The following is a 69,648-nucleotide window of genomic DNA, read 5'->3' on the forward strand; positions in this document are numbered from 1 at the left end:
CATTTGAGTAATTGAGTGTCCACAGAGGGGAGATGCTGCTATTAATTCTAATTCATGTGCAAATGAAATACACCCATATCAGCCTCTCTTAGTGCTTTAATCTTGGGGCATTGTAATTAAAGTGAAGGAATAGCCCACCAAATCTGCAGATTGAATTAAGATAAATTGGTCCAATTAAGTATAAACACAGACTCCCAAATGTTAGTGTATACCAAAACCTGAAATGTTGATTCATTTTCAGCAAATTCATAGTGCAACTTGGTGTTTCAATCAATCGACACCGTAAACTTGTACTATTTTTTTGGTCCTAAACATGGACATTAGGGCCTGGTTGCAAAGTCCTCGGACTTCCACTCCAAAACAGTAGATAGCGCTGTGCATGCAAATAGCTTTGGCTGAAATCCAATGATGGAATCTTGTCGATGTTGCAGCAGCTAACGTTAATAACATAAGATCTGCGCAAATACAGCCAGTTAAAAGGTGAGTTTACCGAAAATGTAGCTAACAAGACAGATTGTTACAGAGATTTAATGGAAATATGAATTCATATCTTTGTCGTTATGAAATTAAAAACAATGTTGCCATTTCCTAAAATAAACAATGAGTTGCAATCAGTAGCTACGTTAGTATGGGAATTTGAAGTTAAACGTTAGCTACCGCCGCTAGTTAGCTGGCACCAACTTACTGGCTAGCAAACTGTGGGCTAATTAAATGTACCGCAACTGGCTAAAATGGGCTAATTAAATGTACCGCAGCTATTTGTTAGCCAAGTTATACATGTTAACATCTCATGAGTTTCAAATGCATGAAAACTAATTTCGCCATGTTGTAGTTCGCCAACAAGGTACTTTATTTTTAACTGTTGACGTATCGACAAATATGGCTAGCACAATTAGCTAACTTGCTATTCAAGTTTGTGTTAGTCATCCGTAACGTTAGCTAGCTAGCCATCTATCCAAAGCTTTGGTTTGGCGTTCAAGTATTGTTAGCTAGCTATGAGCCTAACGTCAGGTCGTTCGTTAGATGGCCATGTACCTACCGTTGGCTACATTTCCTGAATACGTTCCCTTCTCAGCTATACTGTCTGTATTGTGTTAAAATCACCATCTTCAACTTGCAAATTTCAAACAGGCAGAATGGCATGTGCATTAGCCAACATGAAATGACAACTGTAGGAAAAGTTTATGGCAGATGTTCGTCCACAACACAAGTCGGGGGCTGTCTGGCTAATCAATCAACCCAAAGTACGGTTAGCACTTAGCTAGCTACCTATTAGGTAGTACGAGCCTGCATCCATTGTGCAGTTAGGTACTGCATTGCACCTCACAAGAACAATAGTAGCGGCTTAGTGCAGTAGATTGACATGAAACATTCCATCTTGATAATGACATTTAGAAATTAACAGATCTTTTGGACCCATATTCCCCAATGACACATTTTCTTCTCTAACTTCCTAGACCAGACAGTTTATACAGCTCAATATAACATAAATTGCCCACAGTCCCCAAATGAAGGGACAAATTAAGCCGGTAGCTCCAAATGCCAAAACATTTAGATAGAGAGATAATGATGGTGGCCACACTGAGTATACAAAACATTTGGGACACCTGCTCTTTCCAAGACAGATTGACCAGGTGAGAGCTGAAAGCAATTGGTGTAGATGAAGGGGAGGAGATGGGTTAAAGAAGGATTTTCAAGCCTTGATTGTGTATGTGTGCCATTCAGAGGGTGAATGGGCAAGACAAAAGGTGTACATGCCTTTGAACGGGGTATGGTAGTAGATGCCAGGTGCACTGGAACATGCAACACTGCTGTGTTTTTCATGCTAAACAGTTTCTTGTGTTTATCAAGAATGGCCCACCACCCAAAGAACATCCAGCCAACTTGAAACAACTGTGCGAAACATTTGGAGTCAGCATGGGCCATCATCCCTGTGGAACACTTGACACCTTGTAGAGTCCATGCCCCATTGAATTGAGGCGGTTCTCTGGGCAAAAGGGGGTGCAACGCAATATTAGGAAGCTGTTCCTAATGTTTTGTACACTCAGTGTATTGTGCAAACCCCACTATACCATGAGACATCCATGTCTTGAATGATTGTGATCGGTAATATTTTAAAACATACATTACCTTAAACATAAACTATATTACACACAAACTATTTTTTCTTCATATTTGCATATGTTGCAGCTTGGACCCTATTTTACAACGTCTGAGAGTTTTGGGTTGTGCCTGCCATCGGTTGATATACATGCTCTTCAATACAGGGTGGGTGTCATGTTTTGGCTGATATATTTACTAAAATGGGAATACAATTTAAACAACTTTCAAATGGTACCACAAAGATGGTTGGAGGTCCACACGTCAGATGATGTTGGCCTGATTGGGAAAATCTGTATTAAATCATACTGTCTTCCATAGGAAAACTATTGCAAACATTGAAAAATATAGATGTCCATTTACGTTGACATTCAACGGTGTATGGTCCAGCGGCCATATTTGTGGTAGTAATTAGAAGCACAATTCCATCAATTTAAATTTCAATGGTGTTCCAGCTAAATTGGCGTTTACACGTTTTTAGATACTTTTTTTATAAGCTTTAATGTAAATTGTAATTTTTTTCTAAGAAACCTATATCTCCTGAATGTTTTGGTATTTGGGTCCAAAACATTACTTTCTGACTACTTCCTCCATTGGAAAACATGTATGGAAAGTTTTTGTTTAAATCCAAAGGGATGCTGTCAAAAAGTGATTGAATTCAAATGGATTTACCTGTGTAACCTCTTGGTGCAGCTGCACTGTTAGTAATAGCATCTAATAGAAGGTGACTGGAGACAATAGATACAGTGGATTCGGAAAGTATTCAGACCCCTTGACTTTCTACATTTTGTTACGTTACAGCCTTACTCTAAAATTGATTGAATATTTTTTTCTCATCAATCTATAAACAATACCCCATAATGACAGTGAAAACAGATTTTTAGAAATTTTTGCAAATGTATATACTTTTTTTTAAAACCTTATTTACATAAGTATTCAGACTCTTTGCTATGGGACTCAAAATTGAGCTCAGGTGCATCTTGTTTCCATTGATCATCCTTGAGCTTTCTACAACTTGATTGGAGTCCACCTGTAGTTAATTCAATTGATTGGACATGATTTGGAAAGGCACACACCTATCTATATAAGATCCCACAGTTGGCCGTGCATGTCAGAGCAAAAACCAAGCCATTAGCTCGAAGGAATTGTCTGTAGAGCTCCGAGACAGGATATCGAGGCACAGATCCGGGGAAGGGTACCAAAACATTTCTGTAGCATTGAAGGTCCCTAAGAACACAGTGGCCTCCATCATTCTTCAATGGAAGAAGTTTGTAACCACCAAGACTCTTCTTAGAGCTGGCCACTCGGCCAAACTGCGCAATAGGGGGAGAAGTGCCTTGGTCAGGGAGTTGTTCAAGAACCCAATCTGACAGAGTGACCACCTCTGTGGAGATGGTGAGAACCACCATCTCAGCAGCACTCCACCAATCCAGCCTTTATGGTGGTGGCCAGACGGAAGCCACTCCTCAGTGAAAGGCACATGACAGCCCGCTTGGAATTTGACAAAGGGCACCTAAAGGACTCTCAGACTAGAGGTCGACCGATTAGGGCCGATTTCAAGTTTTTATAACAATCGGAAATCGGTATTTTTGGGCGCCGATTTGCCGTTTAAAAATATATATATATATATTTTAATACCTTTTATTTAACTAGGCAAGTCAGTTAAGAACATATTCTTATTTTCAATGACGGCCTAGGAACTGTGGGTTAACTGCCTTGTCCAGGGGTAGAATGACAGATTTTCACCTTGTCAGCTCGGGGGATCCAATCTTGCAACAGTTAACTAGTTCGGCGCAATAACGACCTGCCTCTCTCGTTGCACTCCACAATGAGACTGCCTGTTACGCGAATGCAGTAAGCCAGGGTAAGTTGCTAGCTAGCATTTAAACTTATCTTATAAAAAACAATCAATCATAATCACTAGTTAACTACACATGGTTAATGATATTACTAGATATTATCTAGCGTGTCCTGCTTTGCATATAATCTGACTGAGCATACAAGTATCTAAGTATCTGACTGAGCGGTGGTAGACAGAAGCAGGCGTGTAATTCAAACAGCACTTTCGTGCGTTTTGCCAGCAGCTCTTTGTTGTGTCAAGCATTGGGCTGTTTATGACTTCAAGCCTATCTACTCCCGAGATGAGGCTGGTGTAACCGAAGTGAAATGGCTAGCTAGTTAGTGCGCGCTAATAGCGTTTCAAACGTCACTCGCTCTGAGCCTTCTAGTAGTTGTTCCCCTTGCTCAGCATGGGTAACGCTGCTTCGATGGTGGCTGTTGTCGTTGTGTTTCTGGTTCGAGCCCAGGGAGGAGCGAGGAAAGGGACGGAAGCGATACTGTTACACTGGCAATACTGTTACACTGGCAATACTAAAGTGCCTATAAGAACATCCAATAGTCAAAGGTTAATGAAATACAAATGGTAGAGAGGGAAATAGTCCTATAATAACTACAACCTAAAACTTCTTACCTGGGAATATTGAAGACTCATGTTAAAAGGAACCACCAGCTTTCATATGTTCTCATGTTCTGAGCAAGGAACTGAAACATTAGCTTTCTTACATAGCACATATTGCACTTTTACTTTCTTCTCCAACACTTTGTTTTTGCATTATTTAAACCATATTGAACATGTTTCATTATTTATTTGAGGCTAAATTAATTTTATTGATGAATTCTATTAAGTTAAAATAAGTGTTTATTAGTATTGTTTTAATTGTCATTATTACAAATAAATAAAAATTGGCAGATTAATCGGTATCAGCCTTTTTGGTCCTCCAATAATCGGTATCGGTATCAGCGTTAAAATCATAATCGTTGACCTCTATCTCAGACCATGATAAAAAAAATCTCTGGTCTGATGAAACCAAGAGTGAACTCTTTGGCTTGAATGCCAAGCGTCACGTCTGGAGGAAACCTGGCACCATCCCTACGGTGAAACGTAGTGGCAGCAGCGTCATGCTGTGGGATGTTTTTCAGGGACTGGGAGACACAGCAGTCTGAATGTCCTTGAGTGGACCAGCCAGAGCCCAGACTTGAACCCGACCAAACATCTCTGGAGAGACCTGAAAATAGCTGTGCAGCGACGCTCCTCATCCAACCTTGCAGAGTTTGAGAGGATCTGCAGAGAAGAATGGGAGAAACTCCCCAAATACAGATGTGGCAAGATTTTATCGTCATACCCAAGAAGTCACAAGGCTTTAATCGCTGCCAAAGGCGCTTCAACAAAGTACTGCGTATTGGGTCTGAATACTTATGTAAATGTATATTTACAGGTTTTCCAATTTTGCAAAAATGTCTAAATCTGTTTTTGCCTTGTCATTATGAGGTATTGTGTGTAGATTGAAGAGGGGTGGGGGGGGTATAATACATTTTAGAATAAGGCCGTAACGTAACAAAATGTGGGGAAAGTCAAGGGGTCTGAATACCTTCCGAATGCACTGTATGAATTAATCTCCCTTCCACCTCCCCATAACCTCCTTTGCTTGGTAATGGTGATGGGATTTGTGTGAGGAAGTACAATTGCGCAAAGTCAGGGATGAAAGAGAGTCCAGATGGTCGCATTTTAAAAAAAATGAACAGTTCAAATGTTTTCTGAGATTTAATTTTTAGGAAAGGATGAGTCCTAGGATAAAGGACCATAGAGGTCCAATGTGGACTATGCTATAGATTTCTGGTCCCTGTACCAATTGGGCAATTCCACACGTGGAAAGTGACCATTTTATGCCCCTATTAAACCTGCCTCTTGTAACACCCTATGATCTGATAACAGCACATGATACAAACTACATTTTGGTGTCATTATAATCCTTATAGTGTGCTCTAAAATAGGGAGTCTTGATACTGGGAAAAAAATGTTCACATTCATTTATTCAACATAATGAATATCTCAAAAGTATACTTTTTGATTTAGGTTATTTTTAGAGATATTGTTTGGAGTAATGTACTCTTCAAACTAGAGGCATGGCCGATTTAATTAGGGACAATTTTCAAGTTTTCATAACACTCAGTAATCGGCCTTTGTACGCCGATTATGGCCGATAACATTGCAATCCACGAGGAGACTGCGTGGCAGGCTGATCACCTGTTACGCGTGTGCAGCATCAAAAGGACCTTGTGGCTGCAATGAGCCAAGATAAGTTGCTAGCTAGCATTAAACTTATCTTATAAAAACAATCTATCTTCACAATCACTAGTGAACTACACATGGTTAACTAGCTTGTTCTGTGTTGCATATAATCAATGCGGTGCCTGTTAATTTATCATCGAATCACAGCCTACTTCGCCAAACCGGTAATGATTTAACAAAAGCCCATTCGCAAACAAAGCAGAATCGTTGCAGTAATGTACCTAATCATAAACACCAATGCCTTTTTAATCATTACAAAAAATGTTTTATTATATATTTAGTTAAAAGAAATTCATGTTAGCAGGCAATATTAACTAGGGAAATTGTGTCACTTTTTTGCCTTCAGTGCAAGCATTCAGTGTATATGCAGCAGTTAGGGCCGCCTGGCTCGTTGCAAACTGTGAAGACCATTTCTTCCTAACAAAGACCGTAATTAATTTGCCAGAATTTTACATAATTATGACATAACATTGAACGTTGTGCAAAGTAACAGTAATATTTAGACTTAGGGTTGCCACCCTTACGATAAAATAAAGAATAAACATTTTGTTTTCGAAATTATCATTTCCGGATTTGACCGTATTAATGACCTAAGTCTCGTATTTCTGCGTTTATTTGGTTATAATTAAGTATATGATTTGTTACAGCTGTCTGACTGAGCGGTGGAAGGCAGCAGCAGGCTCGTAAGCATTCATTCAAACAGTAGCTCTTAGCAACGCTTGAGGCACAGCACTGTTTATGACTTCAAGCCTATCAACTCCCGAGATTAGGCTGGCAATACTATAGTGCCTATAAGAACATCCAATAGTCAAAGGTATATGAAATGCAAATGGTATAGAGAGATATGGTCCTATAATAACTACAACCTAAAACTTCTTAACTGGGAATATTGAAGACTCAGGAACCACCAGCTTTCTCATGTTCTGAGCAAGGAACTTAAACGTTAACTTTTTTACATGGCACATATTGCACTTTTACTTCTCCAACACTGTTTTCTCATTATTTCAGCCAAATTGAACAGGTTTCATTATTTATTTGAGACTAAATTGATTTTATATATGTATTAAGTTAAAATAAGCTTTCTTTTTTTCAGTATTGTTGTAATTGTCATATTTGGTCCTCCAATAATTGGTATCAGCATTGAAAAATCACAATCGGTCGACCTCTACTTCAAACACGTCAAATTTCCAGAGTGGGTGCTCTGCTACTTTTGAAGATTTGACCCATTATAGAAATGGACATTATAGGTCATTAATCAATCACGTTCAGCAAATCACCAGCAGAGGACGTTTCAATATATTTAAACAAATTTAACTCAAAAGGTTCTTTTGAGATTCATATTAATATTTTGACTACGAAATACATTTTACTTTAATGTATTCAATAATCTAAACATATTTTAGAGCACACTATTAGAAGTATAATGACATCAAGATGTCTGTATCATGTACGTTTAATGTAGGAGGCATTTATAGGTTTAAAAAGGGTCTAACAAAAAATGGTTTGTGTTAAATATTAAAAAAAACATATCAAACATCCTACCTCCCTATTAAAGTTTATATGTGGAAAATATCCAGAACAATCTGAGATACCAAAACTATTTCCCAATTATTGTTTTAAGGTTTTGTCTGTGACTTAGTGCAGTCTTCAATGACTGATGCATTGGCGATAGACCAGTGTTTCCTCTAAGACGCTCAGGATTGAGAAGCTTGGTTCTGGGGACAATGCCACAGATGTCTCCAGTGTTGAGGGAGTGTGCAATTGACATGGTGCCTGCAGGAATGTCCACCAGAGCTGTTTCTAGATCATTTTAATGTTAATTTCTCTACCATAGGTCACTTCAAATGTTGTTTTATAGAATTTGGCCGTATGCCCAACTGGCCTCACACCCGCAGACCACGTGTAACCACGCCAGCCTAAGACCACTATATCTGGCTTTTTCACCTGTGGTGTCGTGGGAGACCAGACAGCCAATGAAACTGCGGGTTTGCACAACCAAAGAATTTCTGCACAAACTGTCAGATACCCTTTCAGGGAAGCTCATCTGCGTGCTCTTCGTCCTCACCGGGGTCTTGACCTGACTGCAGTTCTGTGTCGTAACCGACTTCAGTAGGCAAATGCTCACCTTCGATGACCACTGGCACGCTGGAGAAAAGTATGCTCTACACGGACAAATCCTGGTTTCAACTGTACCGGGCAGATGCGAGACATTGTGTGGGGGTGAGTGGTTTGCATGATGTCAATGTTGTGAACATAGTGCCCCATGGTGGTTATGGTATGGGCAGGCATAAGCTATGGACAACGAACACAATTGAATTTTAGCAACGGCAATTTGAATTTAGAGATACCTTGATGAGATCCTGAGGCCCATTGTCGTGCAATTGATCTGCAGTCATCATCTCATGTTTCAGCATAATAATGCACGGCCCCATGTCGCAAGGATCTGTACACACCCCTTGGAAGCTGAAAATGTCCCACTTCTTCCATGGTCTGTCACCCAGTGAGCATGTTTGGGATACTCTGGATTGATGTGTACGGCAGTGTTCCAGTTCCTGCAAATATCTAGCAACTTCGCACAGCCATTGAAGAGGAGTGGCAAACCATTCCGTAGGCCACAATCACCTGATCAACTCTATGCGAAGGAGATGTGTCACGCTGCATGAGGCAAATGGTGGTCACACCAGATACTGATAAAAAAAAAATTATCCACGTCCAGCCCGACCTTTTTAAAAATATATTTTTTTTTTAACGTGTCTGTTACCAACCGATGCATACCTGTATTACCAGTCATGTCAAATTCATAGATTAGGGCCATGAAGTTATTTCAATTGACTGATTTCCTTATGAACTGTAACTCATTAAAATCTTCATAATTGTTGCATGTTGTGTTCAGTGCAGTAGTAGTAGAAGTTAAGGATAACACAAAGAAAACTGGTGAACATTAATGTTATAAACGTATCGTTGTCACATCAATTCAGGCAATTTATCTCGACTTGGATTTTTGTCCATGTGGCCCAGTTTTACTATGCATGGTCCATATTATCAGCTATGTTATTAGCATTACACTTTATCACCTGTAACCCAACTGATAGCACCATAGTGGCTATAAATGGGCATCCCCATGCTTAAGCATATCTGCATTTAGCCTGTTGAGCTAATCATTAGCTAGATCCCACATGTGGTCTTTTCACTAAGTAGCATTATATTGATACATTTTATGTTCCCAAAAACTTGCATAAACACAGTGAATATAATGTAGGCCTGACTGTTGAGGTATAGTGGCTTCTTCCTTGCTGAGCGGCCTTTCAGATTATGTCGATATAGGACTTGTTTTACTGTGGATATATTTACTTTTGTACCTGTTTCCTCCAGCATCTTGACAAGGTCCTTTGCTGTTCTTCTGAAATTGATTTGCTCTTTTCGCACCATAGTACGTTCATCCCTAGGGGACAGAACGCGTCTCCTTCCTGAGCGGTATGACGGCTGCGTGGTACCATGGTGTTTATACTTGCGTACTATTGTTTGTACAGATGAACGTGGAGTGAATCCTTAGCTACACCTGGCTATCAGCAGAGCCTTGTCTGCCAGAGAAACAGTTCATTCAGCATCATTTACTTACTTTAAAAACCATAGCTAATATGGCTGATTTGCTTCAACAAATGTGGATTCTACTGACAATTGAGATGTACAAACTATGTCATAAGACTACGACGAGCGGATAAGAGGCAATCTATAATTTCAATAAGACAATGGGGAGCAGCGACACAATTCAGGACATAGGCCATTCTTATAGTATTCTCCCTGTACACTAAGTCTCAGAATTAAGGATGCACCCATATGACATTTTGGGCGATTCTGATATTTTCCTTGACAAAATAAACAATACCGATATTTCTTTAAAATTTTAGCGGCCTTTTAAGTATTCTAGTACAGTTAAATAGTTAACCAACATACACTGACCAAAATGTTATTTTGTTCGCATTTACATGTCCCCATTACCAGTAAAACATCATCATAACCTATTTTTTTCACTTACTTGCTCTGCTGTTTCGTTCATTTGTTCAGTCTCAGTTTCAGCTCTGTCTGTCCGTGGCCTCTTCTGTCGTGAGTCCTCTTCCTCGGTGTGCACTGTTACTGTGTCCGTTTCCATCTTGTCCAGCTGTGTCTAACATTTCACGTAAAGTCTGTTTCTTGTCTGCTTCGAAGTAGCGGTCCTTGTACCTAGCATCGAGCATGGTGGCGACACAGTAAAGAGGCTGAGAGAATGCCACCCAATCGCTTGTTCACAGCCTCTATCTAGTAGAGTACTTTTGCAAGTTTTAACCCCACGGTATGTCGGCAGTTTTGTTGAGCAGTGCCATGATTGAGGGTATCGCATCTGCTGCTGACGCAGTTGAGCTTATTTCTCGAATCAGTTGTTCGAATTGAGCTAGGTGTGTGTTCATGTTTCAATCATGTTCTCAAATGCCATTGAAATGGCAGCAGCGGTATGAGAACCAGCCAATTCTAGAGCATACAATACGGCTTTCCTCAGTACCAAATCCTTGTCGACCCACTGTACTGTCAAACTCCGCATGCTCATGGGGCTGACATCGCTGGTCCAAATGTCAGTCGTGAAGCCCATAGCGAGTAGCTTATTGATGTGCTTTTCAACAATACTGTGTAACTCCAGTAGGGCAACATCTGAAAAATAGCACCTACTTGGTAGTGTGTATGTAAATAAAGGGGTTATATAAGCAGACAATGAAAGCCCTTACAATATTTGATGATTACATTTCTCGAACACAGGCTATAGGCTACACGTGCACCATCAAGTCAGAACAGTAGGCTAAGTTTTGAGGGACCAAATTATTAGGGTGAGGCACATGGGCTACTAACAGCTTACTACACAACATACACTTAGTATTACTTTCTTAGCTACAGTAACAGTGCATTCGGAAAGTATTCAGACCCCTTCACTTTTCCACATTTTGTTACGTTGCAGTCTTATTCTAAAATTGATTAAATCGTTTTTTCCCTAATCAATCTACACGTTTACATAAGTATTCAGAACTTTTACTCAGTACTTTGTTGAAGCACCTTTAGCAGCGATTACAGCCTTGAGTGTTCTTGGGTATGACACTACAAGCTTTCCACACCTGTATTTGGGGAGTTTCTCCCATTCTTCTCTGCAGATCCTCTCAAGCTCTGTCAGGTTGGATGGGGAGCGTCGCTGCACAGCTATTTTCAGGTCTCTCCAGAGATGTTTGGTCGGGTTCAAGTCTGGGCTCTGGCTTGGCCACTCAAAGACGTGTTCGCTTAAGGTCGTTGTCCTGTTGGAAGGTGAACCTTCACCCCAGTCTGAGGTCCTGAGCGCTCTGGAGCAGGTTTTCATCAAGGATCTACTTTGCTCCGTTCAGCTTTCCCTTGATCCTGACTAGTCTCTCAGTCCCTACCACTGAAAAACATCCCCACAGCATGATGCTGCCATCACCATCCTCCAGTCTTGATGCTTGTCATTCAGGTCGATGTCGTGTTCCCATGAGTGACAGAATCCAATCACGGCGCAACTAAAGAACATTCCTAACCCATACGTTCTGTATTTTCTGCTGGCTGCCCCACCCCCACAGAAGAGCTGAGCATGTATTAATGCCCAAAAAATCTTATTTTTGGGAAGAAACAGGTGGGGCTCAACTGGTGGGCTTCTGACCCACCTGCCCTGAATTATGGGTCTCCACTGGTGGCGGCAATGATTTTGCCGTGGCGTATCGCCACCGCTAAATGAATGCAGCGTGAACACTGACAGACCTTGTGTTCGCTAACAGTTAGACAAGTTAGATTTTTTTGCTGGACATTGCCACCAAAAATCCCTGTTTTCTTCTACTCTTTAATCTGTACAGGAAATTGTTTTTTGAAATGGCATTTTGTTCCTGATTTTAATTGCAATTGCTCAATCAATTGACTATTGCTTTTCTGAAGCATTTCTATGTTTTCAACTAATATTTGGGGCTTAAAGGGAAGGACCTTTTCTCTTCCTAAAAATGTTTTAGTGGAGGAATTTGTTCAATATAAGGCAATGTGACCCTATAGCCTATTAGGTGACTGAAACTTGCCGGCATTATATCACATGTTTGTCAATTAGCCTATACAAGGTCTCTCTGGCTGCATTTAAACAGGTAGCCTAATCCTGATTTATTTTTTATTTATTTATTTTTTTGCCACGAATTTTACTTTTGTCCGATCAGCTCTAGATTTTTGGACAAAAGATCAGAATTGGGCTGCATGTGTATAAACAGCCATTGATAAAGGCTGCTTGATTTAGACCACCAATCAGGCCTGATTGGTGTCACACTTTTCTCCATCTTAGCAAACACAGCTGATTTAATCTTACATAAACTGAAGAATGATTAAATCATTGGAGTCAGGTGTGTTAGCTGGGATAGGGCAAAACTGTGACACCTATCGGCCCTCAGGACATTGTCCACCCCAGATTTAGACATATCCCACAAAATGTTCAGGTGAGGGTTTCTGTTGCGGTTTGAGCCAAAAATCACTGCTGATTTAATGTTCAATTTTTTTAGAAAAATCACTGTAAAATATGCGTTTTTATTTATTGACTAAAAAGTTGATATAGTGTGAGAGCTTGCTACAGCTCCTGTTGCTCTCCCCAATTTCATGGTTTTATCCATTTTTGGTATTCTTTTTATTCTTGTCCCTCCCATCATGTGCATATGCAACTCCTGTACGGACTCTTTGCAATTAGTTGGAGAGGATTTTGAAAACATATACTTAATCGTTTGAAACCTGAATGTGTTACACAGCATGCTGCACTGCTTCTTGACACAATGCTCACTATTTTAACCCGATGAAGCCAGTTCCGCACCAACTTTCTTTCATTGTCGGAGGAAACACATTTACATTTAAGTCATTTACACCTGGCCACCTTGTCAGCTCTCCCCTCTTAAAATTTTGAACAGATATTTTAATCTTTGTCCGCCACAGGAGTCGCCAGTGCGTTGCTTGTGCCAAGAACGTCCCTGCCTTATAATGTGAAGAAAAATAGTTTATCCCCAAACCCGGACGATGCTGGGCTTTTAATGTTTTAATTTATTGTATTTTAATTGTGCTCCCCATTTCATGGTCTCCAATTGGTAGTTAGTCTTGTCCCTTCGCTGCAACTGTACAGACAGAGCCTGGACTCGAACCAGGATCTCTAATGGAGAGCCTTAGACCACTGGGCCACTCGGGAGGCTTTAATGTTTTTTTAATGTAGCCTATGGATTTGGGATCCATCGTCCCATAACTGTCCGAGAGTCTGTTTTGGAATTGGCCATTTTATTATTCGCACAGAACGACAAGCTGACCAATAGAATAAGTCCACTTTTTTTCCCACTGTGGCGGATAGTAGATTGACATCGGCTAGTTATTTTGCTGTTGGTTACTTGTCTTGTTGGATGAGGGAAAAGTGAACGTGCACAATTTGAAAATCCAATAATTGTCCATCACAATTTGGTAAGAGTGCACGCCTTAGCATCCTTGAGTTACATGTTCTATTAAGATGAATTACCATAATCTAAATGTGATTTCTGTCTTTCTGAGCATCGTGGGTGGATGCCCTAATCAGGTTACGCACCCAATGCCTATGGGTCCAGTAAATGTCTTGAATGTCGGGTAAATTAAAATGCTACAGGCACCACGTTTTCCTAATGGAAACTCTGTTCCGGCAGTACTGCTCTAACCTCTAATTTTGCATGGTTTTATGGGATCTGTCAAATAGGCTTATATGTATTTTTGTCGAGCAAAGCTTTGGAAGGTACTACCCCCCCCCCCCTGACATTTTGGATGTTTCAATTTTAAAAAGACTGTCACATTACTATAGAAATTGTGATTTTTAGAGACACAATATAACAATATCCTATGATTTAAGGGGGCAACAGTCAGACTGTTAATAGGCTTTCACCATGATCATGAGGCTATTCACATAATTCATTCAAGTCACATGCACAATTTGATCACCCACCATTCATTCATTGACATCAGCGAGGAGAGACACATTGGGTCTAACAACAATAGTATGGTATCCCTTTTTAAGGAAATTCCTGCAGTTAAATTGTGCAATTACGTTAGGAGATAAACAAAATTGCCACCTTCATTTCACCTGTTAGTTTTTCATTATGAAGCTTACCGCTAGTCCCCAGTCACGTGGCGTTTGTTTACAAGCACACAATGACGAGAGACCAGAGCCTTGTGAGTCACTCACTCACTGTTGTGCAGCACTCGACAGGTGATCTAGTTACAGTATGAAATTCACAAATGTTTGCCAGCTAGATATCTTCTAATATATCGAGCTGAGTGGTTAGTTTCTTCAAATAAAGTTTCGCTTGGTGACGGCAAAGAAACCCCTCCTTAATCAAGAGCCTTGCTGTCTAATATTTGTTTTGTGCGTGCAGCAAACTGTGAGAGCATTGTTTTGTATGTTACTTGTATAACTTTAGGAGCTGCGACGTCGGTCCTGCAAATAGTTTAGGTCAGAGACTTATAAAATGTTCGATATGCTCATTAGCATTTAGTTTGCGTTCTCTGTCGGATTTTACATGTACTTGTTGGCATTGCGAACCTTTTGGATTACAGAGGTAAAGTGAGGTTTGAAAATGGTGCCCCTTGTGTTCAGTGCCGGTATTACCGAATATCCCAGAATGGCACATGGTCGATATGACAATCTGGATACTGCCCAAGTCTAATTGAACCATCCAAATATTTTATACAATATTCTGCGCATGTGAACGAATGCAGCTTATGCTTCCTGTAACTTTGCATTCAGCTCAGATTTATTTTTTATAGACCAAGAAGAGCTATCAAGGTGTGAAATAATATTAACATGGCATACTTGATAATAATATAAAAATTGAGCCTTTACGAGTTTCTCCGAGCCAATATAACGAGTGGCAGCGGTGCTTCGGTCAAATGGACTACAGGTTAATTAAATGCAACAAAAGTCTGTACTGCTCTGTTGAAGGCTCAGAATTACATAATTGCGTTTTTCATTATTTTATTTTTAATCAACTTTAATATTTCAGATTGTGGCTGTATCATTTCCAATCCCCCATATTTTTGGTGTAAATATATACATGCATACAGTTTAACTCGGAAGTTTGCATACACTTAGGTTGGGATCATTAAAACTCATTTTTCAAACACTCCACACATTTGTTGTTAACAAACTATAGTTTTGACAAGTTGGTTAGGACATCTACTTTGTGCATGACTCAAGTAATTTTTCCAACAATTGTTTTCAGACATTATTTCACATATAATTCACTGTGTCACAATTCCAGTGGGTCAGACGTTTACATACACTAAGTTGACTGTGCCTTTAAAAAGCTTGGAAAATTCCAGAAAATAATGTCATGGCTTTAGAAGCTTCTGATAGGCTAATTGACATCACTTGAGTCAATTGGAGGTGTACCTGTGGATGTATTTCAAGGCCTACCTTCAAACTCAGTGCCTCTTTGCTTGAAATCATGAGAAAATAAATCAGCCAAGACCTAAGAAAAAAAATGGTTGGTGGTGGTTCATGGTTCATCTTTGGGAGCAATTTCCAAACACCTGAAGGTACCATGTTCATCTGTACAAACAATAGTACGCAAGTATAAACACCATGGGACCACGCAGCCGTCATACCGCTCAGGAAGGGGAATGTTCTGTCTCCTACAGATGAACGTACTTCGGTGTAAAAAGGGCAAATCAATTCCAGAACAACAGCAAAGGACCTTGTCAAGATGCTGGAGGAAACGGGTACAAAAGTATCTATATCCAAAGTAAAATGAGTCCTATATCGACATAACCTGAAAGACCGCTCATGGGGACAAAAATCATACTTTTTGTAGAAATGTCCTCTGGTCTGATGAAACAAAAATAGAACTGTTTGGCCATCATGACCATTGTTATGTTTGGAGGAAAAAGGGGGAGGCTTGCAAGCCGAAGAACACCATCCCAACCGTGAAATTCGGGGCTGGCAGCATCATGTTGTGGGAGTGCTTTTGCTGCAGGAGGGACTGGTGCACTTCACAAAATAGATGGCATCATGAGGTAGGGAAATGATGTGGATATATTGAAGCAACATCTCAAGACATCAGTCAGGAAGTTAAATCTTGGTCGCAAATGGGTCTTCCAAATGGACAATGACCCCAAGCATACTTCCAAAGTTGTGGCAAAATGGCTTCAGGACAACAAAGCCAAGCAATCGGAGTGGACATCACAAAGCCCTGACCTAAATCCTATAGACAATTTGTGGGCAGAACTGAAAAAGCATGTGCTAGCAAGGAGGCCTACAATAAACCTGACTCAGTTACACCAGCTCTATCAGGAGGAATGGGACAAATTTCACCCAACTTACTGTGGGAAGCTTGTGGAAGGCTACCTGAAATGTTTGACCTAAGTTAATCAATTTAAAGGCAATGCTACCAAATACAAATTGAGTTTATGTAAACTAGAGGTCGACCGATTATGATTGTTCAACACCGACGCCGATTATTGGAGGACCAAAAAGGCCAATACCGATTTTAAAATCAGATGTTTTTTAATTTTTTAAAATGTATTTGTAATAATGACAATTACAACAATACTGAATGAACACTTATTTTAACTTAATATAATACATCAATAAAATCAATTTAGCCTCAAGTAAATAATGAAACATGTTCAATTTGGTTTAAATAATGCAAAAACAGTGTGGAGAAGAAAGTAAAAGTGCAATATGTGCTATGTAAGAAAGCTAACGTTTCAATTGCTTGGTCAGAACATGAGAACATATGAAAGCTGGTGGTTCCTTTTAACATGAGTCTTCAATATTCCCAGGTAAGAAGTTTTAGGTTGTAGTTATTATAGGACTATTTCTGCCTATACCATTTGTATTTCATTAACCTTTGACTATTGGATGTTCTTATAGGCACTTTAGTATTGGGGGACCAACTCCATATTAATACCCATGATTTTGGAATGAGATGTTCGACAAGTAGGTGTCCACATACCTTTGATCATGTAGTGAATACTGTCAGAGTGCTTAGAATACACGGTCAATTTGTTAGTTAGGCTAATTGTCCATAATTTCTCATCCAATGAGCAGTATGCCAACAAACTGTTTGTGTGGCTTGCTAGCGCTTGGGAGGTGTACAATCTTTCGGCAGCGAATTTCACACAGGAGTAGCTCTCTCCCTTGTTAATTTACAGTTCATTTTGAGACTTAATTGCCATTGTGAAGGTTATTGATCCTGGAGTGTCCCCGCCATGGGCATCACTCGTCCGCTGTCCCCAAAGGGTCGTGGACAAATTATCCAGCCTGAACCATCTCTAGGCGTGCAGCACAGCCTCTTACAGAGTTAAGGAGAATTGATTGAAATTATATTGAGTTTACATGAGTCTAGACCAGCGTTTACCAAACTCTTGTCTTCTATCCTTGTTGGTCATTTTATGGAGGATGTTGCATGGTGGTTAGGCTTCTGGTAAGGCCAAACAATTGCATATTTTTCAGACTGCTGATTTACGTGTGTGTGCTAGCCTAGGCTAGCATTTTGTATTTTATTTTTAGATGGGGAAAGTGGTCTATATAATTCAGGAATTAAAAAAGAAACATAAGGCTGTGTCAGGAGTTGGAACATGTTAGTTTGAAATTCCTGCTCAGACCTGTCCCCTGTCTTTTCAGGGCACAAATTGTTACCGCCTGAGGTTTTTCGACATCTTGGACTCTGGAGTGATTCTGGACCTCTGAAAGAACAGATTCTCCCACACTCCGCCACGACCTGCTGCCACCCTGGCGATGTCAAGAGTCCCGAGTCCCCCTCCCCCTGCGGAAATGTCCAGCGGGCCTGTGGCGGAGAGCTGGTGCTACACTCAGGTAAGGGATGAGTTTAAGTGTGGGGTTGGGGATTAGAATAATTTTTTTCTCAGGTCAAAGCACGCATCTCTTCATTATATTGCCTCCCATCTCTGGCGGCTTTCCCCCCTACAGATCAAAGTGGTAAAATTCTCCTACATGTGGACCATCAACAACTTCAGCTTCTGTCGCGAGGAGATGGGCGAGGTCATTAAGAGCTCCACCTTCTCCTCAGGAGCCAATGACAAGCTCAAATGGTGCGTGGCGGATAAGACTTTTCTTTAAATGTTTCAAGATGTTGTATTTGTTATGAAAGACCATCAAAATTCTACACAATGACTAAGGCATTCTCACCAGATGTTGTTGGTTGGAGAGTTGGCAATGGTACCAGTGCACATTTTGCTGTTAGCAGCCCAACTCTTGTGTCAATGGTAGCTAACCGCTTTGATGAGAGTGCTGTGTTTAACTGTTGAATATTGACTGTTTACTCGCTCATAATTCTAACAGGTGTCTGCGGGTGAACCCTAAAGGGCTAGATGAGGAGAGCAAAGACTACCTGTCCCTCTACTTGCTCCTGGTTAGCTGTCCCAAGGCTGAGGTGCGTGCCAAGTTCAAGTTCTCCATCCTCAACGCCAAGGGAGAGGAGACCAAAGCCATGGGTGAGTGGGGTTAGCAGTAACTACTCTGATGGAGAGCTTTGGGAAATATAAAGAATAGGATGGGTGTGCCGAGTACTCGGATAAAACAAGTATCGCAACATGTATACAATTGTGATACAAGTATTTTTGTGATCGAAGTCATTTTCAGCTGCCAGCACGCATTTTTCTCAAGTCAGAGATTCTGCATGCTCTTAAGGACTCAATTGGATAGTTCAGCTGTCTAAAAAAGATATGGGTGGGCTGTATGTTGATGCTGCTACGATTGGATAGAGCGCAGCTGTAATGCTCTTCAGCACCTCATTCAGTCAGTTCTCCTCGTACGTTTTGCTCCGGTCATTTAGATTGTTGCTGTTTATATGATAAAGAATCAGTGGGAGAGGATCAGCTCACCGGCCAGATTTGGCTCGTCGGCCGCCTGCCTGTTGAAAACCCTTACCCTAGTTCAACACATGAGTCTATGTATAAATAGAAGTGTTTCTCACAAACGTTTCCTCTCTCCTTGACTCTGCAGAAAGCCAGAGAGCATATCGGTTTGTCCAGGGGAAGGACTGGGGCTTTAAGAAGTTCATCCGCCGAGACTTCCTGTTGGACGAGGCCAACGGTCTTCTGCCTGACGACAAGCTCACCTTGTTTTGTGAGGTAAGACCCCATTCCACTAAATGAGAGAGGCTTAAAAGGGGAAATTTCTCCTGTCAAATCAATTAATCATCTTTAGACATAAGGCTATTTTTCAGGTCTGAAAACATCTGACAAACTTTGATTTTGTAGTGAAATGTTCCTTTATACAAGAAGATGGGGAAAATTCAAGAGTGTACAGACTGTCCTTTGTGTTAATTTCAGGTGGCCTGGTTTACATTCCCCCTGTATCTCAGCTATTCATGTCTCTGAGGTTGGGTTGGCTGCTGCGGCTGTCAGTGTTTTTAAATGATTTAGTTGTTTTGGGGGGGGTTGATGTGGTTGTTTCATTGGAGCACATTGGAAGGCTTAGTTAATATAAACGTCTCTTTTTGATGGGATCCATTTTGTTTGTTGGGCAAAGCGTCTATCATAGTCCAAAACATGTACGCACAGCAATGTTCTAGAATATTGGACCTTTGGCTTTCATACTTTTAGATTTCTCAGTGCAGCTCAAGCTATTTTTCCAACTGTTACCAGGACTCGTACCGAAGCAATGATGGTTGGGAATTGTGGGGAGGTGGATGTTAGGTTTGTGCGTCCCCCACAGGTGGTAGTCTCAGAGCCGCGTAGATATGTCACAATGGGACGCCGGACTATCGCTTCTCATCATCTGTGTACTTTGATTTATGCTTAAGGCTGTATCTATTTAGACAGAGCAGCTTTAGTGGCTTCACATTGTTGATAATTGTGACCAGGTTGGTTTGGTGGGCTTACTCTCTGGCTGCGTTTAGGCAGGCAAGCAAAAAAATAATTCACTAACTGGTCTAAAGATCTGATATCAAAAGACCAATTAGCGGGAAAAAAGACTAGAATTGGGCTGCCTGTCTAAACGTAGCCTCTGTTTTCTCAAGGTGAGTGTGGTGCAGGACTCTGTGAACATCTCGGGTCAGAACACCATGAACATGGTGAAGGTGCCTGACTGCAGACTGGCTGATGAGCTGGGCGGGCTGTGGGAGAACTCGCGCTTCACTGACTGCTCCCTGTGTGTGGCCGGGCAGGAGTTCCAGGCCCACAAAGCCATATTAGCAGGTACAGACAGAACACACACACACATTCATAAAATGCAGACGCCTCCAATTTCTATTGAGGCCCAGTGGCATGATCTAATCTTTTAATCTAAAGAAATCTTTGTATTTTCCTCAGCACGCTCTCCTGTCTTCAGTGCCATGTTTGAGCATGAGATGGAGGAGAGCAAAAAGGTGAGTCAGGGGCCCCTTTCCTCAATCTTCCTTTACTTGGATCCTCTTAACATGTTTGTACGTCCAAAAAAATATCAGTGCAGGTCAACTTTTTTCTTAATTTCTTTTCATTATTTAGCCAGGTAAATCATCTTCTTTTATAATATTGACTTCAAAGTCTTTTTTTTTGTTCCTGGCTTAAAACATTTCTGTAAAAAAAGGTTGTTTCACTATTTTATCCCCTATCTGCTGGTGTAATGGCATAATTTAACAGATAGAATGCAGATGGACTTATAGTATCTGCAGCGACTTACTGTCAGTTCATAGTGAAAGGTGTTTCGTAGATCATTCTATTGCACAAGGCTGTTTGACAAAACCCAACAAGAGGGTTTATAAAATCAAATCATCTCACTATATGTGAGGCCAACATTTCATCCTTTGCTGTCAAAGCAGCACGGTCCCCAGGAATTGCGTTTCTTATCCTTTGTGTGCTTGCAACAATAAGAAATGAAATTGTGTGCGATGCCTCAACCATTCTGAAATCCTTTTTAGAAAACAAGGCCATTTTTCAGTCATAGAGCAAGGTTTGTTTTTTTTCATCTTCAAATTGAACTTTTTTGAAACCGAGAAAGAAATGGTCCAACTTTACAATTTCAGACACACAATGGTCAATGAACAGCGATGAGGGGGAATATGCAGAAATCTATTTTCTCTTTGATGTTTTAGTTGTATTTCCTGTTTTGTAATTGAAAGGGCATCTCTCAAAGTTCCCCACAAACATGAATCATGCACATGTTGTACATTATTCCACTTCGGCTTCCTCTCACGTGGATCAATATTAAACTACTAAAAACATGTGCAATTTACATGTATCGTATCTCTCTCTCAGGCTTTCTCCTTCCCCTTTTCTCTCTCTGCCTCACTGCTTTCCTCTCACCTGCTTTCTCTACTTCTCTCCACCTCTCTAGAACCGAGTGGAGATCAATGACGTGGAGCCAGAGGTCTTCAAGGAGATGATGTGTTTCATCTACACAGACAAGGCCCCCAACTTGGACAAGATGGCTGATGACCTTCTAGCAGCAGCTGACAAGGTAGGGTGAAGTTGACCCTTGACCAGTGTTCCCATTCTTGGTCCTGGGGATTGCACATCCTAAGGGTTGCACATTTTTTAGTTTTTTTCCCTAGCACTACTCAGCGGATTCAAATAATCAACTCGTTATGAAGCTTTTATTATTTGAATCCACTGTATATTGCTAGGGCAAAAACTAAATGTGCAGCTGATCCTAGATCTGTACCTAGGTGGAACTTCACCCCATAGCAACTAGAAAGCATCGAATCAAAGTTTATTGGTCACGTACACAGTTTGACAGATGTTATAGCGTGTGCTGCAAAATTCTTATATTACTAGCGCCTATCAATGCAGTAAAATGTTAAGACAGGTATACAAATAAGCAATTAAATAAAACAAAAAAAAGAAAGAACAACTCCTCAAATGTCAGAACGAATCCAATTAACAACCCAAATAGCCCTAACAGTAATCCAAATTCAATCTACACCAGATGCATTTACACAAGATGTACGAGGAATGAAATTTACAGCAGTAGATACAGTGCATTAGTAAGCTCAAGAATTCAGAATATAATAGAATACATTCACTCAACATTAAATGACTTCACCGGGGATAGAGCAGCTTGCTATGGAGCGGGCAAACTATAGTTGTTTTAGCCTTGGCGTGGGCGCTATCGGCTGCCTAGGCTATAGTTGTTTACATGCGCGATGGACATCCAAGTGTAGGGCGCGAGTGTGTGTGTGTAAACAGTAAGTAACTAAAATGCAATTTATAGAAGTAGAAATATTAGATTGAGCTATGTGAAGAATACAGTATATAAATACACTACAAACCCCCATAACAAAATGGATAGAATTGCAGGGTGTTGGGCTGACCGCACCATCCTCTGGAGAGCCCTGCAGTTGTGGATGGTACAATTGCTGTACCAGGTGGTGACACAGGCCAACAGGATGCTCTCAATGGTGCGTCTGTAGAAGTTTTTGAGGGCGTTAGGGACCAAGACCCATTCTTCAACCTCCTGAGGTGCCTTCTTCACTACACTGTGTAAAGGGACCATTGACGTGATGTGCACACAGAGGAACTTGAAGCTTTTGAACAGGGGTTGGAACCAAAATAGTTTTCCAATCGTTTCGTTCTGAACAGAACCATTTTTATTTTTTTTATTCCATTCCTCCAACCTACAAAATGCATTTCTGAACTGGTTCGAACATCAACAAAAAGTACCGGTTTATATAGTTCCTTTCTGTTCCTTTTTAAAATATTTTGATTTTTTTACATTCACTCAACATTAAATTACTTCACCGGGGATAGAGCAGCTTGCTATGGAGCGGGCAAACTATAGTTGTTTTAGCCTTGGCGTTGGCGCTATCGGCTGCCTCGGCTATAGTTGTTTACATGGCGATGGACATCCAAGTGTAGGGCGCGAGTTGCGACTGAAATTTTGCGGGTAGCGAGTGGAGGAGTAGGAGGCTTGGCTTGAAGGGCTAGGGATCTTGTTATGACATACGTTATCTTAATTGAGCCCACAGAATTATACCTACGGAGGAGCGGCTTCTATGGGTGAACTTTTTTGAATGTCTTTGAACTTCCGAGAGTTGGACTAGAGCTAACAAGCTTGTGTGTGTGCAGAGCGAACCCCGAATTAAAAACACGTCTTGCATTTCTATAGTTAATAAATTCAATGTGAAATGTGAACTATAGCATTGAAAAAAGATAATCCACGTTGCCTACACATGCTCATACACACAAGATTTTCAACTGACAGGCAGACACTGCGCATCGTAAAAACTCACCCAAACTTCAGACCAAACTTTTCGAATTCTGTGAGCTGATCCATGTGACAACCAGTTAAGAGCTGCACTCTCTGGCTACCTGACAGATTATTCCGCTCAAACTAGGTTATGGGTGCGGCGCGAGTGTGATAAAGAATCTACTTCTTGGTAACGGGGGCAGTATTGAGTAGCTTGGATGAATAAGGTGCCCAGAGTAAACTGCCTGCTACTCTGTCCCAGATGCTAATATATGCATATTATTAGTAGTATTGGATAGGAAACACTTAAGTTTCTAAAACTGTTTGAATGGTGTCTGTGAGTATAACAGAACTCATATGGCAGGTGAAAACCTGAGAAAAATCCAACCAGGAAGTGGGAAATCTGAGGCTTGTAGATGCTGTGGGATATTGGTTATGTTGCACTTCCAAAGGCTTCCACTAGATGTCAACAGTCTTTAGAACTTTGTTTGAGGCTTCTACTGTGAAGTGGGACCGAATGAGCCAGGTGCCTGGCAGAGGGCCACAGGCTCTGAGGCGAGGTTACGAGAGTTAGCTCTCGTTCCATTGCTTTTCTACAGACATAGGAATTCTCAGATTGGAACATTAAGGAAGATTTATGATAACATCCTAAAGATTGACTCTATACTTAGTTTGACAAGTTTCTACGGGCTGTAACGGAACTTTTTAAACTTTTTGTCCGACTTTCGGGTGGACCTGAACGCGCTTTTAGATTTGTTTACCAAACGCCCTAACAAAAGAAGCTATTTGGACATAAATGATGGACATTATCGAACAAAACAAACATTTATTGTGGAACTGCGATTCCTGGGAGTGCCTTCTGATGAAGATCATCAAAGGTAAGTGAATATTTATAATGCTATTTCTGACTAATGTTGACTACCCAATACGGCGGATATCTATTTGGCTGATTTGTTGTCTGAACTCTGTACTCAGATTATTGCATGGTTTGATTTATCCGTAAAGTTTTTTTGAAATCTGACACAGCGGTTGCATTAAGGAGAAATATATCTCTAATTCCATGTATAACACTTGTATTTTCATCAACATGTATAATGAGTGTTTCTGTAAATAGATGTGGCTCTCTGCACAATCACCGCATGTTTCAGAACTACTGAACGTAACGCTCCAATGTAAATTTAGATTTTTTTATATAAATATGCACTTTATTGAACAAAACATACATGTATTGTGTAACATGAAGTCCTATGAGTGTCATCTGATAAAGATCATCAAAGGTTAGTGATTAATTTGATCTCTTTGTGCTTTTTGTGACTCCTCTCTTTGGCTGTAAAAATGGCTGTGTTTTTCTGTGAGTTGGTGGTGACCTAACATAATCGTTTGTGGTGCTTTCGCTGTAAACCATTTTTTAAATCAGACACTGGCTGGATTAACGCTAATTTTATCTTTAAAATGTTGTAAAATACTTGTATGCTTGAGGAATTTTAATTATGAGATTTTTGTTGTTTTGAATTTGGCGCCCTGCACTTTCACTGGCTGTTGACGATAGGTTAACGAACTAATGGCTTCAGGAATATCGTATTTTCTTCATCAATTATTTAGCCTAGATTGAAAATGGCATTATTACCAAAAAATGTCACAAGCCCAAGCGGGCCTCTGACATGGGTGATTGACTGGTCTGGAGGGTTGTTGAGCCCTGTACAATACCCATGAAATGTTCTAATGGAATGATTGTGTCTGTAAAAACCCTATGCTTCCACCTGAGCACATTGCCTGCCACTTGGAAGAACAATTTTCATAGAAGCTACATTTGTCTTAGTATTTTGTTAATCTGTTTGTCCTCGTTTTCATGTTCCTTCTCTCCCTAACCCACCTCATCCATCTCTGTCTGTCTTTCTGTGCATCTCAGTATGCTCTTGAGAGGCTGAAGGTGATGTGTGAGGATGCGCTGTGCACCAGTCTGTCTGTGGAGAACGCTGCAGAGATCCTCATCCTGGCAGACCTGCACAGCGCCGACCAGCTCAAAACACAGGCTGTGGACTTCATCAACTAGTGAGTTAACTACTGTATGTGTTTGAGGGGGGTGCAACGAGCTAGCAGTCTCCTATACCAGTGTTTCTTAATCTTGGTCCAGGGTACCCAGTGCACATTTTAGTTTTTGAAATTGTCCCCCCCCCTCTCTCTCTAGCCATGCTGCCGAAGTTATGGAGACGGCGGGCTGGAAGTCCATGGTGGCATCCCATCCTCACCTGGTAGCCGAAGCCTACCGCTCGCTGGCCTCGGCCCAGTGCCCCTTCCTGGGACCGCCCCGGAAACGCCTCAAACAGTCTTAACACACATACCACCACCCACCCTCCTCGCACGCACAGGGGAAATCCCTCCCCACCACAATTAACGCCTCTCCCTCAACCCCTCCGTCCCATATCTGAACCTGCTGTATTCGTCTTCTGAGATAGAGGGGGAAATGGAAGACAAAAAGGAGAAGGCCAACAGTCAGGATAAGAAGGGGATGTTTTGTTTACAATGAGCTGCTAGGCTATGCTAAAAACCCTCTTTCTCCTCAGCTCTGGCTTAATGAGGTCGGTGTTTGTTGTTGTGAACCCGTAACCACAAGAAGACCTGCGTCCTTCGATGACATGGGTCAGCCACATCCCAGGATGTGGAATCTACCAACTGCATAGGAGATTGGGGGAGGGAGAAATTGGCAAATCCAACCAAGCCCACAAGAAACACTCTTTCGAACATAGAGGATACAAGAGGATGAGAGCAAAGTGGAGCGATGCAAAGCAAGGCCTTCACTGCACATGTGTAGATTAGCTTCGTCTGTCCCTTTCATTGTTCTCATTGGTTGACAACCATAGGTGCAGGTGTCAATCGAAAAAAGGGCCTATTTGATAGACTGGTTAGGTAGAGGCAGCATGAAGGAATGGGCCTGTTTACCACGATGACCTAGGGGCCAAGGGCCTGTTCAAAGACTGTGGAAACCCTGTTTTTAAAGTAGTGGGGAAAATGTTGCACTAATGTTACAGGTCAGCCCTATGTCAAATGCCGCTGCAGCAGCAGCGATACAGAGTACTGTAGTAGAGAAGCACACATAACGCAAGCTTAGTGGGCGAAACCGTTGGACCGCCAAGGACAAATACCCTTTAACCTTCAAGCTAGCAATGGGTCATTTTGACCCCTGAGGCATATTTTTTATCATAGCCCAGAGATGGTTTATTAAATTCTTTAGATTTTTCATGACTTTGTCAATCAACTTGTTCTTAAAAAATCTAAATCATTGTTTAGTGTTTCTGTGTCAATGTGGACAAAAAATTATACTGCTTTGGAGTCTTTTTTTTTTTTTAACAAGTTAGCCATACCATCAGAGGGTGGTGGGAGACCTGTATCTGTGATTTTGACCAGATAGACAGATCATTTGCAGAAATGCTGTATACATGTAACTGCCAAAATAAAACACCAACATAACATGTCTCCATAGGGTGTCAAGATAGGGTATAGGGTGCCCATCTCAGTTGTCTGTCTTGGTACCCTAGGATTCGAAAAGTATGCTGTTTGATTTAACATCCAGGGAATGCATGATTTTATATTTTTATTTGCAACCTGTCAAAATAGGATCCCGAATTATCAGATTTATTTTAGGCTCATTGGAGAATTTGCTGACATTTTTGTGCATATTGGCTTATAGGCTATGTTATTCACCAACGGAGGAAGTGGGGACTCAAGACTCAGCTAGATTGCTAACTCTAAATATGATATTGTTGCTATATAGCCTTTTAGGCTTATTTATTAATATAGCAGTAAACATCAGCTAATATCCTACAAAAACTTTCCAGCACTAGGCCTAGGCTATGTGATGTTGGCCTATTTACTGCACATGGCGTGTTGTGCATCAAAACCATACTACAGCCTCCTCCGGTTGTAAAGTGGTGCCTTGAACTCAATATTAAGAAGTGAGAAATAAATTATATACTCACAAAGCTCTGTCTGGGCATTGGTCATATGCTTGTGCTTCTCTGAATGCATCTCTCTTTCCTCCGTGCGCACAGTGGGGAGAGTGAGTGGACAGGCAGATACTTTCATAGCAGGAATCAGCATAATGCATAGGCTATTACTGTTGTCCAAATAATGGTTTTAGAACAAGCTGCAGAAAATGACCTACGTATGCAAAATGCTTCAGAAAGAGGAAAGCAATGTTGGTGTCTAATTTTAGGTTTATCGTCCTATGCTCCTTTTGAGACCCCTCTTTCAAAGTCACTGAAATCTCTTCTAGCCATGTTAGTCAAAATAATAGGCAACTGGGCCTTTTATACCCTAAGCATAATGGGCAGTTAATTGCTTAATTAACTCCGGAACCACATCTGTGTAAAAGCACCTGCTTTCAATATACTTTGTATTCCTCATTTGCTCAAGTGTTTCCTTTTTATTTTGGCAGTTTCCTGTAGCTCTCCATGTACTCACCTAAGATTGTACTTTTCTATACCACATATCTTATGTACAAAACCAAAATTTCCTTATTTTTGTGCATAATACAAATCTGCCAGTGGTATACATACTTGATAGAACTGTAATACAGAACTCGGATACTCTGAATCTACACGGAGAGCTGTATTGGTGTATTATCCAAAAACAAGTAGTTATTGTAGGGAAAATCTTTAAAAAAGTTGCGATATCAGGTTTCTCTAGAGACATAATATTAAGTAATGCATATCATCATAGGATGGAGGGGGACCTGTTGCAGGGATCTCGTCCTGAAAGACGGATCACCTGCAGAGATGGAGCACCTTATGTACTCGCCTTGGTTATAACTGGTTATTCCTAGGTATGCGCGTATACAAAATCCAAATGACAATTGATATAGTTGCAGTCAAAACACCTTTTTATAAAAGTCTGTCAGTGGTATGAATACTTGGTAGAACTGTAATACAGAAACCAGCTATTCTCTGAATGTACATGTAGTGCTGTATTGGTGTGTATTCTCTGGAGAAAAAAAATATTCAATGGAAATGCTATATAAATACCAGAATTTCTACAGATATGGGATCTTAATTTGAGATGGTTTGCTACATCAGGAAAGTGATCCTGCAGCAACAGGAAATGTGAATTATTTTGTGGATTATAATTAATGGACATTTTTATAGGGGTTGATGAATCTTTTAAAGCAAATCAAGTCTGAATTTTTATGCGTAAATTATAAACTTTAGAATCCTTTTTAAACCTCAAATACTCTACCAGTTAACATTACCTGCTGTGCAGGAAGTGTCCTGCAACAATAGGGTGATCAAATTAAGATCCTACATCTGTATAATATTTTAAATGTGTCACTTGTTAAGATATTTTGGTTGCTATACAATTTGATTTAATGTGACTTTGAGGATTTGGGCTTACTCTTTTAAGCATGCATTAACCCCTACCACTCCCATTGTTTCGCTAACAGTTGGTAATCCACATATGTAAAATATGTTGGAAGCTTGAGGATTAAAGCTGAATTCTCTGCAAGAGACACAAAAAGAAAAGGAAACCTCTCCCATATGGAATGTTGCTTGATCTGCATTTGATTTTATCAATAGAAAAGAAAGTAGAGTGGATGTAAAAGAGCAATGCACAATGTAACGTTTTTTGGGGGGGTCATGATTTAATTGTAATTTTGTGTGTGGATCTGTCTTGAAATCTCGGGATTTCTGTTGGAAAACAACCCAGAGAAGATGTTGTGCATCAGTTACAATTTTACATTAGGCTTCAATCAGGCTTATATAAAAATAAAAAAAATGGTGATTTACTTTCTAGTTGTTTTTCCTCAGAACTGTCCTCATTGTTTTTCATAGGAATTTGTACAGACACACAAATTATTTTTGAACAATGTCAACAAACATTTTCAACCATAAAATTGAAAAGTAGATATTTTTGGGGGCTTGGCCCTGGGAGAGAATAACCAGAATGTGAAAACGAAGTATAAAATCTAATATTTCACTATGGTTTTTACCTGGCTGCAAATTAACTGTTTATTTCCTGTAGTCATGTCTGGTAATTCTTAGTTTATACTGTTTTTTTTTTTCTTCCCAAAGGAATAAACCACAGCTATTTTGTAATGAATGCAGCACAGTCTTGGTTCATTGTGTGATAACATGTTTTGTATTCATACCACTTGACTTACTCCACATTTTGTTAGTTGGAATTCAAAATGGATTAAATAGATTTTTATCACCAATCTACACACACTACTACCCCATAATGACAAAGTGAAAACATGTTTTTAGAAATGTTCGCAAATTTATTGAACATAAAATACAGAAATATCTTCTATACATAAGTTCACACCCGTAAGTCAGTACATGTTAGAATCACCTTTGGCAGCGATTACAGCTGTGAATCTTTCTGGGTAAGTCTCTAGGAGCTTTGCACACCTGAATTGTACAATGTTTGCACATTTCTTTTTACATTTCTTGTTGGTTGTTGATCATTGCTAGACAGCCATTTTCAAGTCTTGCCATGGATTTTCAAGGAAATGTAAGTCAAAACTGTTAACTAGGAACATTCAATGTCCTCTTGGTAAGCAACTCCAGTGTATATATTTGGCATTAAGTTTTAGGGGATTGTCCTGCTGAAAGGTGAATTTGTCTCCCAGTGTCTGTTGAAAAGCAGACCGAACCAGGTTTTTCTCTAGGATTTTGCCTGTGCTTGGCTCTATTTGTTCTTATTAACCTGAAGTCCCCAATCCTTGCAGATGACAAGCATAGCCATATCATGATGCAGCCACTACCTTGCCTGAAAATATGAAGGGGTACACCGTAATGAGTTGTGTTGGATTTGCACCAAACATAACACTTTGTATTCAGGACATAAAGTGATTTCTTTTGCAGTTGTACTTTTGTGCCTTATTACAAACAGGATTAATATTTGTACTTATTTCACTGCCATTTAGGTTAGTGTTGTGGAGTAACTACAATGTTGTTGATCTATCCTCCAGTTTTCTCCTGTCACAGCCATTAAACTCTGTTTTAAAGTCACCATTGGCCTCATGGTGAAATCCCTGAGCAGTTTCCTTCCTCTCCGGCAACGGCGTTAGAAAGGACTAGAGGTCGGACGATTAATTAGGGACGATTTCAAGTTTTCATAACAATCGATAATCAACAATCAGCCGATTATGGCCGATTTATATTGCGCTCCACGAGGGGACTGCATGGCAGGCTGACCACCTGTTACGCGAGTGCAGCAAGGAGCCACGGTAAGTTGCTAGCTAGCATGAAACTTAACTTATAAAAAAACAATCAATCTTAACATAATCACTAGTTGACTACACATGGTTGATGATATTACTAGTTTAACTAGATTGTCCTGCGTTTCAAATAATCAATGCTTTGCCTGTTAATTTATCATCGAATCACTGCCTACTTCGCCAAATAGGTGATGATTTAACAAGCGCATTCGTTAAACAAGCATTGTCGTTTCACCAATGTACCTAACCATAAACCCCAATGCCTTTCTTAAAATCAATACACAAGTATATTTTTTTAGTTAAAAGAAATTCATGTTAGCAGGCAATATTAACTATAAATATTGTGTCGCGTTCTTTGCACACAGTCAGGGTATATGCATCAGCTTGGGCCGCCTGGCTCGTTGCGAACTGTGTGAAGACCATTTCTTCCTAACAAAGACCATAATTAATTTGCCAGAATTTTACATAATTATGACAACATTGAAGGTTGTGCAATTTAACAGTAATATTTAGACTTATGGATGCCACCTGTTTGATAAAATACAGAACAGTTCTGTATTTCACTGAAAGAATAAACGTTTTGTTTTCGAAATGATTCGTTTCCGGATTTGACCATATTAATGAACTAAGGCTCGTATTTCTGTGTGTTTATTATATTATAATTAAGTATATGATTTGATATTTGATAGAGCAGTCTGACAGCGGTGGTAGGCAGCAGCAGGCTCATAAGCATTCATTCAAACAGCACTTCCCTGTGTTTGCCAGCAGCTCTTTGCAATGCTTGAAGCACAGTGCTGTTTATGACTTCAAGCCTATCAACCCCCGAGATTAAGCTGGGAATACTATAGTGCCTATGAGAACATCCAATAGTCAAAGGTATATGAAATAAATGGTATAGAGAGAAAAAGCCCTATAATAACTACAACCTAAAACTTCTTAACTGGGAATATTTTTAGACTCGTTGAAAGGAACCACCAGCTTTCATATGTTCTCATGTTCTGAGCAAGGAACTTAAACGTTAGCTTTTTTACATGGCACATATTGCACTTTTACTTTCTTCTCCTACACTGTTTTTTTGCATTATTTAAACCAAATTGAACATGTTTCATTATTTATTTGAGACTAAATAGATTTATGTATTATATTAAGTTAAAATAAAGGTGTTCATTCAGTATTGTTGTAATTGTCATTATTACACATATATATATATATATATCATAATCGACACCTGTATATTTGTAGTAACCGTGTGTATTGGTACACAATCCAAAGTGTAATTCTGTAGCTCAGTTGGTAGAGCATGGCGCTTGTAATGCCAGGGTAGTGGGTTCGATCCCCGGGACCACCCATACATAGAATGTATGCACACATGACTGTAAGTCGCTTTGGATAAAAGCGTCTGATAAATGGCATATATATATATAATTAATATCTTCACCATGCTCAAATGGACATTAAATGTAATCTTTTTTCTTTTTTTATCCCCCCATCTACCAATAGGTGCTCTTCTTTGTGAGCCATTGGAAAGCCTTCATGGTCTTTGTGGTTGAATCTGTGTTTGAAATTCACTGCTGAGGTACCTTGCAGATCATTGTATGTGTGGGGTAAAGAGATGAGGTAATCAAATCCACATTTATTTTGTCACATGCTTCATAAGCAACAGGTGTGAAATGCTTATTTATGGACCCTTCCCAACAATGCAGTGAGGAAAAAAATGGAAAGTATAGAAAAATAGTATGAAGAATGAATAACTAATAAGTAACTAACTTTCCGATATACACGGTGTACCAGTACCGAGTCAATGTAAAAAATCATCAATCGTGTTAAACACTATTATTGCATATAGTGAGTCCATGCAATGTGTGACTTGTTAAGTTAATTTTTACCCCTGAACTTTTTTAAGCTTACCATAACATAAAGTGGTTGAATACTTAACATTTTTTATTAATTTGTAAACATTTCTAAAAACATAATTAACATTTGACATTATGGGGTATTGTTTGTAGGACAATGACACAAAATCTAAATGTAATACATTTTAAATTCAGATTGTAAACACAACAAAGTGGAGAAAAAGTCAAGGGGTGTGAATACTTTCCGAAGGCATTGTATATTTGCGTTACTGCCGTATTCTTAAATTAAATACATTTTTTAAAATCCTACTTTCTCATCAATCTACAAACAATACCCCATAATGACAAAGTGAAAACAGGTTTATAGAAATGTTTGCTAATTTATACAAAACAATAAACATCTTACTTACATAAGTATTCAGACCCTTTACTATGAGACTCGCAATTGAGCTCAGGTGCATCCTGTTTCCATTGCACATCCTTGAGATATTTCGACAACTTGATTGGAGTCCGCCTGTGGTAGATTAAATTGATTGGACATGATTTGGAAAGGTGCACATCTGTCTATATAAGGCCCCACAGTTGACAGTGCATGTCAGTGCAAAAACAAAGTCATGAGGTCGAAGGAATTGTCTGTCGAGCTTCGAGACAGGATTGTGTCAAGGAACAGATCTGGGGAAGGGTAACAAAAATTGTCCTCTCCCTCATTTTTCTCTTTTTGGCCTTGGGTGGGTCTCAATTTTTTCACTTCCGGCGCCGACAGAGATGGCCGACTCGCTTCGCGTTCCTAGGAACTATGCAGTACTTTGTTTTTTTACGTGTTATTTCTTACATTGGTACCCCAGGTAATCTTAGGTTTCATTACATACAGTCGGGAGGAACTACTGAATATAAGAGCAACGTCAACTCACCATCATTACGACCAGGAATATGACTTTCCCGAAGCGGATCCTGTGTTCAGCCTTCCACTCAGGACAATGGATCGGATCCCAGCCGGCGACCCAAAACAATGACGCTGTAAAAGGGGCAAACGAAGCGGTCTTCTGGTCAGGCTCCGGAGACGGGCACATCGTGCACCACTCCCTAGCATACTACTCGCCAATGTCCAGTCTCTTGACAACAAGGTTGATAAAATCTGAGCAGGGGTAGCATTCCAGAGAGACATCAGAGACTAACGTTCTTTGCTTCACGGAAACATGGCTCACTCGAGAGACTCTATCGGAGTCGGTGCAGCCAGCTGGTTTCTTCACGCATCGCGCCGACAGAAACGAGCATCTTTCTGGTAAGAAGAGGGGCGGGGGGGGTATGCCTTATGATTAACGAGATGTGGTGTGATCATAACAACATACAGGAACTCAAGTCCTTCTGTTCACCTGACTTAGAATTCCTCACAATCAAATGTCGACCTCATTATCTACCAAGGGAATTCTTTTCGATTATAATCACAGCCGTATATATTTCCCCCCAAGCAGACACATCGATGGCCCTGAACGAACTGTATTTGACTCTATGTAAACTGGAAACCACATATTCTGAGGCTGCATTCATTGTAGCTGGGGATTTTAACAAGGCTAATCTGAAAACAAGACTCCCTAAATTATATCAGCATATCGATTGCGCAACCAGGGCTGGTAAAACCCTGGATCATTGTTATTCTAACTTCCATGACGCATATAAGGCCCTCCCCCGCCCTCCTTTCAGAAAAGCTGACCATGACTCCAATTTGTTGCTTCCAGCCTACAGACAGAGCCTAAAACGAGAAGCTCGCTCTGGTCTGTTCAATGCTGGTCTGACCAATCTGATTCCACGCTTCAAGACTGCTTCGATCATGTGGATTGGGATATGTTCCGCATTGCGTCCAACAACAACTTTGATGAATACGCTGATTCGGTGAGCGAGTTCATTAGAAAGTGCATCGACGATTAAAACATTCCCAAACCAGAAACCGTGGATTGATGGCAGCATTCACGCAAAACTGAAAGCGTGAACCATTGCTTTTAACCAGGGTAAGGTGACTGGAAACATGACCGAATACAAACAGTGTAGCTATTCCCTCCGCAAGGCAAACAAACAAGCTAAGCGTCAGTACAGAGACAAATTCGAGTGGCAATTCAACGGCTCAGACACAAGAGGTATGTGGCAGGGTCTACAGTCAATCACGGATTACAAAAAGAAAACCAGCCCCGTCGCGGACCAAGATGTCTTGCTCCCAGACAGACAAAATAACTTTTTTGCTCGCTTTGAGGACAATACAGTGCCACTGACACGGCCCGCTACCAAAACCTGCGGACCCTCCTTCACTGCGGACCCTCCTTCACTGCAGCCGATGTGAGTAAAACATTTAAACGTGTTAACCCTCGCAAGGCTGCAGGCCCAGAGGGCATCCCCAGCTGCGTACTCAGAGCATGCGCAGACCAGCTGGCTGGTGTGTTTACGGACATATTCAATTAATCCTTATCCCAGTCTGCTGTTCCCACATTCAAGAGGGCCACCATTGTTCCTGTTCCCAAGAAAGCTAAGGTAACTGAGCTAAATGACAACCGCCCCGTAGCACTCACTTCCGTCATCATGAAGTGCTTTGAGAGACTAGTCAAGGACCATATCACCTCCACCCTACCTGACACCCTAGACCCACTCCAATTTCCTTACCGCCCCAATAGGTCCACAGACGACGCAACCACACTGCACACTGCCCTAACCCATCTGGACAAGAGGAATACCTATGTGAGAATGCTGTTCAACGACTACAGCTCAGCATTTAACACCATCGTACCCTCCAAACTCGTTATCAAGCTCGAGACCCTGGGTCTCGACCCCGCTCTGTGCAACTGGGTACGGGACTTCCTGACGGGCCGCCCCCAGGTGGTGAGTGTAGGTAACAACATCTCCACCCCGCTGATCCTTAACATAGGGGCCCACAATGGTGCATGCTCAGCCCCCTCCTGTACTCCATGTTCACCCATGACTGCGTGGCCAGGCATGTCTCCAACTAAATCATCAAGTTTGCAGACGACACAACTGTGGTAGGCCGGATAACCAACAACAAAGAGAGAGCCTACAGGGAGGAAGTGAGGGCCTTGGCAGAGTGGTGCCGGGAAAATAGCCTCCCCCTCAAGGTCAACAAAACGAAGATGCTGATCGTGGACTTCAGGAGACAGCAGAGGGAGCATGCCCCCAGCTGCATCGTTGGGTCAGAGTGGAGAAGATGAAAAGCTTAAAGTTCCTCGGCGTACACATCACTGACAATCTAAAATGGTCCACCCACACAGACAGTGTGGTGAAAAAGGTGCAACAGCGCCTCTTGAACCTCAGGAGGCTGAAGAAATTTGTCATGGACCCTAAGACCCTCACTAACTTCTACAGATGCACCATTGAGAGCATCCTGTCGGGCTGTATCACCATAGACTTTCCAGAGGGTGGTGCAGGGCTTTCCAGGGCTTTCCAGAGGGTGGTGCCCTCCAGGACATCTACAGCACCCAGTGTCACATGAAGGCCAATAAAATCATCAAGGACCTCAGCCACCCGAGACCACGGCCTGCTCACCCCGCTACAATCCAGATGGCGAGGTCAGTACAAGTGCATCAAAGCTGGGACCTAGAGACTGGAAAAACAGCTTCAATCTCAAAGCCATCAGACTGTTAACATAACTTAACTTTAAATAAAGTTTGATCTGATTTTTGTCCTATTCTTAGATTTTTGGTTTTGATGGAGACGTGAATCCAACATATTAATGATTAATTAAGAAGATTCCATTTGAATTGAGCTAGAGCTTGAAACCCTAGGATTATGTATTGTCTATTTTTAGTTGAACTCTGGACTGAATTGAAACAACAGTTGTTTATGACTGTGCAAATGCTACATAATAATCATCATGATAATAATCATAATTGATTTATTTTATAGCACTTTTCATTGCAAGTAGAGTCTGTCGCTTTAAAAACAAAATAAACCGAAAATAATTTCACAAAACAAATATAGGGATCTGGTAGTATTTGGGCGATTGTCTTCCATATATTTAGATGATAAGTAATTCAGAAAGATAGTATCTTGAGAAGAGGGAGCATAGATGGTACAGCCAGGCTGGGAGGTAGAGACATCTGACAGACAGGCCATGGGCACATCCTCGTCTTTGATAGCCATAGCTCCTCCTGCGTAGGTAGGCTGGATCGTCGACTACTGAAATGTAGCACCCACCTCACTGAAGCTTTGGTGACTGTAAAAGTGCCACCTCACCTCAGCAGTGGTCCAGAAAAGACCCCAAAAAGCGAGTCCACTTTCCTCTAGGAATGGGGCAGGGGGTCAAAAAAACTGATGCTGTTAATCTGGTGTTGCTGCATAATTCAAATCATATTAGCAAACTAGCTCCAAGCCAAATATAAACCGACTTGCCATAATCAGTCCTGCAATTCCATGGGTCACCACCAGATATTTCAGTTAATCTCAGTGGGTTTTGTCCCTCTGAAGGTGTTAAGGACTGTGCTTTGGCAAAGTGAGTGGGGTTATAGCCTGCCTGTTTGGCCCTGTCCAGGGGTATCGTAGGACGTGGCCACAGTGTTTCCCGACCCCTCCTGTCTCAGCCTCCAGTATTTATGCTTCAGTAGTTTATGTGTCGGGGGGGTTAGTGTCAGTTTGTTATATCTGGAGTATTTATCCTGTCTTATCCGGTGTCCTGTGTGGATGTAAGTATGCTCTCTCTAATTCTCTTTCTCTTTATTTATTTCTCTCTCTGTCTCTGAGGACCCGAGCCCGAGGACCATGCCTCAGGACTACCTGGCCTCATAAGTCCTTGCTGTCCCCAGTCCACCTGGCTGTGCTGCTGCTCCAGTTTCAACTGTTCTGCCTGCGGCTATGGAACCATGACCTGTTCACTGGACGTGCTACCTGTCCCAGAGCTGCTGCTTTCAACTCTCTAGAGACAGCAGGGGCGGTAGAGATACTCTGAATGATAGTCTATGAAATAGCCAACTGACATTTACTCCTGAGATGCTGACCTGTTGCACCCTTGACAACCACTGTGATTATTATTATTTGACCCTGCTGGTCATTCTATGAACATTTTGGCCATGTTCTGTTATAATCTCCACACGGCACAGCCAGAAGAGGACTGGCCACCACTCATAGCCTGGTTCTTTCCTAGGTTCTGGCCTTTCTAGAGAGTTTTTCCTAGCCACTGTGCTTCTACACCAGCATTGTTTGCTGTTTGGGGTTTTAGGCTGGGTTTCTGTACAGCACTTTGTGCCATCAGCTGATGTAAGAAGGGCTTTATAAATACATTTGATTGAATCTATCAACAAGTTATCAAAAACAAAAAAGTTGATTTAAAAAATACAATAACAAACAGTAAAATATGATATAGGCCGAAATAGTATCATTGATGGTGCATGCTTTATAAACTATGTGTCACGTCCTGACCTTAGTTCCTTTTTTATGTCTCTATTTTAGTTTGGTCAGTGTCTGAGTTGGGGTTGGCATTCTATGTTTTTGTTCTATGTTTTGTATTTCTGGTTTTGGCCTGGTATGGTTCCCAATCAGAGGCAGCTGTCAATCGTTGTCTCTGATTGAGAAGCATACTTAGGCAGCCTGTTTTCCCACTATGATTTGTGGGTAGTTGTTTTCTGTCTTTGTTTTAGTTACCAGACGGAACTGTTTAGGTTGTTCTTTTTGTTACTTTGTATTTTAGTGTTCAGTGCTATTGAATAAAATGACAAACACTTACCACGCTGCATATTGTTCCGATCCTTCATACTCCTCCTCAGAAGAGGAAGAAAACCGTTACACTATGGTTACATTTAATTTGCTCTGTTAATCCTACCATTTTGGAATGATTTTGATTACAACAGTGAATATATTGAATTTAATCCTGTGGTTGAAATTCCATCCTCAAAACAGAAAAAAAGTTTTTTCCACATATTTCACGTCACAATACGTTGACAAATTACATTGAAACAATGTTGATTCAACCAGAGAATCAATCTTGTACTGAAAGCTGGCTAAATGTTGTGAGTATTTGACTCAAAGAGATTTTTTATTTTATCTTTATTTAACTAGGCAAGTCAGTTAAGAACAAATTCTTATTTTCAATGACAGCCTAGGAACAGTGGGTTAAACAGCCTGTTCAGGGGCAGAACGACAGATTTGTACCTTGTCAGCTCGGGGATTTGAACTTGCAACCTTCCGGTTGCTAGTCCAATGCTCTAACCACTAGGCTACCCTGCCGCCCCATAGAGAGACAATAGTTGAACAGTTTTGAACAAATTAATTTCTTCCAAAATGAAGAAGCAAGAGAGATAAAACAAAAGGGACAAAGTTTTACTTACTTAGCTAGCAAATGCAGCTAGCTAGTTTAGCCTACTCAAACATTGCTCAAACAGAGGGACGCTATGTTAGCTAGGTAGCTATGGTTATTCAACACTGGAAGTCTTCCAAGTCAAGGTAAACTTTTGGTTTTATAAATGTATTGCCACCGGGGCCTGCCGGTGTAACTGCTAAACTGCTAACTGCTGACAGTACACTACTGCATGATTGTAGAGGGTTTACTAATGAGTTAGTTCTATTAGCTATGTTGACTATGACTTTAATATGGTGACAATGATGTAGGTTGTGTGTAGCTGTTATGATATGAAGGTTTGGCTCTGAAAGGTTTTATTGTCTGGTCATAGACAGCTGATGTGTTGTGCACTGAAGTCCACAAGCGAAGGGAAAAGTTGAGAGGAAGAGAGCGCGTAGATGCAAGAACTAATTATACAACGATCAAAGGGATCATGCTGTTTGTATGTGGCTGCTATTAAAGTCAACTGTGTTTGCGTGTGATCAGGGGTGTATTCATATCGCCGATTCTGTTGAGAAAAAAAAATCATAAAAGGAAGCAAACGGAATGAAACAGGGACAAACGTACCGTAATTTGACCAATAGAAAAGCTTTTTGCAACTGTTGACTAAGATTACACCCCAAATAAACTAGATGCAGCAAAAGTGTGCAAGGCAGTGTTGAACGTGTCAATGTCTGTCACCTTGATTACTCAAATTTCTCTCGACCTGTGCACCTACGTTGTAAACTTTCATTCATAAGCTAGGTTGTAGCATCCTAATCATGGGTATAGGAAAAAATGTTGTATCGTGTAGTAGCGTAAATCTATCCATGTTACATTGAGCTAGATGAATGGAATATGAATCACAGTCATCCAATATGCTCAATAGAAATAAGGCCGCGCTGATAAAAAAAATTGTCGTCCCTCATCTTAAACGGCACCGAGCGCCACTGCATTGCAGATGTAGAAAGACATTGAAGAAATGTCATGTCCAGTCTTTTCTGTTGAGTCCATTCTTATTCTGTGTTGTGTTGTCGTTGTGCAATACAGTACTCGGGAATCTGCAGGTGTAGTTTAGATGCATAAAGCCTTGGAAGAGAACCAAAAGACAGCCCGTAAGTCCAAAGAGGAGCCCATCAGTTCAAGGATTTAGGTATGTCGTTCATAGAACATTTTGACCAAGACAAGTTAATGAGTCAACAACAATATAGTCAAACATATGGCCAAAATGAACAACCAAACATAATTTCAGAAGACATAAAATACTCAAGGGTGAGAGGGAACGTTTCAGTGCATTTCGGTTCTCAACTTTGAGGGGATCAGCATGAACAAGGCATTGAACATAAGCACTAATCTGGATCACACTGACTATTTATTTGTAATTCAGTGATTCTCAGTAGTATGACGGCAATGTAATCTATTGCAAAAATACACTTTGTTTTTACAACGCTTTGAAACACCCCCAAAGCGTTTTGTCTATGAGAACCCTTATGTTTCTCCTTGCACCCATACAAAGTTGCTTAGTAACCCCCAGCCAGAAACTTGTCTCTTTGTGCCCTTTACTGTCTCTAAGGCTGTCTTCAGCCTGAGGGCATATAGGACCCTTGACTGTGGAAGTTGTAGTCCAGACAGACCTTCTGCACCAAGCGATAGTCCGTACTATAGAAAGATGATCTGGAAGAGCTTGGAACAAATCCAGGTCACATGGCTCTGGGTCTGCTCCTGGGAACAGGTCTTAGATGGTTCGCGGTTGCAGAGCGCCACCCTGTTATTGCGCTTCACCTTCTCGTACTCCACCCGACAGTTGAAGGTCTTGGAGTCCTTGGGGTAGAACATGCTCTTGTGCTCCAGGTCGAACTCCACCTCCTTTGCAGGTGACACCAGGCTGACGGACACATTTCCCTCATGTTGGAGTAGAATTCACCCCAGACAAACATCCTGGACAACTTGGAGTCTTGACGACAATGGGGCAGTTGGAGATTCCCCATTTTGCTTCCTGGCATCTCCCAGAATTCCTGCTTGGATAAATTCTGGGACCCCAAAAGGATAGGAACGGCTCTGACTCTATGTGTGGGTATGGATGCCAGGTACACAAACCCACGAGCCACTGTGACCCCTCATGATGAGCTCAGATTATGTGGCCCCCACCCCCATCAAAGTTGTCCATCCCTTCTTAGACTAATTGATACAGTAGGCAGTCAATGTCCTGTTACAGTGCATTAGAAAAGTATTCAGACACCCCTTGACTTTTTCCACATTTTGTTACATTTTGCCTTATTCTAAAATGGATTTTAAAAAATCCTCATCAATCTACAGTACACACAATACCCCATAATGACCAAGAAAAAACAGATTTGTAGACATATTTCTTACATCTTGAGAGAAATATTGACATTTTGGATCACACTATACCCTAGTCCAGGGATCATCAACCAGATTCAACCACGGGATGATTTTTTTTCAGTGGATGGTCTAGGCACCGGAACATAATTCAAAATATTTTGTAGACTACAAATTGACCGCAAGAAGCTCCAAAAGATATGTTTGACTAAAACATAGTAATTTCAAACCTTGCTTAAATGTGTATACAATTACGTATTTATTATGTGTAGGAACAGATTTCTTAAGTTAAAATCACCTGGAGCTGATTTCCCTGTGTTTTTACAGTCTATTACATCCAACAAAGAATTGTATATATTATTTAACTTGGGAGGCTAAATGTGAAGGGGCAGGGCATTCTACCTCACACACGTCTAGATTTTTGGGGTTTCTATTACGAAGTAGTTTATTGCCCTTCTAAGACACCATTGCCCCTTTAAGAGCTCTGTTGTGCTGCTGTGCCTAAACCATGCTTGAAACTCTGGTTATAACTGCATTTGTAAAACGTGATGCCACTTGAGCAATTGAAGGAGTAGAGAAAATAATGTGGTATCAATGGAAAACTGGGACCCCCACTTTTTTAAAACTTCTTTTAGGTTTAAAATAACATTTTAATAAGATAAATTGTGGAAATGGGCAGGGTTTAGCCAAAATTATGACGATTACAAATACTTTACTCAGTAAGGTCACAATTATAGAATTCTATGGTCATTTCCACTAAGGCCAAGGCTTATACAGTTGAAGTCAGAAGTTTACATACGCTTAAACTAGTTTTTCAACCCCTCCACAAATTTCTTGTTAACAAACTATAGTTTTGGCAAGTCGGTTAGGACATCTGCTTTGTGCATGGCACAAGTCATTTTATAATTACTTATAATTCACTGCATCACAATTCCAGTGGGTCAGAAGTTTACATACACTAAGTTGACTGTACCTTTAAAAAGCTTGGAAAATGCCAGAAAATGATGTCATGGCTTTAGAAGCTTCTGATATGATAATTGCCACGATTTGAGTCAATTGGTGTACCTGTGGATGAATTTGAAGGCCTACCTTCAAACTCAGTGCCTTTGCATGACATAGGAAAATCAAAAGAAATCAGCCAGGACCTCAGAAAAAAATTGTAGACGTCCACAAGTCTGGTTCATCCTTGGGAGCAATTTCCAAATGCCTGAAGGTACCACATTCATCTGTACAAACAATAGTACAGAAGTATAAAGATTATGGGACCATGCAGCCGTGGTAAGGAACAAAGTCAAGGTATTAGAGTCCACAAAGTCCTGACCCCAATCCCATAGAAAATTTGTGGGCAGAACTGAAAAAGCGTGCGCAAGCAAGGAGACCTACAAACCTGACTCAGTTACACCAGCTCTGTCAGGAGGAATGGGCCAAAATTCACCCAACTTATTATGGGAAGCTTGTGGACGGCTACCCAAAATATTTGACCAAAGTTAAACCATTTAAAGGCACTGCTACCAAATACTAATTGAGTGTATGTAAACCTCTCACCCACTGGGAATGTGATGAAAGAAATAAAAGCTGAAATAATTAATTCTCTCGACTATTATTCTGACATTTCACATTCTTAAATAACTGACCTAAAACAGGGGATTTTTACATGGATTAAATGTTAGGAATTGTGAAAATTGAGTTTAAATGTATTTGGGCTAAGGTCTATGTGAACTTCTGACTTCAACTGTATCTTGTTCTCAGTCTGTGGGCGTCATGTGTGTAGTGATCCAATATCCATAGCCATGCCATTTAACAGTTGTCAATGGCTCTTGCTCAGCCGTACTCACTCACCTTACTCGCCGAGCCTTCTCGTTAGCAAAGTCACTGATCAAAACTTTTAAGTCCAGCTTTCGAGCTAACTGACTTTCAATGGACAGTGTGGCAAGACTACAAAGCCTATTCTGGGACATAGTGGACCTCAAATAGTTTTTTTTTAGCAGTTTTAGCTTACTGAAAGCTCTCTCGCCACCAGCAACAGTGCAAAATATACATAAAGCAATGCATACTTCTCCAAAAATGCTTTGCAGCTGCATCTTACATATTGCATTCAGGAGACCAAGAGGGGACAGTTTAGGGGGGAAAGTGGCAGCATATACAGTGTTCAGGTGTCCTACTTCATGATGAAACTCAGGTGTAAGATCTCTGGAATACTTCATGACCAGTGGTTGGCACACAGAAGGGACTTTATCCTCACTAATATGCCCAACTTTCAGAACATCAGAAAATTATTCTACAATTTTTGCAGTTGTGTGGAACGTAGTGTTCAAGTCACTTATGTTGTCCATAGCAGTAAAAAAACACTGTGTTCTGAAACACCGTTGCCGCACTGTCCTGAGCTGTCTCCTCTTGAGAGGTCTCATCATGGAATCTTTTCCTTTTCCTCTGGCAGCTGTGTTCCTTGCTAAACTGAGGTGCAACATCATTTGCGTAGCAATCAGCGTTGCCTCAGACAGGAGAGACTCCCATCCATCACTAAGAGCCTGAACTTTTTCCTTTAAGGCTCTGATATTGGCTGGCTCTGTGTCAAGGGAGATGTTTCCTGACTGGAGAATTTCCTGTCCTCAATGCATTGCAGTACCTGCAATTATGCTAACTGACATGTCATTCAACACAATGCTGCTCACCTCCTTCTTCAGTTGGGAGTAGGGCTGGTTCAGGGGTATGGGGATGGGGAGACAGGGCTGCTGAGCCTGAAGCTGCATCTTTTGGGCCTGGCCCCAGGCAGGGGCAGGGACAACTGATTTAGTACGAATAGCTTGCTAAGAGGAATTAAATGTCGACTAAAAGAGGAGCGAAATGTAAACACACAGAATTTTCTGTAAAGTCCTCCTCCTAGCCACTTTCCCTTGGGAGAATCCCCCATGAAACCAGATGCAGTAAAATTTCCATCTTTAGTGGAGAGAAAATTCACTGACGTTGCCTCCTCGGCCCCCGATTTAGCTTGAGGGAGAAGGTGAAGAACTTTGATAATTTGTGGGGTTGACATGACCCACAATTCAATGCAATCTGTAGTCACGTGTCATACTCGGGTAGCCACGAAGTGTCAAATTTAATCAACAAGGCTGCATTTTTGGCATGTTAGACATAGTTGTGATGCTAGCTTGATAAAAAAATATATACACTACCATTCAAAAGTTTGGGGTCACTTAGAAATGTCCTTGTTTTCCATGAAAACATACAAGAAATTAGTTGCAAAATTAATAGGAAATATAGTCAAGACGTTGACAAGGTTATAAATAATGATTTTTAATTGAAATAATAATTGTGTCCTTCAAACTTTGCTTTTGTCAAATAATCCTCAATTTTCCAGACCTTTGGCATTCTAGTTCTCAATTTGCCGAGGTAATCTGAAGAGATTTTACCCCATGCTTCCTGAGTTGTATTGACTTGATTGGCACTTCTTACGTACTATACGGTCAAGCTGCTCCCACAACAGCTCAATAGAGTTGAGATCCGGTGACTGTGCTGGCCACTCTATTAGACAGAATACCAGCTGACTGCTTCTTCCCTAAATAGTTATTGCATAGTTTGGAGCTGTGCTTTGGGTCATTGTCTTGTTGTAGGATGAAATTGGCTCCAATTAATCGCCGTCCACAGGGTATGGCATGGCGTTGCAAAATGGAGTGAAAGCCTTCCTTCTTCAAGATCCCTTTTACCCTGTACAAATCTCCAACTTTACCACCACCAAAGCACCCCCAGACCATCAGATTGCCTCCACCATGCTTAACAGATGGCGTCAAGCACTCCTCCAGCATCTTTTCCTTTTTTTCTGCAACTCACAAATGTTCTTCTTTGTGATCCGAACACCTCAAACTTAGATTTGTCTGTCCATAACACTTTTTTTCCCTCCCAATTTTCCTCTGTCCAGTGTCTGTGTTCTGTTGGCCATCTTAATCTTACATTTTTATTGGCCAGTCTGAGATGTGGATTTGTCTTTGCACCATCCCGGAGTCACCTCTTCACTGTTGACGTTGAGACTGGTGTTTTGCGGGTACTATTTAATGAAGCTGCCAGTTGAGGAATTGTGAGGTGTCTGATTCGCAAACTAGATACTCTAATGTATTTGTCCTCATGCTCAGTTGTGCCTTCCACTTCTGTTTCTATTCTGATTAGAGCCAGTTTGCGCTGTTCTGTAAAGGGAGTAGTACACAGCGTTGTACGAGATCTTCAGTTTCTTGGCATTTTATCTCATGGAATAACCTTAATTTCTCAGAACAAGAATAGACTGACAAGTTTTGGAAGAAAGTGCGTTGTTTCTGGCCATTTTGAGCCTGTAATGGAACCCACAAATGCTGATGCTCCAGATACTCAACTAGTCTAAAGAAGGCCAGTTTTATTGCTTCTTTAATCAGAACAACAGTTTTCAGCTGTGCTAACATAATTGCAAAAGGGTTTTCTAATGATCAATTAGCCTTTTAAAATGATAAACTTGGATTAGCTAACACAACGTGCCATTGAAACACAGGAGTGATAGTTGCTGATAATGGACTTCTGTATGCCTATGTAGATATTCCATTAAAAAACAGCTGTTTCCAGTTACAATAACCATTTAAAACATTAACAATGTCTACACTGTATTTCTGATCAATTTGGTGTTATTTTAAGGGACAAAAAAAATATTTTCTTTCAAAAACAAGGACATTTCTAAGTGACCCCAAACTTTTGACACACACGGTAGTGTGTGTATATATGTATATATATATACAGTGGGCCAAAAAAGTATTTAGTAGCCACCAATTGTGCAAGTTCTCCCACTTAAAAAGATGAGAGGCCTGTAATTTTCATCATAGGTACACTTCAACTATGACAGACAAAATGAGAAAAAATAATCCTGAAAATCACATTGTAGGATTTTTAATGAATTTATTTGCAAATGATGGTGGAAAATAAGTATTTGGTCACCTACAAACAAGCAAGATTTCTGGGTCTCACAGACCTGTAACTTCTTCTTTAAGAGGCTCCTCTGTCCTCCACTCGTTACCTGTATTAATGGCACCTGTTTGAACTTGTTATCAGTATAAAATACACCTGTCCACAACCTCAAACAGTCACACTCCAAACTCCACTATGGCCAAGACCAAAGAGCTATCAAAGGACACCAGAAACTAAATTGTAGACCTGCACCATGCTGGGAAGACTGAATCTGCAATAGGTAAGCAGCTTGGTTTGAAGAAATCAACTGTGGGAACAATTATTAGGAAATGGAAGACATACAAGCCCACTGATTATCTCCCTCGATCTGGGGCTCCACGCAAGATCTCACCCCGTGGGGTCAAAGTGATCACAAGAACGGTGAGCAAAAAATCCCAGAACCACACGGGGGGACCTAGTGAATGACCTGCAGAGAGCTGGGACCAAAGTAACAAAGCCTACCATCAGTAACACACTACGCCGCCAGGGACTCAAATCCTGCAGTGCCAGACGTGTCCTCCTGGTTAAGCCAGTACATGTCCAGGCCCGTCTGAAGTTTGCTAGAGAGCATTTGGATGATCCAGAAGAAGATTGGGAGAATGTCATATGGTCAGATGAAACCAAAATATAACTTTTTGGTAAAAACTCAACTCGTCGTGTTTGGAGGACAAAGAATGCTGAGTTGCTGTCACGAATCCCTTTTGGCCCGACAGTCTAGGGGGGATGGTAACGAGACCCGTAACATAACTCATGCAAATTATAATTGTGACAAAATAAAAGTGAGAACGAAATAACCACGACTACTGAAATCTACCGTCAAACTCAGGGTTTATTAATAAACACACGGTAATGGGGGGAGCAGGAAAAGTGGCTGAGCCAAGGAAAGAAACAATCTTTGGAGGGAGTTGAAAGTCCGTGTTGCCCAGCAACAGCCCCAAAACATCACTGCTCTAGAGGAGATCTGCATGGAGGAATGGGCCAAAATACCAGCAACAGTGTGTGAAAACCTTGTGAAGACTTACAGAAAATGTTTGACCTCTGTCATTGCCAACAAAGGGTATATAACAAAGTATTGAGATAAACTTTTGTTATTGACCAAATACTTATTTTCCACCATAATTTGCAAATAAATTCATTAACAATCCTACAATGTTATTTTCTGGATTGTTTTCTTCTCATTTTGTCTGTCATAGTTGAAGTGTACCTATGATGAAAATTACAGGCCTCTCTCATCTTTTTAAGTGGGAGAACTTGCGCAATTGGTGGCTGACTAAATACTTTTTTGCCCCACTGTGTATATATATGTAATTTGTTGTTTTTTGAGAACATTAACAATGTGTGTTCTCTTGTTTTGTACTGTTCTGTAGTTTCGACCCAATGATTCGTCTGACAACAAAATTACTTTGCATCCTGCAGGCCCAGGCATGGATCAAAGCTGGCGAATCATTTCACAGACGAATCAACCGTGGCCCTTGAGCAATTTGCTCAGAATTGCTACGGAAGAAAAGGAAGAAGATCAAGCAAGCCAAGTCCCAAGCATCCGTTCAAACTCCATGTGTTGGAGGCAATTTCTCGCCAGGGACCAGGCCCATATTTTATTTTTGATGGTAAAGTTGAGCTATTTGCAAAGCAAAAGATACATACAATATTGTTGCCTTCACCTCACGGACTGCTATGTATTCCACAATAATTCACTGTTGCCTCCTTTTTCAGGAATCACGGCTCGAGATTTCTTTGAGGAAGAAATCATCAAGAGATATGCTGGACCCTATGTCAGAAAGGTGTTTCTGGGACCACATAATTTCTTTCAAGGTAGGATTATAGCAATATTTTATGTTTAGGCCTATTTACATGTATATTTCTAGTATTGTTCCTTATGTTGGCTGTTACGCTAAATGTATTTTATTCTTCTCCAAATGCAGACAATGGCCCAAAACACATTGCCGCCCGGGTTTGCATCGCAATTGAGGGCATAAACTGGGTCAAGACGCCAGCAGAGTAAGTAGACCTATATGTAGTAAAAGAAATATAAATAAAATACCTACAACACCTACGGTATGCCTACAGTATATCTAAAAATATTTTTTTACATCTCTATATGTATTGGTCTCATGCTTTAAAACCCGATCTAACTTGTTTGGCATCAACTGAAAACATTAATCCGTAACTCTGCCAAGCCTACAAGCAAAAATGACCTGGTGAAGGCCATCAAGACGTTTTGGCTTGAGAAATTGACGATACAACAATGCAAAAATACATTGATCATCTCAGCAAGGTTTTACCCATGGTCGTGGAGCTGGGGGAAAGTGCAACTAAAATGTAGTTTAAATAAACATCTGCATTTTTACTGTCTTTTTTCTCATTATTTTAGGCATAACGATGTTGAGGAAGAACTGTTAGGGCCAAATGGAGGGATTTTCACACCTACAGCAGCTAGGCTATGGAAGAGTTGCGTGTCAATTCATAAACCATGTGCCATGGAATCTCTTCGCAACTATTTTGCAATTTATATGGCTTTCTGACATTGTGTGGTTGCATGAGGTCTTGAGTTAGAAATGTAACACTTTAGAGTACTTAAGCATTGAGTACATTGCAAATTTGGGGATTTTCACACCTACAGTAGCCGGGCTATGAAGAGTCTATTGTCCTGCTAATAGGAAACATTGTTTGAATGATGGGCTACACCTGCTACAGTACTACAGTACACTTGTGAAAACCTGTTTTCAAAATGCCTCCAGCTGTCCATCATTACTGTAAACAAAAACACAGTATCTTGTTTACATTGTACTTTTAGAGTTTGGGATTTACAAATGTGCGCTGTGAGAATATCTTATAATAATAATAATCTCTTAGTATAACAACAGTTTTAGTAAGTAATATGCTACAGTCCAGTTACAGTTTGTTCTGATCAAGTAGAAACAAAAAAATAAGTGTCTTTTTTGGGGGGGTGCGTGAAGAAAAGAGCAGTATCAATTCTTATACTATTGTTCAGGAGGAATGTAAAATTGCGTGTCAATTCATAAACCATCAAAAAATCTCCAACTATTATGCGTATCTCTCTTACAATAATTACATTTAGAGGATTCTAAATTAATATCTAAGGGGCAGTTTTCATTAGGGCAAATCTGGAAAATGACATGCGCAAGAGACAGTGGGAATATTTTTCCATTTAGAGACTATAATACTGTACATGGCATCCAGGTCATTTTAGTTTCTCTTAAAATAAAAACCTTAGTGTAACAACAGTTTTAGTAAATAATATTCTATAGTCCAGTTACAGCTTTTTCTGATCAAGAAAATATGTTTTATTTTCATTGTTTATTTAGTGGCACCACAAATGTGAATTAATATTTACAAAACAATTTACCAAACAAAACACATTACAAACTTGCAACAAAAAAAATGTTTACCTTTATTTAACTATGCAAGTCAGTTAAGAACAAATTCTTATTTACAATGACGGCCTACACCGACAAAACAAAGCTGGGCCAATTGTGCACCGGCCTATGGGACTCCCTATCACGGTCGGATGTGAACTATCACGGCCTGGATTCGAACTAGGGACTGTAGTGATGCCTCTTGCACTGACATGTGCTAGAGGCATCACTGTATGCTACTGTAGGCAACACAATGTGAAAATATGAAGAAGAAAAAAATAAATGTTAATAATACATAAAGCAGCCCGTGTCGGACCGAGCTCGATCATCATATGAGGACACGGCTAATCTATGAGGACACAGCTTCCGGAGGGTTGTGACGCATGTGGTGCAGTGGAGATGCCGGGGCTGGGCGCAGTCAGCTCCTGCTCAGCTGCAGCACCACCGACCCCGCAGGAACACGCAGCGACAAAAACAATAGAAAATGTCACAATTGTTTGTGTAAATAAATGTTTAAACACAACTTGAATGCATTTTGTTTACTCCTTTCAAACGAGGGAATACTAATTACATACCTGGATCATCCGGTGCGACTTGCATGTCCCTGTCCCCTTCCACCTCCGGCACTACTCTACTCAGGAGGGATTCCCCTATAATACCAGCAAGTCGCTCATCAAGCGGGTTGAGCTCCGGTGTCCCCTTTCCCCTGCCCGTTTTCTCCGCTAAAGACAATAACGATTCTCCGTCTTAAATTTGATCGTTTATTTGCGTATTCGGGTACCTAAGGTTTGATTATAAACGTTGATTGACTTGTTTGAATAAGTTGATTGGTAACGTTTGGGATTAATTTTGTATGCATTTTGAAGGGGGGAAACCGAGTGGATTATTGACGGAAGCGCACCAGCTAAACTGAGTTTTTATGGACATAAAGAAGGACATTATCGAACAAAAGGACCATTTGTGATGTAACTGGGACCTTTTGGAGTGCTAACAGAAGAAGATCTTCAAAGGTAAGGCATATATTATATTATATCGCTATTTCTGACTTTCGTGTCGCAACTCCCTGGTTGAAAATGATTTGTTATGCATTTGTGTGCTGGGCGCTATCCTCAGATAATCGCATGGTTTGCTTTCGCCGTAAAGCTTTTTTGAAATCTGACACGGCGGCTGGATTAACAACAAGTTACGCTTTATTTTGATGTATTGCACATGTGAAATCATGAAATGTAATATTTATAGTAATTTAATTTCAAAATTTGGCGCTCTGCAATTTCACCGGAAGTTGTCGAAATGGGACACTAGCGTCCCACTGATCCGCAAGAAGTTTTAACTGACTTGCCTAGTTAAATAAAAGGTCAAATAAAAATACATTATTATATAACATGTAGTATTTGTAACACATTTAGGCACATATCTACCGCTTCGGCTGTGCTGTCCTTTCCGTCTACTCTTTTATCTGCGAACCGGGTTGTGGCATCTTCCTCTTGCCGGGTCTAGCACTTGATGTTAGTGTCTGTGGCACTGGTACTACTACTACCAAATAAGTCGGTTAGTTTTTTACATTTACTTGCATTTGAGTGAAGACTTTTGACTCTTGTCTCTTAACTTTTCAGCCCCACCCTTACATTTTTTACTCTGCTTTTTCATTTTCTATTGTAGCTAGTTTTCGAGCTGTGTCAAAGTGTGTGAGAGTGAGACAAAGGGGGCGGGGCTAACGGTTGCATAGATGTTCGTTTGGAATAGACCAACTGGCCTGGGGGAAAGGGGTGGTTGGCCCGTGTCGCTCTACCTTCTGCCAAATTTTTTATTAGTAGTGAAAAATGTATAAGGCAGGCAGTCCACCGGCCCAGAGGTTGACCAGCCCACCGGGAATTGAGTCCGCTATTGTCTGATGCAATTATAGGTTGGCTATTTAGCTAGCTATTAACAGTAGCTATGTTCGAACACTCATACTAACCGCACTATTTGTGACGTAAATTGAGTATGTAGTATGCTTATTGGTCATAGCATGGATATAGTATGCCAGAAGTTACCGGAGGTTGTAGTTAATTCGAAAGTAATTCGAAACAAAGTATACAAGCAGGGAACACTATTTCCGTGCTTTGAAGGCCCATAAGGCAAATCTTCCGAAAATGGGGGTGGCATCACAACGTTTTCAGATTTTAAGAAAATGGCAGAAAATATGCAGATACAAATGAATTGCTTTAACTAATTATGACAAATGTTGAGCAATGCAATAAAGTAATTACTTTTCAAATAAGTAACAAGTTACAATATGTTGGCTGACAATTTGTTAGCTATGCTATCCTTATGAACCACACATGTATCATTACAGCAGCATGTACCAGTATGTCAGCTAGCTACCTAACGTTAGTTGGCTACTAATACATCGAACGTGCCAGTATATTAACTATATGCTATCTAACTAACTACCCAACTCTGTGTCCGTGAATTCCGTTTCACTCTCAGAGCGCACACTGGACGCTCTAGTTGATCCGAGCATTCTGAACTCACAATGACAGTCAAGCACCTAAGCTAACTGGCTAACGTTGGCTAGCTTGCTCGCTACTTCCAGATACAAATTAGAGAACACCTCACTCTGACCATTTTACTCTCCCTAGCAGAGCTGGTTATGCTGTTTTCATGTTATCCAGAGCGTTGGTGACTAACAGTGCAGCTGGCAATAATATAATTACGCTTTTTGCGCTGTATTCAACGGTGTTGAGCGTTTGTAAATTCGGCACACAGACGAGTGTGCTCTGAAATCGTCGGAGTAGATAGCCGGAGTGAATATACAAACGCAACCTATTGACTTGATTATTCATGTCATTCTTAGTTAAGTTGTATAGTCGCTGTGCGTTCTTATCGGACAGTGTTAATGAAGTCGTAATATATAATGCTAAAAAGCTAGCAAGTTGCATAGCAACGGCATCAACTTCCGGTAAACATGCGAAGCGCTAGTATGCTCAACAGGAAGAATACGGTTAGTTTATTTCAGTATACTGTAAACAAATAGTATGTAGTATATACTCAAGTATGTAGTATACAGTATGTTAGTATGGGTATTCGAGCACAGCTAGTGTCTCTGTGTCTGTATCTTCCCCCTCGCAGGGGCTTGCCAACTTCACTTTCACTTATCCCACTTAACATTAAGTGTTTGCGCAGCATAGAGAGAGAGTCTCGTCATTCACCATATCATCTCGTTACTTTGCATTCCCTCACTGCTGGAAGTGTTGTAAACATTATTGTTTTGTTGTCTATTCCTGTGTTTTTGGCTATTTGCCTGTGTTTTCAGCCCAACCTCACATTCAATTCGCGCATATATGTACAACACGTATTTCAGTAGATTTCATTGGCTTTTGTGCATTTTTGTGTGGTTCAATTCGTTCGAAAATATACGAATTTGTGTGCAACTTAATTGGTGCGATAATACACGAATTTAACCAGTAGGCGACACACAAGCCTTTGCAACAACCGTAGACGCGATAGCCTGTATTTCATTATTTATTTAACGTTATGAATATGTAGATTTTTTGTATTTTTTAAATTCCTATTAAAACAATGTGGTTGTATGCCTATATGTACTGTTTATCGATTTTTATGAACAGACTTTCAGTATAGAAGGAATGTACGCAATGCATGATGGCGAATGTTGTTTTATTTCGGTTGTAGTTCCATGTATTTCTTACAAAAAATAAACGTGTAAAACATTTTTATTGACCAGAATGTAACTGAAACACAATAGCAGCCTTGCCATTGTCCATAAATACCAAAACATGTTTTTCTTATAACATTTGGGGAAACGTATGTTGTCATTATTGTAGTCTTAAATTTAGTTGGCCAACAAAAATTACCAAAACGTTAACCCGTACTAAGGCTAGGGTGGTTGAGTGTAAACACATGGCTCTGAGTGTAAGCACCTTTTCACAAGAAACGTTCTTGTGTTCAAATGACCGTCAGTGCGAAATAGCTAGAAAGATTTCGTATTTCAACTTGGCTGCACCACTGCGTCGACCTGTGGCTTGCGGAAAAACACCGGAAAGTGTCTAGCTTACCGGAATGTTACAAGAACAAGAATGGTTACATGACATTCGGCCATGTGACATTTGTTGTTTATAGATTTTTCGCCCACACATCGACCCTGGACAGATAACAGGTAGTCAGTCCCCTTGTCAGAAATACAGCATACATACACATTTGTTTTGTGTTTGTTAAAGTCTTTGGTTTACAAAAAAAACCGTGTTAAACCAGTAAGGAAGGTTACGTAACTAAGGTGAATAAAGAAAGTTGGATACACAACATAGAATGTTTTGATATTTTTGTTGCATTACTTGCGTATATTTGGATATCATTCTCACTTATTATTTTAGCCACCTATACATTAGGCTATATATTCCCCTTTTTCCTCTTTGCATCTTCAAAGAAATACACATAGTCACTTAATCTGTATTCATCTTGCGACTTCTCCTTGGAAGAAGGTGAGAGGGACCCTAGGGGGGACGTAAAGGAGTTGATGAAATCCTGTTAAGACAGACAATCAGGTGAGAGTTGGGCCTAACTAGTCAATGATCTAAATTGATCAAAACTTGTAGACTCTGTAGCCTTTAAGGACTGGAGTTGCACACATGCCATAGAACAACATGAACAAGGAAGTGACAGACTAATAGTGCATTGTTGGTAAAGACTGACTGATCTGCGTGATAATAGATATGTATTTGTTATGCAAAGTGATTTGTAGATCAGTCAGTCTGTGTGTGGAGGAGGATGAAGACCTTTAGTGACGTACAGGACATAGTAAAACACACACGCTATCAATGACATGCAGCTTTTCTCATAGACGGGGGAGAATGTGAAGGAATGTGTTAGGATTGGAAGTTTTCTCTTTATGTTTCTTTTGAGATGGTATGGCCTCTGAAGACCCCCAAGACCAACTGGATGAGGCTATTAAAAAGGCAGAACGCCTTGCCGAGGAGCTCAACCAAGAAAAGGACCCACAAGCCCAACTGGATGAGGCCATTAACGAGGCAAAAAGACTGGCTGAGGAGCTCAACCCAGAACGGGTAATGTAACAAGTCGTACATTACCGGTAATGTAACCCCTACAGCTCCCATACGTGCATAAATATTCCCAACACAACCCCAGCTTTATGATTTATCATTGCTTTTTGTTTGTCAAAGTAGACCCCACCTGGCACAAATGTGAATTTAAACGTAGACTCCGTGATATGACCTGAACACGGGCATCAATGATATTTTTTATTTATTTATTTCACCTTTTATTTAACCAGGTAGGCTCGTTGAGAACAAGTTCTCATTTGCAACTGCGACCTGGCCAAGATAAAAGCGTAGCAATTCGACACATAGAACAACACAGAGTTACACATGGAATAAACAAAACATACAGTCAATAATACAGTAGAACAAAAGAAAACAAAAAGTATATTTACAGTGAGTGCAAATGAGGTAAGTTAAGGAAATAAATAGGCCATGGTGGCGAAGTAATTACAATATAGCAATTAAACACTGGAATGGTAGATCGGCAGAAGATGAATGTGCAGGTAGAGATACTGGGGTGCAAAGGAGCTAAATAAATAAATAAATACCAGTATGGGGATGAGGTAGGTAGAGGGGCTCTTTACAGATAGGCTAAGTACGGGTGCAGTGATCTGTAAACTGCTCTGACAGCTGATGCTTAAAGCTCGTGAGGGAGATGTGAGTATCCAGCTTCAGAGATTTTTGCAATTCGTTCCAGTCTTGGGCAGCAGAGAACTGGAAGGAAAGACGACCAAATGAGGAATTGGCTTTGGGGGTGACCAGTGAGATATACCTGCTGGAGCGCGTGCTACGAGTGGGTGCTGCTATGGTGACCAGTGAGCTGAGATAATGCGGGGCTTTACCTAGCAGAGACTTGTAGATAACCTGTAGCCAGTGGGTTTGGCGACGAGTATGAACTGAAGGCCAACCAACGAGAGCATACAGGTCGCAATGGTGGGTAGTGTGTGGGGCTTTGGTGACAAAACGGATGGCACTGTGATAGACTGCATCCAGTTTGTTGAGTAGAGTGTTGGAGGCTATTTTATAGATGGCATCACCGAAGTCGAGGATCGGTAGGATGGTCAGTTTTACGAGGGTATGTTTGGCAGCATGAGTGAAGGATGCTTTGTTGCGATATAGGAAGCCGATTCTATATTTAATTTTGGATTGGAGATGCTTAATGTGAGTCTGGAAGGAGAGTTTACAGTCTAACCAGACACCCAGGTATTTGTAGTTGTCCACGTATTCTAAGTCAGAGCCGTCCAGAGTAGTGCCCATTGAGCATGAGGCACAAGGGTGCACTTGTTAGCATCCGTGTGAACTTCTACACATTTAAGCTGTGTGAGTGAGCCAGAACGTGGGTCTACTGCAGGTGCCTTTCCTCAGCTGACAAATCACTTCACCTTATGTGAAAATAAAATTATTGCTTGTGCTCCATATGTGCACAAGCAAGCCATGCTTGTGGGAGACTTTTATTAGTGGGCCAGCCATGATAATTGAAATGCACTTTTTTAGGAAAATAAGAAGAAAAAGACAAACAAGCCTCCAGGGATTAGGTTCAGATGGAGACAAAGGGATGAGAGAGGACAGATTGTTCCTCAAACCAGGAAGGCAACTACATCCACTTCTGTTGGTAAGTTTCATCCCGTCTAGGTGTTTAATTTTATTGGTCCCTGATGTGACTTTTTCCTTTCAAACATACTGTATCATAGCATATCAAAGGTTTGTTGTTGTGCCATAGGCCGGTCTAGTACCATCTACCCACAGCACATAATATATTATATGCAGGTCTGATCCCATCTTTCCCTGTCTCTAACTGTTGTCTGTCTCTGATGAAAATACATATTTAACGAAAGGAGAGTCAGAACTCCAGCAAATCTTTTGTATTAAAAAGCTTTTTATTATCTTTTTTTTTCAGCTCCAAGGGCCAGTACATCAAGAGCCAGACTAGTGCAACCTTCTGGACCAGTCACTGAGGAGGAAGAATTGGTAGGTATTGATGAGCGATTGTATATATTAATCTACACAATTCCTTGTTATTCAGTGGCCTTGTAATTCATTTATTGTATTTTTATTAAATCTGTAATTGGTAGTTGAAACAATAACCAAGCACACTCCCCTCCCCTGTTTTTGAGTGATGGGGTTGGTGAAATGTAACCACTTTCAATTTATTGACAGAGCTATTATTGCAATAACTTACCATCAATGTTATTAAAATAATAGTTTTAACCATATATCATTAATATAAATCCAAAAATGGCTTTATCAACTTCTGAATGCCCGTTTAAGTCTAATCCTTTCCTTTTTTTGCATATCTTATTTTAGAGACACGGACCAGTGGGTTGGAATCCACTCCAGTTTTAAACATTGACGAAGAAGTAGGCATGTTAATATTGTTTTACTTTCAAAATTGGGGTCCATCTTGGTGTTACTGAATTATACTGCACGACATCTTTATTTTTGACAGTGATGCAACATTTTTAAATGTGCCTCAAGTCTCCAGAATTTGGGATTTGAGATCAAATGTTTGATATGAGGTTACAGTACAGAATGTCACCTTTTATTTCAGGGATATTTTCAGACTTTTCTGATTTACCGGTTCGAAATGAAAGCACTTTATATGTCTAGTTGCAAGTTTTATTAGTCGTACAGGACACTGACGGTAACACGATCCAACGAAATTCTTACTTGCAGGTAGCTTCTCGACAAAGCAATTGAAAATGCTGGAGTATAGAGACGAATTCAACATTTTAGCATCACTGTCCAAATACTTCTGTAGGGGAGTGCAACAACAATATCCTGGCAGAGATTTTTCCTCCACATTTCCTTTAATATGAAGCAATCTGCCATTCCACATTATGGAATTAGTCTTAGTTGAATTAATTCAGATCCACTATTGTAATGTTTACACAGTGTCGTTCCTTTTTGTAACCACTGTCTGTAATTGTGGAAGCTGGAAGCATTTGTCTTTGAGGAGAGTTTACTCTGTAGTCAAAATACACTGAGTGTACAAAATATTCCTAATATTGAGTTGCACTCCCTTTTGCGCTCAGAACAGCCTCAATTCATCAGGGTGTGGACTCCACAAGGTGTCGAAAGTGTTCCAAAGGGATGCTGGCCCATGTTGACTCAAATGCTTCCCACAGTTGTCAATTTGGCTGGATGTCCTTCGGGTGGTGGACCATTCTTGATACACACGATTAAATGCGGATCGTGAAAAACCCAGCAGCGTTGCAGTTCTTTACACAAACCGTTGGACCTGGCACCTACTACCATACCCCTTTCAAAGGCACTTAAATATTTTGTCTTGCCCAGTCACCCTCTGAATGGCACACATCCATGTCTCAATTGTCTCAAGGCTTAAACATCCTCCTTTAATCTGTCTCCTTCCCTTTATCTACACTGAGGTGGATTTAACAGGTGACATCAATAAGGGATCATAGCTTTCACCTGGTCAGTCTGTCAGGGAAAGAGAATGTTTTGTACTCAGTGTGTTGTTGCTGTTTTAAGAACATTCAGAATTTATTTTCGAAGATGGGATCAAGTTCTATTGTGTGATATTCCAATTTAGACTTTACTCAACATTTTGGTCTGCCCTGTAATTGAATTTACTGTAGAATCAAAGCTGAGGCTTTTGGCTTGTCACACCATAGATTGTGCATAGATATATTTGCTGTCACCTACTGACAACCAAAATGTGTTTTAATACATTAATTATATCATATTCTTACTTGAGTCCTTTTCCCATTTGTGTGTTTTCAAAAAAGCAATACTTCATAGAGAAATGAACATCCTCCTCGCTGACTTAGAAGACCCTGAGTGTTCAAATCCTGCTGTGCCTGGTGCATCACACAGTTGGAGTGTGAGGAAGGAACTCACAGGAGGGAGTCCAGGCCTGAGATTGTAGATTCTCTGCTGGCTGCAGAGCATGTTTCTCAGAAGATCTGTCAGTCATGCAATGTGAAAAGGGCCATTCTGCGATGTAGAGACTCTGCCGAAACAGCTTTACTGCGAAGGCTGTGATGTCTCTACACATGCAAAGTTCCCCCTGCACAACAGAGAGTCCATGATCGAGGGGTTCTTCACGCCCCTTCCTCCAACTACAGCCATATCTCTCCACAGTGATGGCAAATATACACTTCATGAACAGGGTGTGCTTTCATTTTTTTTTTGCGGCTGAATGTATTATATCAAAGTTCAAATGTATTCTTGTTTATTGTTGTATATAAATATTGTCCCTATATTGTTTCTTACCATTGGATGTACCAGAGGTGATATGTGGTTGCCTGACAAGCACCATCCATGTTGGCCCTGAGAAACATATAATACTCGTAGGAATAAATGGTATGTGCGATATCTACAAGAACCAAACAGTGATGTAAAACAACATTAATTCAGATTACATTTCTTTCCTCAAGGTCGCTACAATGTCATAGTGCCTGTGCTTACCTGCACAACTTGTCTTAGCACCTGGACAGCAAACTTGGCAGATCTGATAAAGAATGGGTACTGGCCTGCCACTGTCAACTGTGACACCATATACCAGGTAGATGTGTTCAGCTCTTTTTTTTGAGGAGCTGGAAGTGTCAGCCCCAGGAATGTCCCGTCTGGCATTTATGCGGATTTTGGAGCAGCGAACTGACTTTGGCAGGGTAACAATCAATTATACTCAGCTTTACCAATGTATGACTTCAGGTTAACTATGTGTAACATAACTTTATTTCCAGTACTATAACTATGTTAAAACTTCAGGTCTCTTGCTACAGTATGTGTTAGCCTCCTGCACCACTGTCCTGCCATGCACCTTATCTGTGCCCCTCTTGCATACAATATTTCCTGCTCTTTACAACATAAGTACTCATCCTACTTTGCATTGGCTTTCACCTGCTTTGCTGTCAACACTATGTACTGGCCCTGCTTTAACTCAAATCCAGTCAGCCATAGTGAATGATAGTATGTTTTGTTTATACTATTGCTGTAAGTTATTTTCTATATTTTCTATATGTATTTTTCCCTTACCAGAACGGAATGATCTGTGGGGACACTTTTCAAAAAAGCTTCTTTGAGTGGACGTACTGCCGCTCTGAAATTGATTAGGTCTGTGATATACAGGACTTTGACTGCCCAGCCTATTCACCCAGCATGCTTGCAGTGTCAGTGGACGGGACCAAGAAGCTGTATCGATTCAAAAAAACGGTATGTAAAAGTATTCATAATTTATCAAATAACACCGTCCTCTATATAATTTAAACAATCCAAACAAGGTTTTGTCTTTTCCTTGTCCAGTGTGAACGTTTTCAAATGCAGTTTGTAATGAAATGAATGATCAACATTGTCAAGTGTCCCACAATCAGTTGAGTTTGATTGCTATTTCATGTCATATATTTAACGTGTTTCACGTATCCTTTCAATCCTTTGATGACAAAGGATTCTTTGATGGCGTTGACAGTCAATCTCCAACTTCTGATCTCCATTGTAGCGAACACATGGGGTAGCTCAATGCCCTCAGCTAGATTTAAAAAAACCTAACCTCTGTCCCGTTAACACCCCCCCCCCCAAACATAATTTCTTCCTATACTCTTCTACTTCATTGTCTAAGGTTATGGAAAAGGAGTATGTGGAGCATCTCAGTGGACAGCAGCTAAACAGTCATCAAGGAAAACAAACGACAAACTTTATGAAGAGGGACTCGAAGTAGCCCGTCTCTCGCCATGGAATACTTCTAAGGGGCCTCAACATGATGCGTGGAGAGATATTTGCGTCCCCACGGTTCTTGCAGAAGGAATTGTCTGGCAGCAGGAACATACAATTCATGTGATCTGCAAATTTTGGCCATACCTGACCAAAGTTGCCCTTCATTGTCCAGAGCTCGCCACTCTTCTAAACATGAAGCCACTTCTTTCTGTCATGCATGCAAAGGCACATCGTTTGAAATGCGAGGTAAGTTTTTCTTTATTAAACTGTTCAAAGAGAATTCCCAGCTTCAGTCCTTTACAAGGCTTCCTATTTAGATGTTTGTTATTCACATAATTGCAATATCAAGTCTTTATTTTAAAAACAAATGTAAATTAAGATTAAGTGGGGAGGACAGAATCAGGAAGGAGCTGGCACAACTCTGGGGGAGGAAGTGGAACAAGGGAACAGCTTCTTGTCGAGGGCTGCAATCTGTTCCAAGCAAATGTCCAAAGGAGGTAAACATTTTGTTTAAGGTTCTATTCAGCTATGTTAATACTTATCTGGAGTAAGGAGTTCCATTTGGCATTTCTAGCAAGAACAGACATGCTAACCATCCAGGCTATGGGGTGGAACAGAAGGAAGAAAAAACCTGAGTATTGTCCAGAAGATACTTGAAGGTGTATTGTGTGGATCAATACATTTATTTTAGAGGTATTATATCTATGGATTTAATTTATTTAAAAACAATTAGTTATTCTGTTTAGTTTGTCATAATTCTCAGACAACAATTTAATTTATTTAAAAACAATTAGTTATTCTGTTTAGTTTGTCATAATTCTCAGACAACAGCAAAAATCCAGGAGGAGACCCAGACTCTCAAAGTTTAAGAGTGATTTGGGTGTTAGGCGATGAGACTCTGTACAACAGAAGTTCAGCAATGGGATAATACAGGTAAATGAATTCAAAATATAAATAATCGTAAATGTAACTCTCCTGGACTGTCACCTTGACGTAGTGGAGAGGCTTGTGTACTCCAATGACTCTGAGAGCTAACCCTCAGAGGGTGTATTCCACCGACACGTGCAATCAAGCCGGACGGGTAGGAGGCAGACTAAACATTCCCTGGTTATCCAGGTTGGGGCTCATTCACCGCCCACATAACAAGTCATTTGTTACAGAAACCTTCACAGGCCCTATGTTCCTCCAGGAAGTGAGTGCAACTTCTCAGCATTGGAGATGCGTTGTTAATTTATAGATGTACTGTATTTCAGAGGAAACAAATGAGAACATGGGACGGTCCCCAGGTATTACAGAGAACAATTGAAGTCCTGTTTCTTAGCATCAAACAAAGGAAACCGTCAGACAGGTTTGTTACATTCCCTGAATATTGAATAGCACGCACTTCATTTCTCGTTAATTTCAAAGCAATGCAATGTAGCAAATAATTCTCCTTTCGTTTTGATGAGAGATGTTTTGTTATCCGTGTTTGTTCCGTTGCGTAAACACAGACAGCACTGCTAAAGTTACAAAACCACATTGCATTCTTATGAATTTACAGCTGACCTACACAAAGAAAGTAGCCTTTGGCCGGGTGATGCTCCTGAGACGGCTGAAGGAGGAAGAGTTAATTGTCCTAAAGGAAGTCTAGCAGCACTGGGAAAGCCTAAAGAGGCAATCTGAGAATGTGCAAGACCTTGCTTCACATGTGGCAATTGACCTAACAGGCAAAGTAGGGGAACGTTCATTAATATGTACATTTGATGTTGTCACCTTGTAAATTGCTATTGTACTTAAGGAATACGTCATTGTATTTACCCTACACATTACGATTGTTGGTGTTAGGCTGGCAATTGAACCAGTCGGAAGCTGGGAGCAGAGGTCTCTTCTCCCTGCTTCAGAGGAGAGTCAGCAGCCTCAGAAGACACCAGGACTCTGTCAAACTGATATACAGAAAAGCTATGGGCCAAGACACCTCCCTCCTAGAAAATAACTTCATAGATGACCTCCTGGAAGAGGACCTAGATGACATCTATGACAGCATCCACTACAGCTCTGATGATGAGGAATCTATCACAGACTGAAGGTGTTCGTTTGGGTGGGTGCAGTTTGCACGGGGTAAAAAGTGATTCCATTTGTTTTGCATATGTGCTTTATCTGCCTTCCTAAGGAAAAATAGTTTGAACATTTTATGGAAAAAACGTATGTTTATTCCTTGTTGACAATGTGATCATGTGGCACAGATTTGAGAAGGGCGCTCGTCTGTTACTGCTTTTGCCCGGTTACATGACCAGGTCCGATGCACCCCTTTAAAATGGCCAATCTGCAGTTGCTACATCCACTTTTGGATTCTTTAAGAATATAATTGATAAATGCCTCATGAATATAGTTCACCTGCCGTACCCCATCAGATCCCAAAATAGATCTTTTTTTCTACTCGAATGTTTGTAAACAAAGTAAATGTAAACATACGAGCGTGTGTCAAAACTCATTCCACAGGTGAGCCGAGTGTCTGCGCTCCTCCCATAATTGATGAATTAAGGTCACTAATTAGTAAGGAACTCCCCTCACCTGGTTGGTCAGGTCTTAATTGAAAGGAAAAAACAAAAACCAGCAGACACTAGACTCTCCATGGAATGAGATTGACACCACTGGACTATAGCCGCAAAACATAGTTTAAATTATGGTTACATTTCTCCATCCCCATCCCTCTGCTTTTTACAGAACCACTGGTGGGGAGAACGATTTATTGTTTCACCTGGTGATTTCAGATTTAAACATTGTTAAACTGTAATGTACTGTGCTTGTTAGTTTATATTAGTATTGTATTAGTTTTAAAAAATTAAAAAAGGTTATCCTTGTCTTCAAGTAATCGTTTGCATCCTGATGGAGCTACATTAGTCATGGGCTTTCAAGTCAACGATTCCTTATGTATGAGATGTACAAATGCTTAACTAGTACTGAGTACTTTGACCAGTTACTTATTTACTCTCAAGGAGCTTTACTTGTACTTGAGTACAATAACTGACTCCCATCAGCTGCAGATGAAACCGGTTAGTTGAAAAATGTTGGCTAGAATCTACAGGCACTCGCAATGAATCATCAAAAGTATGGACACAGAATGATTGAAGTGATCCATATATAATATCTGTGTGGAGAAAAATTGTGTTTAAATTAAGGACCATGACAAGAAAACCTGCCGATGAAAAGCAGAAAGTTTCACTGGAACTTTGTCAATATTATAATTGCAAAATCAAATCAAATCAAATTTTATTTGTCACATACACATGGTTAGCAGATGTTAATGCGAGTGTAGCGAAATGCTTGTGCTTCTAGTTCCGACAATGTAGTGATAACCAACAAGTAATCTAACTAACAATTCCAAAACTACTGTTTTATACACAGTGTAAGGGGATAAGGAATATGTACATAAGGATATATGAATGAGTGATGGTACAGAGCAGCATACAGTAGATGGTATCGAGGACAGTATATACGTATGAGATGAGTGTGTAGACAAAGTAAACAAAGTGGCATAGTTAAAGTGGCTAGTGATACATGTATTACATAAGGATGCAGTCGATGATGTAGAGTACAGTATATACATATGCATATGAGATGAATAATGTAGGGTAAGTAACATTATATAAGGTAGCATTGTTTAAAGTGGCTAGTGATATATTTACATAATTTCCCATTATTAAAATGGCTGGAGTTGGGTCAGTGTCATGACAGTGTGTTGGCAGCAGCCACTCAATGTTAGTGGTGGCTGTTTAACAGTCTGATGGCCTTGAGATAGAAGCTGTTTTTCAGTCTCTCGGTCCCAGCTTTGATGCACCTGTACTGACCTCGCCTTCTGGATGATAGCGGGGTGAACAGGCAGTGGTTCGGGTGGTTGATGTCCTCGATGATCTTTATGGCCTTCCTGTAAAAACGGGTGGTGTAGGTGTCCTGGAGGGCAGGTAGTTTGCCCCCGGTGATGCGTTGTGCAGTCCTCACTACCCTCTGGAGAGCCTTACGGTTGAGGGCGGAGCAGTTGCCGTACCAGGCGGTGATACAGCCCGCCAGGATGCTCTCGATTGTGCATCTGTAGAAGTTTGTGAGTGCTTTTGGTGACAAGCCGAATTTCTTCAGCCTCCTGAGGTTGAATAGGCGCTGCTGCGCCTTCTTCACGACGCTGTCAGTGTGAGTGGACCAATTCAGTTTGTCTGTGATGTGTATGCCGAGGAACTTAAAACTAGCTACCCTCTCCACTACTGTTCCATCGATGTGGATAGGGGGGTGTTCCCTCTGCTGTTTCCTGAAGTCCACAATCATCTCCTTAGTTTTGTTGACGTTGAGTGTGAGGTTATTTTCCTGACACCACACTCCGAGGGCCCTCACCTCCTCCCTGTAGGCCGTCTCGTCGTTGTTGGTAATCAAGCCTACCACCGTTGTGTCGTCCGCAAACTTGATGATTGAGTTGGAGGCGTGCGTGGCCACGCAGTCGTGGGTAAACAGGGAGTACAGGAGAGGGCTCAGAACGCACCCTTGTGGGGCCCCCGTGTTGAGGATCAGCGGGGAGGAGATGTTGCCTACCCTCACCACCTGGGGGCGGCCCGTCAGGAAGTCCAGTACCCAGTTGCACAGGGCGGGGTCGAGACCCAGGGTCTCGAGCTTGATGACGAGCTTGGAGGGTACTATGGTGTTGAATGCCGAGCTGTAGTCAATGAACAGCATTCTCACATAGGTATTCCTCTTGTCCAGGTGGGTTAGGGCAGTGTGCAGTGTGGTTGAGATTGCATCGTCTGTGGACCTATTTGGGCGGTAAGCAAATTGGAGTGGGTCTGGTAGGTGTCAGGTAGGGTGGAGGTGATATGGTCCTTGACTAGTCTCTCAAAGCACTTCATGATGACGGAAGTGAGTGCTACGGGACGGTAGTCGTTTAGCTCAGTTACCTTAGCTTTCTTGGGAACAGGAACAATGGTGGCCCTCTTGAAGCATGTGGGAACAGCAGACTGGTATAGGGTTGATTGAATATGTCCGTAAACACACCGGCCAGCTGGTCTGCGCATGCTCTGAGGGCGCGGCTGGGGATGCCGTCTGGGCCTGCAGCCTTGCGAGGGTTAACACGTTTAAATGTCTTACTCACCTCGGCTGCAGTGAAGGAGACCGCATGTTTTCGTTGCAGGCCGTGTCAGTGGCACTGTATTGTCCTCAAAGCGGGCAAAAAAGTTATTTAGTCTGCCTGGGAGCAAGACATCCTGGTCCGTGACTGGGCTGGGTTTCTTCTTGTAGTCCGTGATTGACTGTAGACCCTGCCACATGCCTCTTGTGTCTGAGCCATTGAATTGAGATTCCACTTTGTCTCTGTACTGACGCTTAGCTTGTTTAATAGCCTTGCGGAGGGAATAGCTGCATTGTTTATATTCGGACATGTTACCAGACACCTTGCCCTGATTAAAAGCAGTGGTTCGCGCTTTCAGTTTCACGCGAATGCTGCCATCAATCCACGGTTTATGGTTTGGGAATGTTTTTATCGTTGCTATGGGAACGACATCTTCGACGCACGTTCTAATGAACTCGCACACCGAATCAGCGTATTCGTCAATATTTCCATCTGACGCAATACGAAACATGTCCCAGTCCACGTGATGGAAGCAGTCTTGGAGTGTAGAGTCAGCTTGGTCTGACCAGCGTTGGACAGACCTCAGCGTGGGAGCCTCTTGTTTTAATTTCTGCCTGTAGGCAGGGATCAGCAAAATGGAGTCGTGGTCAGCTTTCCCATTTACATTACATTTAAGTCATTTAGCAGACGCTCTTATCCAGAGCGACTTACAAATTGGTGCATTCACCTTATGACATCCAGTAGAATAGTCACTTTACAATAGTGCATCTAACTCTTAAAGGGGGAGGGGGGGGTGAGAAGGATTACTGATCCTATCCTAGGTATTCCTTAAAGAGGTGGGGTTTCAGGAGTCTCCGGAAGGTGGTGATTGACTCCGCTGTCCTGGCGTCGTGAGGGAGTTTGTTCCACCATTGGGGGGCCAGAGCAGCGAACAGTTTTGACTGGGGTGAGCGGGAACTGTACTTCCTCAGTGGTAGGGAGGCGAGCAGGCCAGAGGTGGATGAACGCAGTGCCCTTGTTTGGGTGTAGGGCCTGATCAGAGCCTGGAGGTACTGAGGTGCCGTTCCCCTCACAGCTCCGTAGGCAAGCACCATGGTCTTGTAGCGGATGCGAGCTTCAACTGGAAGCCAGTGGAGAGAGCGGAGGAGCGGGGTGACGTGAGAGAACTTGGGAAGGTTGAACACCAGACGGGCTGCGGCGTTCTGGATGAGTTGTAGGGGTTTAATGGCACAGGCAGGGAGCCCAGCCAACAGCGAGTTGCAGTAGTCCAGACGGGAGATGACAAGTGCCTGGATTAAGGACCTGCGCCGCTTCCTGTGTGAGGCAGGGTCGTACTCTGCGGATGTTGTAGAGCATGAACCTACAGGAACGGGCCACCGCCTTGATGTTAGTTGAGAACGACAGGGTGTTGTCCAGGATCACGCCAAGGTTCTTAGCGCTCTGGGAGGAGGACACAATGGAGTTGTCAACCGTGATGGCGAGATCATGGAACGGGCAGTCCTTCCCCGGGAGGAAGAGCAGCTCTGTCTTGCCGAGGTTCAGCTTGAGGTGGTGATCCGTCATCCACACTGATATGTCTGCCAGACATGCAGAGATGCGATTCGCCACCTGGTCATCAGAAGGGGGAAAGGAGAAGATTAATTGTGTGTCGTCTGCATAGCAATGATAGGAGAGACCATGTGAGGTTATGACAGAGCCAAGTGACTTGGTGTATAGCGAGAATAGGAGAGGGCCTAGAACAGAGCCCTGGGGGACACCAGTGGTGAGAGCGCGTGGTGAGGAGACAGATTCTCGCCACGCCACCTGGTAGGAGCGACCTGTCAGGTAGGACGCAATCCAAGCGTGGGCCGCGCCGGAGATGCCCAACTCGGAGAGGGTGGAGAGGAGGATCTGATGGTTCACAGTATCGAAGGCAGCCGATAGGTCTAGAAGGATGAGAGCAGAGGAGAGAGAGTTAGCTTTAGCGGTGCGGAGCGCCTCCGTGATACAGAGAAGAGCAGTCTCAGTTGAATGACTAGTCTTGAAACCTGACTGATTTGGATCAAGAAGGTCATTCAGAGAGAGATAGCGGGAGAGCTGGCCAAGAACGGCACGTTCAAGAGTTTTGGAGAGAAAAGAAAGAAGGGATACTGGTCTGTAGTTGTTGACATCGGAGGGATTGAGTGTAGGTTTTTTCAGAAGGGGTGCAACTCTCGCTCTTTTGAGGACGGAAGGGACGTAGCCAGCGGTCAGGGATGAGTTGATGAGGGAGGTGAGGTAAGGGAGAAGGTCTCCGGAAATGGTCTGGAGAAAGAGAGGGGATAGGGTCAAGCGGGCAGGTTGTTGGGCGGCCGGCCGTCACAAGACGCGAGATTTCATCTGGAGAGAGAGGGGAGAAAGAGGTCAGAGCACAGGGTAGGGCAGTGTGAGCAGAACCAGCGGTGCCGTTTGACTTAGCAAACGAGGATCGGATGTCGTCGACCTTCTTTTTAAAATGGTTGACGAAGTCATCTGCAGAGAGGGAGGAGGGGGGGAGGATTCAGGAGTGAGGAGAAGGTGGCAAAGAGCTTCCTAGGGTTAGAGGCAGATGCTTGGAATTTAGAGTGGTAGAAAATGGCTCTTATTGACTAAAATGATTAAAATGATACAGTACTGCTGAAGTAGGCTAGCTGGCAGTAGCTGCGTTGTTGACACTACACTAATCAAGTCGTTCCGTTGAGTGGGGGCGGGGCAGGGCCTTATATGATGTCATAAGGTGAATGCACCAATTTGTAAGTCGCTCTGGATAAGAGCGTCTGCTAAATGACTTAAATGTAAATATGCGTCGCGGAAGTTAGAGTAACAATGATCCAAGGTTTTACCACCCCTGGTTGCGCAATCGATATGCTGATAAAATTTAGGGAGTCTTGTTTTCAGATTAGCTTTGTTAAAATCCCCAGCTACAATGAATGCAGCCTCCGGATAAATGGTTTCCAGTTTGCAAAGAGTTAAATAAAGTTCATTCAGAGCCATCGATGTGTCTGCTTGGGGGGGGATATATACGGCTGTGATTATAATCGAAGAGAATTCTCTTGGAAGATAATGCGGTCTACATTTGATTGTGAGGAATTCTAAATCAGGTGAACAGAAGGATTTGAGTTCCTGTATGTTTCCTTCATCACACCATGTCCCGTTAGTCATGAGGCATACGCCCCCGCCACTCTTCTTACCAGAGAGATGTATGTTTCTGTCGGCGCGATGCGTGGAGAAACCCGTTGGCTGCACCGCCCTGGATAGCGTCTTCCCAGTGAGCCATGTTTCCGTGAAGCAGAGAACGTTGCAGTCTCTGATGTCCCTCTGGAATGCCACCCTTGCTCGGATTTCGTCAACCTTGTTGTCGAGAGACTGGACATTGGCAAGAAGAATGCTGGGAAGTGGTGCGCGATGTGCCCTTTTCGGAGTCTGACCAGAACACCGCCGCGTTTCCCTCTTTTTCGGAGTCGTTTCCTTGGGTCGCTGCATGCGATCCATTCCATTGTCCTGTTTGTAAGGCAGAACACAGGATCCGCGTCGCGGAAAACATATTCTTGGTCGTACTGATGGTGAGTTGACGCTGATCTCATAATCAGTAGTTCTTCTCGACTGTATGTAATGAAACCTAAGATGACCTGGGGTACTAATGTAAGAAATAACACGTAAAAAAACAAAAAACGGCATAGTTTCCTAGGAACGCGAAGCGAGGCGGCCATCTCAGTCGGCGCCGGATGTATCCAAAAAAAACAACAAAAAAAACAACATGAAGTTAAGGCCACCAAAAGTAGAGAAGACATGATGAGGAATACAATTCCAGATAGAAGTGGGTCTTAGAAATTGTTTTATCCAATTGATGTTTAAATTAGTCATATCCAGAAAATTCATTCCACCATTCTCATAAGTGTTCATTCCAACAGTGTTCCTAATGTAATGGGTACGGTTTCTCCAAAGAAAGTTGAAAAGCATCTGGTCTATCTCCTTGCTTATTTTACTGTCAAGATATAGAGCGCCATATGTTAGTCTAGAGATACCTTCGGCCTTGGTTATTAGGACTCTACCTTTTAAAGATAAGTCCCTCTGTAGCCATTGATTTAGCTTCTTCTGGGTTTTTTTAATAAGAGGGTTAATTTAATTTTATTTTTTTCTGATCTTTTGTCATGGCTATGCCTAAATGTGTAAGTTCTTCTTTTACTGGAATACATTACATTACATTTACATTTAAGTCATTTAGCAGACGCTCTTATCCAGAGCGACTTACAAATTGGTGCATTCACCTTATGACATCCAGTGGAACAGTCACTTTACAATAGTGCATCTAAATCTTAAAGGGGGGTGAGAAGGATTACTTATCCTATCCTAGGTATTCCTTAAAGAGGTG

General features: G+C 41.3%; 1 protein-coding gene and 1 long non-coding RNA gene across 15 annotated transcripts; both read left to right on the plus strand.

The window, feature by feature from the left end:
- The first annotated feature begins 337 nt into the window (after positions 1 to 337).
- Positions 338 to 30,279, plus strand: LOC118364338 (speckle-type POZ protein). The gene is made up of 10 exons (XM_035745812.2): positions 338 to 480; positions 17,910 to 18,101; positions 18,216 to 18,337; positions 18,588 to 18,739; positions 19,251 to 19,378; positions 20,269 to 20,446; positions 20,561 to 20,616; positions 21,564 to 21,686; positions 25,324 to 25,466; positions 25,603 to 30,279. Exons 2-10 carry the CDS (start codon positions 18,024 to 18,026, stop codon positions 25,745 to 25,747), a joined length of 1,125 nt encoding a protein of 374 aa, XP_035601705.1. The 5' UTR covers positions 338 to 480; positions 17,910 to 18,023; the 3' UTR covers positions 25,748 to 30,279.
- Positions 30,280 to 53,347: 23,068 nt separating this feature from the next.
- Positions 53,348 to 63,040, plus strand: LOC118364345 (uncharacterized). 14 transcript variants are annotated; one of them, XR_008086352.1, is made up of 11 exons: positions 53,353 to 54,007; positions 54,366 to 54,526; positions 56,015 to 56,132; positions 56,418 to 56,488; positions 56,825 to 56,877; positions 58,267 to 58,650; positions 58,918 to 60,439; positions 60,573 to 60,690; positions 60,768 to 61,541; positions 61,734 to 61,904; positions 62,018 to 63,040. It is a non-coding gene; the product is annotated as an uncharacterized LOC118364345 (long non-coding RNA). The 14 variants fall into 14 exon arrangements; XR_008086350.1 differs by having other exon boundaries at positions 53,348 to 53,378; positions 53,942 to 54,007; positions 58,918 to 61,541; XR_008086342.1 differs by having other exon boundaries at positions 58,918 to 60,886; positions 61,001 to 61,541.
- Positions 63,041 to 69,648: the final 6,608 nt, after the last annotated feature.

Source organism: Oncorhynchus keta, chromosome 3 (assembly GCF_023373465.1).
Source record: "Oncorhynchus keta strain PuntledgeMale-10-30-2019 chromosome 3, Oket_V2, whole genome shotgun sequence".
NCBI classification, from domain to species: domain Eukaryota; kingdom Metazoa; phylum Chordata; class Actinopteri; order Salmoniformes; family Salmonidae; genus Oncorhynchus; species Oncorhynchus keta.

What these genes read in the sequence shown, in the direction of transcription:
- LOC118364338 (XM_035745812.2), top strand. Translation starts at nt 18,024, where the DNA reads ATGTCAAGAGTCCCGAGTCCCCCTCCCCCTGCGGAAATGTCCAGCGGG. An exon ending in AGAGCTGGTGCTACACTCAG is followed by an intron (nt 18,102 to 18,215) that starts GTAAGGGATGAG and finishes TCCCCCCTACAG; the next exon opens with ATCAAAGTGGTAAAATTCTC. An exon ending in AGAGGAGACCAAAGCCATGG is followed by an intron (nt 18,740 to 19,250) that starts GTGAGTGGGGTT and finishes TTGACTCTGCAG; the next exon opens with AAAGCCAGAGAGCATATCGG.